The sequence below is a fragment of the Dendronephthya gigantea genome, unplaced genomic scaffold, assembly GCF_004324835.1.
Source record: "Dendronephthya gigantea isolate DGI-Jeju-01 unplaced genomic scaffold, DenGig_1.0 000057F, whole genome shotgun sequence".
Lineage (NCBI taxonomy): Eukaryota > Metazoa > Cnidaria > Anthozoa > Malacalcyonacea > Nephtheidae > Dendronephthya > Dendronephthya gigantea.
Window position 1 is genome coordinate 1,103,241 of NW_021163067.1, and position 72,089 is coordinate 1,175,329.

General features: G+C 36.5%; 3 protein-coding genes and 2 pseudogenes across 3 annotated transcripts; 3 read left to right on the plus strand and 2 right to left on the minus strand.

Annotated features, from left to right (window-relative positions):
- Positions 1-12,096: 12,096 nt before the first annotated feature.
- On the plus strand, positions 12,097-12,930 carry LOC114529560. Its single transcript, XM_028551372.1, has 3 exons — positions 12,097-12,231; positions 12,333-12,503; positions 12,724-12,930. The coding sequence occupies exons 1-3, from the start codon at positions 12,097-12,099 to the stop codon at positions 12,928-12,930; spliced, it is 513 nt and encodes a 170-aa protein (XP_028407173.1).
- Positions 12,931-17,586: 4,656 nt separating this feature from the next.
- Positions 17,587-19,340, minus strand: LOC114529561. The gene is made up of 3 exons (XM_028551373.1): positions 18,628-19,340; positions 17,998-18,576; positions 17,587-17,932 (listed from the first exon to the last, which is right to left on the minus strand). The coding sequence occupies exons 1-3, from the start codon at positions 19,338-19,340 to the stop codon at positions 17,587-17,589; spliced, it is 1,638 nt and encodes a 545-aa protein (XP_028407174.1).
- A 9,223-nt stretch (positions 19,341-28,563) lies between these two features.
- On the plus strand, positions 28,564-30,092 carry LOC114529562. Its single transcript, XM_028551374.1, has 4 exons — positions 28,564-28,598; positions 29,054-29,159; positions 29,264-29,422; positions 29,514-30,092. The coding sequence occupies exons 1-4, from the start codon at positions 28,564-28,566 to the stop codon at positions 30,090-30,092; spliced, it is 879 nt and encodes a 292-aa protein (XP_028407175.1).
- A 686-nt stretch (positions 30,093-30,778) lies between these two features.
- Positions 30,779-32,322, minus strand: LOC114529525 (annotated as a pseudogene).
- Positions 32,323-43,186: 10,864 nt separating this feature from the next.
- Positions 43,187-45,057, plus strand: LOC114529563 (annotated as a pseudogene).
- Positions 45,058-72,089: the final 27,032 nt, after the last annotated feature.

Consider the following 72,089-nt stretch of genomic DNA (forward strand, 5'->3'; position numbering starts at 1 on the left):
ATACCTGGAAAATGAAAATTTGATTATCACGAAACCTTCTCACCCACTGCACGCATGAGCTCAATCCGAACGTTGATACAACGCGCTGTTTAAAATGACATGACCATTCATCAAATGGACGTTAGGACTGCATATTTAAATGCGCCAATTGATTGTGAAATTCATATCGAACAACCAGAAGGTTTTGAGAAGCACGACGAAAATGGAGAAAATTTAGTGTGCAAATTAAATAAGTCTTTGAATGGGCTAAAACAAAATGGGAGGAATTGGAACAACATGTTGCATGAATACCTGGAAAATGAGAAATTCGTTCAATCACACGCTGATGCATGTGTATATGTGCGAGAAATCGATGCTAAAAGGTGCATAATAATAATTGTTTGGGTTGATGACATTATAATAGCAACGACTGACCTAGAGTTGTTGACAAGTGTAAAAGAATCACTGAGTAACAGGTTTAAGATGAAAGACCACGGTAAGCTGGCATGGTTCTTAGGGACTCAGTTTAAATGCGACGAAGCATGTATCGAAATGAATCAAACTCAATATATCGAGAAAGTTTTAGTAAAATTTGGGATGGATGAGTGCAAACCCAAACCGACGCCATGTATTTAGGAATCGAAAGCGGTCAACAAATGAAGAGTCGTCCGAGCTAGACGACCCACATGAGTATAGAGCAATCGTAGGCAGCTTGATCTATGTAATGACAGGAACCAGACCTGATTTATGTTTCATTGTGACAAAATTATCACAAAAAATGGCAAAGCCAAGTAGGGAGGAGCTTGTTATGGCTAAACATGTCTTAAGATACTTAAAGGGTACATCTGAACAAGGTTTAGTGTTTCGAAAGTCAGAGAAACCATTAAAGTTGCATGGGTATTGTGATTCGGATTGGGGCGCATCGGTTCAAGATAGACGCAGTATAACAGGTTACAACTTCCAGTTATGTGAGACCGGCCCCCTTATATCTTGGAAGAGTCGTAAGCAACCAACGGTTGCATTGTCTACATGCGAAGCCGAATACATCGCTTTAACAAATGCCGTCCCAGAAGCAAAATTTCTTAGACAATTATGTATAGGAAGGTACGTATGAGTGAGGATAGTGTAGTTCTACAGGTAGACAACCAGGGGGCTATCAACCTAGCTAAGAACCCCATACACCATCAAAGGTCAAAGCATATTGACATCAAATACCACTTCATCCGCTCAGAGATACAGGTAGGTATTATTAGTCTGGTGTACGTTCCAACAGAAGACAACGTAGCTGACGTGTTTACCAAACTAACAAGCAAAGGTAAGTTAAATAGGTTCAAGACCGTCATGTTAGGAAAATAAAATTGATTTTAGTTTAAGAGAACATAAGAGCAAGTGGGAGTGTTAAAGTATGTGCTCATATATCCAATTAAACAAAAATAGACTAGTGATGATTAACGTAATAAAGACTAACCATATAGACTAACCAAAATAAGACCCCAGTAATCGAAAATAGATTCAGATATAAATATATATATATATATATATATATAAATAAGTGTAGAGAAAACTATGTAACCAAAAAGAGATATTCGGACTGAACAGTCACATACCATACCATTAAAGTATATTCATTCTCTTATGAAAACTGTATTCCATTTATAGTAAAATAACTGTGTAAAGATAGATTAATCCAAATTGCTGTAACCATATAAATACGAGTGATTCTGTAACAAATACATTAGATGAAAAAGCTTCCAAACGTTGTATGTTGTGCTTCTGACTCAAGATAGAGAGATGGCAACAGTACGAAACTTAACAGATACATTTATACATTTATAAATGTACACCATTTATAAATGTACACGAAAGTGTAAATGTCTGTGGCCTTCCAGCCCGGCATTATTCAGGGAATTGAGTCATCTGGGGTTGATTTTCATATTTATGTGCCGTTCTACCTAGACCTGTGGCGGTATTTGACATGGGACAGAGGAACAGCCATTGGTAAGGGAGCTTTTCTGCTAGAGAAAAATGAGTTTGACAGATTTGCTCCCTTCTTTCCTACTCATTGGTATTATGTCATAGACCTTCACAGTGAGGGAACTGCAGTTGATTTCCCAATCCGAGTAAGACCATTTCTCAGCAAGTCAAGTACCAAGAATTTCATAGTGGGGGAGGATGAAATTTTACTAATGCTCCAATTATGTACTGTGAGAAACTTAGTATTTATTTTGTTAAAAGGGCATGCAATGTTAATAATATATAATGAACATTTATTTTTCTGTAAAGATAGTTGGGAAATTTAACTTAACTTTCTTGCACGAAATGATGAAATGTCAAATCTTGTGGGTACCGTACGTAAACTGTGCATAGAATTCCAATATGGAGTGCTATAAATTAGGATGCAGCAAAGATAACATCCTTTAAAAGTTGTCTAAGTTTTTCTGCATTCTTAACTCGAGTTTTAACACCCATTTCTTTTAGTTGTGCTTTAACCTCTGCCTCATTCATGTTGTCAACATTCTCATTATCATCATCCAGTGGAGTAACACTAAGTCGTGGTCGTTTTTGCCCCTCTTCTGTTATGCCATTACTCCAGTATGATGCATCCTGTAGCTTGTAACTTCTGGGTTTTCTGTCATAGTCTTGTCATCAAGTCGTTTTACAGCTTGAAGTCCATCTGTACAGGCATCATACTTGTTTTTTGGTGGTAAAGATGCCGAATGACTTCATTAACTTTCTCAACTCCTTGCCCAGTGAAACATTTTACACCACTTGTAGCTAAAAAGAATGGCATATGATAGCACAAAATGTGCATATGGAGTGACATTTGCTTTTTTATAGCCATCTTCAATACCACCAAGGGTTAAAAAAAGCGTTAGCGATTCCGTTGCTTACAAGAAATAGATAACAATTTTCAATGAGAATTTTATTGTTAACCCATTGAGTGGCAGCACTCTCCCCTTCACAAAAAAAATCATCTCGCATTAGACTGAATAAAATAATAAAGTAGGGTGCATCAGGTGCATTGATGCCACTTAAAGGGTTAATTCAACTGACTTCTAACCTTTGAAAAAAAGTGTCCCACTTTTTCCTCAGAAGAGCTCCAAGAGTTTAGAATACCATACACTTCTTGGAAATCCTGAAAATAACAGCCACTGTAACTTAACTGTAATTAACCAGTTCTAAAATTGTATTTTTCACTTTTCTGTAGACATACCATATTTTATTATGTTGCTCTAATTAATCAACTCAACAGAAGAAGCAAATTATAGGGTAATTGCTTCATAGATAGGTAGCCTTTATTCCTTTGATTTGAATATAATATAAGTTTTCGCTTTTGGGTACGTTGTTAGTATTTTTCCTCATAAGGTCCTCATAATCTATAACCTAATCTAATTAGCCTTAGTATAATTACCTTCCAAATTTTAGTTACAGTTTCAAGGTTAGGTGGGGAAACAAATTCTGCAAATGAACCAGGAAGGTTGTGTAATATTCTACCCGATTTAATGTCAGATTGTTTCAAAAACAATGGATTTTTAACACACACGTTTTATTAAAGTAAACTACAAAAATACAGCCATGTTGGAGGCCATGCCACTTCCACTTAACTTCCTTAAACTTCCTTAATCTTCCTTAATAAACACTACCTCTTATAATACTATCTACATAATACTTACCTTCTACATAATACTATCTCTTCCTTTCTCGAAACTTTAACATGTATATAAAACAATTTTAATGTTATATTTGTTGTTCCCCAGTTATTTTCCCAAAACTTATGTACAAGTTCATTTCGGCTTTTCCACAACATAATCTTTAAATTTATTAGGTAGCCTAGTAACACGTTTTGGTCTGACATGCTCTATGGCCGTTTCCAAAGGTTTTCCCCCTAAACTTTCACTCGCTTGCTCACTGTCACTTGGCAAATCCACAGTCAACGGTAAACTCGACTCCTCCGGTAAGATAAATGGTTTCACAAACGAACTATCTCTTCGGTATACTTCTCCATCCTTTGACTTTAGCATCAGCTCCTTTCCTTCTTTTGTTACTACGGTATACGGTTCTTTCTCATAATTAGGAGCTAACTTTACGGTTGTTTTGGTATTCTTTAGCAAAACTTGATCACCTGGCGCAACTGGATTACGAGAAGCTCTGTTCTTTTCGTCAGCATATGCTTTCTGATTCAATTTGTGGCTCCAATCTCTCTCTTTCGTTGCTTGGTTTTGTATGCTGTCTTGACGTCTCAGCTCCGGGAGTTTCGTCTTCAACTCTCTTCCAAACATCAGATATGCTGGCGTAACACCAGTACTGACTTGTGGTGTACTACGATATGCTAAGAGAAATTTTGGTAACTCTTCTTGCCACTTCTTTCCTTCTGCTTCTGCTACTTTTAGGGATTTTAGAAGTGTTCTATTCTGTTGCTCCACTTCTCCATTTGCTTGAGGCCACAGCGCTGGGGATTTCCTATGTTCTATTCCGTTTTCCAGCAGGTATTTTCGAAACTCTTCGGATACAAATTGAGGACCATTGTCCGACTTTAAAGAGTGTGGAAAACCAAACCTTGCAAAGATTTGAGTTAAAGCAGCGATCACCTTTTGAGTTGTTGTTGTGCACATAACAATGACTTCGTAATACCTGCTATAGTAATCAACCACGACTAACAAACTTTCTCCAGATGGCATTGGACCCATTAGATCTATTGCAATGTCTTGCCAGGGTCCCATGGGCGGTTCAGTTCTCATCATTGGCTCCGGAGGGCTGAATTGTCCCACAACTTGGCATCCTTGACAAGCCTTGCACATTTTCTCAGCATCCGCATCCAATTTTGGCCACCATACTTTCGTTCGCAAACGACTTTTTGTTTTTACAATACCCTGGTGCCCCTCGTGAGCCAACTTTAGGACCGTTTTTCGTAAGTTCTGCGGTATCACAATTCTGTCTCCGCGAAGCACGAGTTTCCCAATTACACACAATTCATTCTTTACACAAAGATAACTTGGCATCTTACATTGTGACCAGTCTCCCGTTTGGACATAATGACGTACACTCGACAACTCAGCGTCTTTCTCCGACTCTCTTTCGATTTCTCTCGGTGTCAATGCTACTGGTGTACTTTCTTGCACCACCAGCCTGATCATCTCCTCTGTTTCCCTACTGACATCCTTTGGTTTGGGTTGGTTCAGCCTGGACAAAGCGTCTGCGATATTGGAACTCCCTGGACGGTAGACTACTTTGTAGTTATGGCACTGCAATCGGAGGACCCAGCGCTCAATCCTTGCTGATGGCTTCGACGATTTTCCGAAAATGCATTGCAGTGGTTTGTGGTCTGTTTCCAATTCAAACTCTCGCCCATAAACATAAAGGTTAAATCTTTCGCAGGCCCAAACAAGAGCCAGCGCCTCTTTCTCCGTCTGGGCATAGCGTCGCTCGACCTCAGTTAAATTCCTCGAAGCGTAAGAAACTACTCTCCACTCTTCTCCATGAAGTTGTAGTAAGACTGCACCCAAACCGTCGGGACCTGCATCAGCTACAATTCTGGTCTTGTACTCATTCTGAAAATAAGCGAGTGCTTTACTTGTTGACATAAGTTGCTTCAGCTTCTCAAACGCTTTTTGTTGTTCACTACCCCAGACGAAAACTGTCCCTTTCTCAACAGTTTACGTAATGGTTCCGCTTCTTGGAGAAATTCGGTATGAATTTGGCTGAATACTGTACAAGCTGAACAAATGATCGAACTTCTGAGATGTTCTTTGGTGGTCTGGCATTCACAACTGCTGCAATCTTTTCCTCACTAGGTGCGACTCCCTTGTTACTTAGTTCGTGTCCAAAAAAGGTTAACTTATGAAGTCTAAATTGGCACTTCACTTCATTCAAGGTCATGCCACTATCCCTCAACCGTTGTAGAACTTCTCGCAGATTACTATCATGCTCTTTCAAATCACCTCCATACACAATCAAGTCATCAGCAATGTTAGCTACTCCCTTACACCCACGTATGACGTCCGATATAATCTTCTGGTACTTCTCAGGAGCGGATGTTATGCCAAACATAAGTCTTTTGTACCGGTACAACCCCCGATGAGTTACAAAGGTTGTGATATCACGCGATTGTTCCTCCAGCTCAAATTTGGTGAAACCCCCATCTCAAATCGAGCTTGCTAAAACGGTTGCACCGTTGAGATCGTACAAGATTTCTTCAATTGTAGGAATAGGGTGTCTTTCCCGTACTATTGCTTCGTTTGCTTTGCGCATATCAATGCACACCCGCACGTCACCATCTGGTTTTGGTACCACCACAAGAGGTGAGACCCACTCTGTCGGGCTGTTCGGTACTTCCTCGATAATATCTTTTGCCAGTAGATCATCCAATTTCTGGTCCACTTTGTCTCGTAAACCAAATGGAAGTCTGCGAACCCCTTGTGCAACTGGCTTCACCTCCTTGTTGATGTGCAATTTTAACTGATAATCCTTCAGTTTTCCCACTCCTTCAAATACATCTGAATACTCTTTACGGATATCTTTATCACTCCCTTCTATTGCAATCGAACAAACTTGCGCTCCATATAAAGGACCCACATGCAACACTTTAAGCTTTTCTGCTGTACACTTCCCAAGTAAAGGTTTCCCCGCACCTTTATCACCGTGAATTCATCTGTGCATTTTACCGCTAGCTTCACATACAATTTCAGATACAAATGTCCCAGCAACTTCAATGGGGTCTTTCTGACCATAGGCGAATAACTTCTTCTCCGATTTTGTTGACTGACACTCAATGTTATTTTCCTTCAGTTTACTCCATGTTCCATAATCAATCCAATTACATGATGCCCCCGAGTCAATTAGTACACCGTCCAATTGAACTCCACCAATCAACACCTGCTTGGCCTTTTTCAACGACGAATGCATAATCCTCCCTGGCTCTTGGTTTTTCCTCTTCATCAACACGATACACTTTCTTCTTTCCGGCTTCATTTCCTTTCTTATGCCATCCTTTTGGATTTTTAGTGTCCCGCTTTCTGCAGCATGCAGCAAAATGCCCAGTAACACCACATTGATCCCTAGCGGGGCAAGTTTTATCCCTAGCGAAATGACTGGTGTGGTTACAGTTGAAACATCTTTGCTCAGTCCCAGTTCCCTTGCGTTGACCACTAACGTTGTTTCCATCTTTGTTTCCCTTCTTGCCTTTCTTAAAACCACGTCCCACTGAGTTTACCTGCCCCTCCCCTGGTTTGTGTTGCGAACCAGGCTGTTCCAAGGATTTCATCTGAATTTCTACTGCTTCAAATGCTCTTGCAATCTCCTGCAAATCCTTCAAACTTGCGTTAGCTCTCTCATCTTTGCTTACTCTGTTACATATTTTTTGTGCCATGTCACAAGAAATATTCCTCCCTTTACTGCCATGCCAGTTTACAGATCGTCCCCATGTGAGCCTATGTGCCATTTCCTCCGATGCGTTAGCTTCAATTTGGGCAACTTGTGAACATGTCTAGTACATAGTTATGGGAATTTGCTGATTTGAAATATAATAGTAATAGCTTTTCGTTGATGTTATTCCTCAAACCATCTCCTTCATTGCATTATCGATAAGTTGCATCAAGAAGACAGCTAACTGTATTATTTTTAAACCATAAAACCTGCCAACATAAGATAAAACTTTGTTGGTTTAAGTACTTACATTAGTTAAAAATACCATTAAATATGAATAGTACAATTGTGATTATATAAACATCAATGCGAGCATGGTGCACAATTGTGCATTAATTTAATTAATTTTGTTATTAAACTTTACTGGTGAATTAGTGGATGACATTATGATGGCAGAGTACCATAAAAAACATCTGAGATTTTTATTGTAGCAAACAAAGTTATATATACCAGATTCTATCTGGCTCAGTATCTTGAAAATGTTTATCATCACCAAATGCAAGCCTTTCAACATCAGTATGATTAGGTTTTTCTTTCTCAGGGTCTGGGATAACAAACTCATTAACAAATGCACTGATGACTCTGTCAAATGATTCCATCTTTTTTTCTCTCTCCATATGCATGATTTTATGTGGTGGTATGTGTTTTGCTGGAGGACCATTCACATCTTTCAGTCCTTAAAACTCCATTGCAGCTTCCAGAATGTATGCTTTCCCAAAACTCAATAAGAACTGCTCTGTAACCTCATATGAATTTGTAACCTTTTGAGGTGTCACATTTAATCGATCATATTTCTCTCTGAAGTATTTCAAGGTACCAATTTCTCTTACAGAACCAGAGTTGTGAAGGAGTTTGTAGACAAACTAAAAAACACAAAATTATATTGAACATACATGTACAGTGCATTATATAGTTTAATATTTCATCTGTGTTTGAAACCCTATAGAATAAAACATTCAGGGCATGGTGAAGTTATTTCTGTAATTATTAAACAGGTCAGCCTATTGGGTGCAAGGTATCCTGTGAAACAGTTGCTTTATTGATAAAAGCAATTTTATCGATTATCAATGTTAATCAATTTTAAAAGAGATTACTGCAAAACTTGAATGTATATGAATAGGTACACCCCAATTATCAAGTTAGCTATGGGCTATGTCAATGATTTTTCACCAACTATATATAATTACTTGACTTTCTACTTTTATATACCTGCAGGTAGGATATTTTGGTGTGAAATAACTCAAGAGACAAATGGACTGCAGTGATCCAGTCGTGCCTTTGCTGTATGTGATCCTGCCTGCAAGTCTTTTGCACCAGCAAATCTCACGCGGGCCATTTGATCTCCTCCAAATGGAACTGATCATGACAACTTTCATGTGGTCATTTTCATCTAATTTATTGAAGTGTGGCCCTGGTTGATCTGGTCTGGATGACTGCCCTTTAATTGATGCCAAATTCTGTTTTGCTTGTTTGGTTGGCTCTTGAATGACTCCAGCTTTAGTATAGATGTCCTCCAGCTCATTCTCGTAATAATCCAGGACTCAACGACCTCACTGTACCTCTTTTCATTTTTTAACTGCATGGGAAGAGGAACAATAATGGACTCTGTAGACATCTCTTTTTGGAATTTATGTGATACATGATCAGGTATTACACTGTTCAAAAATGACAAACTTTCAACTCAAGAGGTGAGCACTCTTCCAACCAAAATTTTGAAATCTTCATTTAACTTAATTTCTTCATCATAATTTAGTAGAAAAACTGAATTTGGCAGTTTTTTGATATCTCTACGATACTCTTTCCACAATCAGGTTAGACGCAAAGTAATAAAGATCTTGGTTTTGATTGGACGACTGCATATCATGAACGTGAATTTTCATGTCCCAATTATCTCCAGTTCCTTGCAACCTCTTACCATCCTTAATAACTTCCATGATGCTGTCCGAAAAGTGTTTGGCGATTATTGTCTTGCTTTGATTTGATATTAATGCTCGCAAAATACTCAATCATTCTATCTCTGGGTTCCGGAAAGGACACTCAACGACATCAGTGTTACTTCGCATTAGAGATGACATCATCAATGCCATGAAAAAGGGAGAAATCACCTTAATAGCTTTTCAGAATTTCTCCAAAGCCTTCGACACAGTTAATTATTCCATGATGTTGAAGAAACTTCATGCGATTGGCTTTTCGCGGGACATGCTTACATTGGTTACAAATTATCTTAGCAACAGACAACAATTCGTGCAAGTGAATGACAAGCAGTCAAATAAATTAGCAACACAATTTGGTGTCCCACAAGCGTCCATTCTAGGTCCCATACTTTTTAACCTCTATGTTAATGACCTGCGAAGGATTGCAAATGTTTGTGCTTCCAATATGCGGACGATACTACATTTTATGATCATTGTGTTCCCAACGATTTGCTAGCCTGTGCTGGAAAGATGAACAACACCATGTTGTAGAGAAGTGGGGAAGTAATTGTAATCTACTTCTAAACAGTGCTAAGACTAAGCTAATGATAATTTCCACACAGTCCTTATCCCGAGTCCACGATTTAGTTTCTTTTGCTCCAGCCGTGACTATCACAGGCAAACAAGTCGAGAAGGTGCCTAATTTTAAGCGCCTAGGATCCCACATTAATGAAACCTAAAATGGAACGAGCATGTAAAATAAACTGTACCATCTTGCTATGGAGTGTTATCGACCCTGAGGAAATTGAAAAACCTTGCACCCTTTTATGTGAAAAAACCAATAGTAGAAAGTCTCGTCTTATCTAAGATTGACTATAACGATTTGTCCATTACCCACTACCAGCTTATCTTAGTCAGAAACTACAGCGTGTCCAGAATGCCATGGCAAGTTTTGTCTATAATAGATATTGCATGATCATATCAATGCATGTTAATTTGCGCTATATAAGTAGTAAATGATTAATTATATTGTAGGGAACTGGACGTTTTGTTACTTGGTTGGCTTCCTTTAATTGAACGAGCACAATACCACCTCCTTCGACTTACACATAAAGCCATTTGGGATCCCAACTGGCCTGAGTATTCCAATTTACGTATACGCAATACAAGCAGAGACTTACGATCAAGCTCTTTCATGACGTTGGAAACTCCTTTGGAAACTGGAACATTTCAAGACAGTTGTGCCAAGCTATTTAATAAACTAGACCCACACTGAAGGAATGAGAATAACATTAGGATTTTTATGCGAAATGTCAAAACAATGCTGTTTGCCACAGCTAAGGAGAGACTAGCGTCTAACTAATACCTTCTCTTACCAATTAATTTAATGTATTATAATTTCTTTTAACTTTTATTTTTTATCATTGAAGATGTAGAGCTACTTTGTAGATATGCTTCATTAAACCGTTATTATTATTATGTGATAAAGAGAAAACACTGAAAATTCTGAATACAGGTAAGAAGGTCTGTATCTATAGGCCGACGCACACTAGAGCTATGTGCTTAGCAAAAAGTCATTCGTGGCCATTGGCCTAAGCCAGTTGCTCTTGTGTGCGGGTGACTTTTCCGGCGACTTTTGGCACGAGTGAGGAAAGTCACCGGAAAAGTTGCCCGCACACGAGAGCAACTGGCTTACGCCAATGGCCACGAATGACTTTTTGCTAAGCACATAGCTCTAGTGTGCGCCGGCCTTATGGTGTCGGTTATAATTATAATTACTGTATATGCATATTTTATATAGTATACCTCTGTTTTCACATCATTCACGTCTACAGTGTTCAGTCTTTGAACCAAACCTAGCTCTTGATTCCTTGTCTGCATCAAAATGGAGTAACAAACACTAATTCTTGGAAAAAACTCACTTAATTCATCCTTAGATACATTCATGACTGTGAGGAGCAACTCAAGTAAAAATGGGCAACGACTAGACATCTCCGATGCAATTTTTGGGCATGTGCGTCAGGTGTTAGCAATATGTTAAAGATGAAAAAATTGGTAGGGTTTGACCAGTCTGGTCGAATAATTATGACTAAAACAACATGCAACTACCAACCACATTGCATGTGATGATGCAAAAAAATGCTGCGACCGTTTGACCAAGCCTTCTCATGCAGAGAATTGAGAAATAGCAACAAAATATACGATGGTTAAACTGTTTTGACAAGTTCCGAATATTATTCCTACAGTACTGCCAAGAAATAACTTATCAAAATCCGTGTACAAGACGCAGGTAATTTGCGTCTGCTCTGCGTCCACAAATGCCCGCGGGTGTGTCCAGCCCGCGTCTGTGGGCACTTGGACGCAATTAGAATAATTTATTTTCGGAAATCGTTTGATTTTACTGTGGGCGTCGAAAGAAACATTTCACCTACAAATGCGTTATTATCGCAATCTCCAACTTTCAGCAGTTCCTTGAGAATTATTTTTGTAAGAATAGCGATGGTAAAGCTTTCCCAATATGCAAGGAATCGAGTAGTTACATTAAGTAAGGCCAATATTTCAATTGTGAATATTGTAAACATCCTGGAAGAAGAGGGCGGAATTAAAACATCCTGGACAAGCGTTCCTTCGCTTGCGCGAAGAACGAAATGTAATTGCTTCGACTTCAACAATACGAAGTGTAAGAAGAAAAAAGCTCAATTGGAAACACGAAAGAACTCGCTACTGCCAGCTAATTTGTGACAGAAATAAAAGAAAACGCTTAGTATTTTGTCTAAAAGCGATGAAAGAGAAAGATAGCTTTGAGAATGTTATCTTTACAGATGAAACCAGCGTAGAAATACTACAGTATACCAGGTACTGTTCGAAGAAAGGCAGTTTACCAAAACGTAAAGGAAAGCCAAAACATCCACTTAAGGTACTTTATTCACATAATTCTACCTGGTAGTAACAAAATGAAAATTGGATCAAAAACGTATATGAATGTATCAAATTTTGATTATGTTTCACTATTTTTAGGTTCATGTATGGGCTGGAATATCATACAGAGGTGCTACCAATGTGTGTATCTTTACTGGGTACATGGAAAGCATTGGATATCAAACCATATCGAAAAGGAACTTACTTCCTTTCATAGCAAGTACCCAGAAGGTCATCGTTTCTGGCAAGACAACGATCCCAAACATACCAGTAATTCTACCAAACAGTGGATGAAAGTTAATGGGATAAATCATTGTTCAACTCCCCCAGAATCACCGGTAAATACCTATATATTAGTATATTTCTTTTACAATGCATCAAGGCTCAATCAGTTAAATTGTATGTAACTTCCATCCTCTTTGAGGTGCAATAATTTGAAGTAATCTAATAGTGCTGGGAAATTAATATAAAAAATTGAATATTAATTTAGGACTTAAATCCAACCGAAAATTTGTGGGCAAACTTGAAACACTATCTTCGAAAGATTACAAAGCCAACAAACAATGAAGAATTGGTAAAAGGAATCCAAGAATATTGGAAAACAGTAACCCCTGAAATGTGCAGGCGATATGTGGACCATGTGAGGAAGGTTGTACCAGATGTTGTAGCATGTGGTGGTGGGCCTACTGGGTACTGATACACATAAACTATGGAGTTGAAGGATATTGAAAATACTGTAGCTTGAATGTAAATATAACAATAAGTCTTGATTCAATTAGTTAATATTATATTAAACCTCGAAAGTATTTGTATTCATTAATATATTATAGTGTGGATGTAGTGTTTGTATTTATAATATAACATTTATAATACGCGCGTGCTGATTGGTCGAGAAGCGTGTTTCTATAGCTGTATAGAAACACGGGAATTCTCCCGCCAAACTTGTCAAGCGAAGTAATGTAATGAGAATTTTTAATTGAATCGAATTATAATATTTGTACAAAATCTTTTTGAGTTATATTATAAAAGAAATAGAAAACGTTTTTCCTGTGTTTCTATACAGTTATAGAAACACTTGTGGGAGTTTGGGAGAACTCGAAATAACGTGGAAAAACTCGCCCTACGGGCTCGTTTTCCCACTGATTATTTCTCATTCTCCCAAACTCCAACGCGTGTTTCTATAACTGTATAGAAACACGGAAAATGTTTTCTATTTCTTAAATATTATAAATTTTCTGTACAGTGTGATATTTTTAAATATAAATTATGAATTGTTGTACCCACAGCTTGATTGTTGCTTCCATATTGTGCATCAGTGAAATACAACATATGTAGGCTGTCAAAAAGGACCATTCTGTATATTTAAAAAATAAGCAATTGAGTTTACATTATAAGAGGGTACTGTAATGCATAAATGAATGCCTGTTTACATTTTGAACATTTACTGGCAATTTGTGAAATAATGCACAAAAGTCAGGCCAAATTATTTGAGGTTGCATCTCATTAGCCAGGTATGAATTTCAACATAAGTCAGTACATGATTTTTTTAGTGAAGTGCATTTTAGTGAAGTGTATAGTGTCAATTTTTTGTTTATCGCTACAGATTTTTACCCATATTTGAAGGTATTTGATTTTCAACAAGCTGTGTAAAATTTTAGGTAGCTTTCAGGGAGTGATCCATAGACTATTGAATGACCATCAATTGATTACTTAATAACACTTCTGACTTCAGCAATCATAAATTTTATTTTATACCAGTATATAAATTTAAAAAATCTAATACTACATAACAATACAATGCAAATACTATTAAATCTAATGCTAAATTTTACAATGAATATTTCATTTTTTCGCAGTGCTGTATCAATTGCCTTGCGGCATGCACCCCATGCTACATATTTGTCAGTTACTCTATATTTTCGAAAGGTTTGTTCTCGAACAATGTCCATTCGGGGATCAGAACCAATTCCTTGTTTACCTTTCACACCAGCACAATTTTTTTTAATTAATTCTTCTCGTCTGAACAGTTCGAAAACCAGGTTTTTTGCATATTTGGCCATGGAGGAACTTTTTCTGAAGATATCTTCATACAGCTGTATTTGTGCAGGGCTAGAGCATTCTGTTGTTGATTTTGGTGTTGTATGTCCTGTTGTGGGACTTGATATGGCAGAATGAGGTGTCATGGCATTAGCTGTTGCTGTCAAACTTGTATTACATTCACTTTCTTCACTGTTGTGATCAGCTGAATCTAAAACAAAGCCACAATCAAAGTTGCTAACATCAATGACTGGGTTGTTGAATGTTCCTGTTTCTGTTATAATTTTGCTGAGCATTCTCTTTATTTCTTCTTGATTTTCTAGCACTTTTTTCTGGCAGTCACATGGCACCATTGGACTTTTTTTCTTCAGATAAGGCTGTCTGTGTTGCAATATCTTTCAGGGTTGTATTTTTTAGGTTGGCGATAGGTTGTACTGTTTGTGTGGCAACATCAATTGGTTCCATTTTCTCACAAAGTTCCAGTAGCTTTTGAACCCGAATCTGCTCTTCGCTGGAAAGGAAGTCCAATGAGCGTAGTTTTCTTTTATTTTCTTCACTTGGGGATTGATTGGCAACAGCATCAGGATCAGCAGCACAACTCTCTGCCTCAATAGTTATTATCTGAAAAATAACAGCAACAGGAAAATTTGAGAATGTTTGCTACGATTTGAGGCGCCTAATTTAAGGCAGTTGTTATACCACTAAAAAACAGTACCTCTTTGCCTTTTTTGGTTTTTTCTTTTGCGCCGTGGTCTTCTTCTTTTCTGCATCAAATTTCTGCCTCTTTGCCGCTGGTGGAACATTTTCTTTGTCAGCCAGAACGTTTGGCTCGGGCTTGGCACTTCGTACGATCTCTCGCATGATGTCCACTTTTAGCTCTCGGCGTCATTAAGAACAGTAGGATCATCTGGATGGAGCAAAATAATTTCTAATCATGAGACATGATTCGAATGGTTACCTAATGTTTTTATTTTAAATAATTATTGAACTCACCGTGAAGTTTTAGTATTTGTGCTCTACTTTAGCACTTTCCCATAAGTTTTGGTTTGAACCAAGAATTCTCTTGACCTTTATTCATCAAAATAAACCAACATACGTTTTGGTTGACGAGTCAGCGATCGGTAGCTCATTTTGCTCCTTTATTTCTATGATGTCTTTCAACGGAATGCTGTTGGCTGTGTGCTTAAACGTGTTCAAATCTCGAATGTGTCAATAGTGATTGTTGTGATTGTTATTTTGTAATATGCAATGCGCAACAGACTTCGCGCGTGGTATTTACATGTAGGTGTGACTGAAAGCGGATTAAGAAAAGTAATTTATCCACAGATTTATCACAATTAGTCAAGTAATTATCAATTGATAAGAAATACCTTTAAATAAACTAAATAGTAGCCCGACTAATGCGGCTATTTATAGTGTAATGACTCATACAGTGTATGACTCATGGTTTCACACACTAGAAGCAAGACTAAATTGACAATACGCACCAATTCTACTTTAGCAGTTCAGGCCATACTAGCAAAATTACTAGCTATATTTCTGTGATCATAGTAGGAATTTTATATTAAGTGATCGATTTTACTAACAGTGGTAACAAAACCATTCAAGTGTAACTTTTATCACACTTCATTCACACTTATTGTAAACTATGGCATCCATGCCTATTTATATAATAATTTGGTTGTAAACAATCAACGCATGCAGCAATACCATCGCTACTGTAGTCAATTGAATAATAGTTGTTATTCACAAACTTGACAGCTGTGTTTACTTGACAGGTAATAGGTTAATTTGGAAGACGTCGAAAAAATTGTTTACAAACAAACTTTCGAAACTACGCTTAACTGGAAATCGCAGTAATACGGTCATTTATGCGAGCGAAAATAACTAACCACATTACAATTTGTAATGTCATTCGGAATGTGGTTCTTTTCGGTTTAATAAAACTTGTTTTTGGGTTCAATCTTTATTGGCGTTTCGATTACTAGTATTCTAGTAATGCAGAACTACGACTCTACGAGTATAAATTCGTCCTAAGCGGACGCAGGACGCGGGCAAAATGGACGCAAGACGCGGGCAAAGTGGACGCAAGACGCAGGCAGGGTGGACGCAGGACGCGGGCAGAGTGGACGCAAGACGCGGGGTTAAGTTATTTCTTGGGAGTACTGTAGTTTTTAGATATCTGCTATAGATTGTCGACCAAGAGGTGTATAGGATGGCAAATCTATCAGGCCAAAGTGTTAAAGGTTTCAGTGTCTATTCTATGTTATAATACGACAAACTTTTTTCCCGTCACGACTCTTTCTCAATTGAGATTCCTCAATAAACACTGTATATTATCAGTAATAAATATAGATATACTTCCACGTTAGGGATGGAATCAACAACATTCATTGCCGCCTGATTTGCTTCACCTATAGGTTCTTCGCATGTATTGACTCTCTTCTCTGTTGGTGATACGGACTTATCTGGAGAAAATGTTAAACATCTTTTTGATGATCCCTTTTCTTGAATGCTTTGAAGCGTAGCAATGACAGATGTTTTAAAATCAGCTGTTTTAGTGAGCTTCCCCTCACATGATTGGCAAACTTTCAAAAATTGTGCGTTGCTATCGGATTCTTCCAATACAAAATTTGTTAGCAGATATGTTAGTTCAAATAACTTCTTTTTCTTACCAACAGTGCTGAAAATCTTCTTAAACCTACCGGGCGATTTATCTTCGCCACAAGCAAACAAAAATCGACATTCTTCCATTTATAATACTGTTTTTGTGGAGTAAGTTCTGAAGTGGACATATCGCAGTTTAAATATATATAATTCTGAGATGCAAGAGAGCTTTGGATATAATTAATAGCTGTAATGTTTTTAAATAGGTATGACTGCACTCACTGTCTAAAATAAAACATCAGCATGTGCCTTTCAACTATGGTTTATGCTGTGAGAAAAGCAAATATATATATTATGTATTATGTTTTCATTGAGCCGATTTCTTAATGCCATAAACTACGCTTTAAGCGTAACAAATTATAGCAATTTATTTTCTAAAGTTAAACAGTACCAAATGTTAGTATAATAAATCGTATCGTTTCGCAGTAAAATATATAATTTTTCCCTTTTATTTAAACAAACTATTTCTTTCTCACATGTTTCGAACCTTACACACAAAAAAACGTAATATTTTATCCCCACTGATCCTTATTGTCCCCAAACTAATGTTCGCAGTAAAATGTCTCACGCATTGTTCACGTGGCATAAATATAAACTATTCTTAACACTCCCCTAGTTTGAGTCTCAGCTCGGAGATCAAACTACACTCTTAATAGTTCTTTCTTCGCTGTAGTTCCCCTGCCACAGCCGCTGCTCGACGTAATTGCGAACTTGCTTCGACAACAACTGTGTCCTTTCGATAATCTTGCACATTTGCTTGCATTTTTAGGGGGATTAGATGCTGTACCACTCTCCGTAATCGTGAGGGTTTACCCTGATTGTTGATGGTAACGACCATAGCCGCTCTGACCTTTCCATCTCGACTGACAATAAGCTCTTCGATTTTTGCCAATTGCCAAAAATTTCGCGCTGTCGAATCTGACTTGAGTAGTACAATATCCCCTTCCTTGATCTCAGGATTAGTCGAATCGATCGGATTCCGATCATCAAAAACACTTTTTCGATATCAGCCATAAGCGCAACGTGATGAGATCTAAATTTAACTAATACGTCGAATAACTTTGGAATGAAATTGTAGTGTAATGCTTTCAATCGGTGAAAGCATAGATCATAATGTCTTCCAGGACGATCTTCTCCCCAAGGCAAACCGACTTCGTACTGTGTTCCATTGTACTTCACATCCGTCATAAAAAGCTTCGATTCACCCTCATCTTGTACTTCGTGAATCCCGATTGTTTCAGTGTCCCAAAACTTCCTTAAGGTGGTTGTCAACTCATCATCCTTACAACTGTCTTGAATCACTTCCGACTTTGATGAAACAATCAAATTCGAGTGGGTGGCACTGATGCCTACAGTGCTGTCTACCGGACCAGATAGCAACCAACCCAATTTGCTAGTAACGGCTGCCGGACCACAACCATCAGATCCTTGAACTACTTCCCCAGTCACAACCGACCAATAATAGTCTGATCCAATCAATATGTCAATTGAGCCTCTTGGATCCTCCCAATCATCGGCTAGTTCCAAGCCTGCTAAATGTGGTAGGTCAACATCAATCTTTGATGGCAAAGGTGAACATATAACGGGATAACTTAAAGCATCAATACTAATCGACTCATCAGCACCAGGTTTCTTCAACCTTAAATTAACAATGTCACAGTCCTGTGACTTGTACTTCGTTTCTCAGAACGTGTTGAGCTTTAGTTTCTCTTTCTCAGTGGCCTTAAGACCCAATCGCGATCGCACATTGTCTGTCACATAACTTCTCTGGCTACCATTATCAAAGAGCACTCGAACAGAGGTAGACTGATTAGTTTTCTCATTAAAAGCAACTGCTCGGGCAGTTTGCAAAAGGACTGTTCGCCTGTTTGTACATTTATGTGTTGTGCTTGTTGTTGTTACATTGACAAGCCCTGCAGCCCCATTGTTCGAATCATTGTCCTGCTTGACCCTTTCCTCGGATTTTGCACCAGGACTGTGCACCCTTTCACATATTGATTGATGGTGTTTATTGTTACAATGTCTACAGTTCCTTGGTGAGTTACAGTTTCTCGACATGTGATTTGTTTTCAGACAAACAAAACACCTACCTGACTTTCTCAAAATATCCTTTCGTTCTTTAGCATTAACAACGCTCTCGCACGACGCTGAGTAGTGCTCCCCGTTACAATAAACACAACGAATCTTACTTTCGTTAGCTACTAACGAATTTGTTGTACCTGGAGGTTTTGGAGCCCTGTGGCTGTGAACGCCCGAATTGTCCTTGTGGATCTTACTCGCATCGCTTGCCTCCCTCGCTTCGACCTCGATTCGAATTGTTTTCAACAGTTCTTCGATTTGCCACACCTCTCCAGTTGCCTTCCTTGCAATTTGCAACTTTATATCACTAGGCAGTTCATCCATAATAATTGGAATAAGAAGGCTTCCATACCTGGTCGGCAGAAACACCCAAAGACCCTAGGCCCCGTACATGTATGCTGATCTTGTCGTAAACATAACGCAGTGATGATGCCCGATCACTGGTGCAACTAGGTATTTTCAACAATTCGTCCATGTGAGACGTGATAATTCGCTGCGTTTTTCCGAACCGCTCATGTAAAATATCAACAGCTGATTTGTAATTGTCCGATGTTAGTGTCAAACCCTGAATTGCTCGAGCTGCTGACCCTTCCAGTAGAGAATGTAAATAATTGAACTTATCTACCTCCGATAATTGCAGGTTTTCATGAACTGCAACCTTGAATGAGTCCCAAAACCCTGTTTATTCTGTAACGTTACCCTTAAATCTTGACAGTACTAATTTCGGTAGTTTCGGTCGAATCTGTGCCAACGTAGAAGGAGAATTGAGCTGCGCCGGTGACGTTCCCATGACAACCATATTTGTAGTCGAGTTCAAACCATTGTTGGATGCCTGTAAATCATTCGAGTTTTCTCCGATTTCTTGAATGTTGTTACCCGTATTCTCGTTTGTATTACTTGTATTCGCCACGGTTGGCGAATTTACCGTCAAAGTTGGCTCAGGACATGCCGGTTTCTTCCTAATTCCGTCCCTTATGTGTCCTTAAACGTCTAGCGTGCTTGATATCACGTCCTCAGCCTCGTCTATTTCCGGTTCAATATCAGTAACGTTGCATAAAGTTAATACTTGTGAGTCCAATTCCTTGATTAATCGTAGTTTATCTTCCAATATTCCACTAATCGTTTTCAATCTACCCTCGTCTACATCGCTTCCATTTAAAATCCAATCAGCTTCCTTCGATAACTTCGTAATAACGCCTCTATTACCGGCTCGAACCGCTTTTATTCTCGCTAATTTCTCGCTATTTTCGGTCATACTTCTCGTTGTAAATCGTGTTTATTGTCGAATTTATCGCTTTAAAATCGAATGTATTGCCTCAATAATCCTTCTGTTGGCCTCACGTTGGGCGCCATATAATAAATCGTATTGTTTTGCAGTAAAATATATAATTTTTCCCTTTATTTAAACAAACTATTTCTTTCTCACATGTTTCGAACCTTACGCACAAAAAAACGTAATATTTTATCCCCACTGACCCTTACTTGTCCCCAAACTAATGTTCCCAGTAAAATGTCTCACGCATTGTTCACGTGGCATAACAAAACCATAATAAGTAAATATAAACTATTCTTAACAGTTAGAATCAATTTTGGTGAAAAACAGAGACATAATCAGAGTTCTCCTTACTGGCTATAGGAAATCAGTCATTTTCCATATTTTTCCATACGTGGCAGACTATCTAAACACAAGCATATATGTAAGGGAAGGAGATGCTACAACGCATGGTAACATTGTTCTGGTAATTACCCCTCTGAATGCTTTAATTGATAACCAGCAAGAGCCATAGCAAAAAGGAAAGTGATGAAGAATGCAATGCTGAGGCCGCTACAACTGAAATTTGTGCAGATAATGTACATGTGGCAGAACTTTCAGTTGACAGTACAACTAAAGAAAACATTAAAGAAGGGATGTTCAAGATTCTATTCACTCATCCTGAAGCATTCATTTCTTGTAAAGAAGGGAGGTGACGCAATTTTCCGTTTCGTAAACCACCAGTGACAATCAGTGTCACCACTATTAGCGTGTGTCACATCTGGTGAGTAACTACGTTAGTGTAATCTGCTATGCTGACAATCTCTGAATGTCTATGTTTTAAAATGGCGGTGGTGAATGATTTTGAAGAACTTTTTAACACGGTTATCAATGATATTGACCATCAAACTTTGTCTAAGTCGCTATCAAAAGATCAGGAAGAAAATCTGAAAGTTAAAGCAATGAAAAGAATGAAAAGGTTACCAGAATGCTGTAAATACTTGGTAGAAAGTTCCCATGCATCTGAAGGTGATAAATTCAAACTATATCCTTCCACTCGGATGTATCAGATAATGATTTTGAAGGATGGATTTCAGAATTTCAGGAAATCAACAGTGTTACTTTAAAAGTTAAAGCTAAAAAGAAACCAAGCAAACAATACAAGTTGCAGAACTGCTATCATTGCCATCACAACATGCAGATTATCAGCCCACAAAAAGTTGCTCTTATGTACAATAAAAGTAACTGCACCATTTCTATGTATTTCGACCAGAATGCAAATAAAGGATTCGTCTCGCTACGTTCTTTCGCAAATCGATCGTACATTTGCTTTACTTCTATGACGTTCACTCCCATGCACTTCTCCAAAAAACCATCCAAAGATGAATCTTCCTTTACAATAACTTCAAGCGAGTAGAGCTTTTCTTTCTCTTCTGTCGTAAGCGACTTCTCAAATACTTCCAAACGCAATCTTTCCATTGCTTCATATAGTATTTTGTGGCATCGGATTGCTCGATTATAATGCTTTCCGGAAAGAACCCCCTTCACTGATCCTTGCGAGATGATTTCTGCTTCATGATATCCTGAGATAAAAACCCAAACTTTAATTAATATGAAAAGTAAACACGTTCTACTCTATATTCTAAAGTGCCTATATGACACGAAAATATCCCTTTACCAGTTCAACTCTCATTTGAAACAAACAAAACTTTATAGAAGGATTAGTAATACTAAATGTTTCCAATGTGAGTTGAATGCTAATTTCATATACTATACTCACTTGTAAACCAGCGTCTTTGAAAATTTTTCCAATACCACTACCGTCACCATGTCTGATTACCAACCGTTTAACGAATTCATCATTGCTGCATCTAATCATTTGAACTTTGGAATATATTGCTTCGTCAAAAACTAGCACAATCTCAGGTATATGAAGGCGGTCGCAAATTGACAAACTGTGTTTGAGAAGAGTGTAAACTGTTAAAATGTTGGTGACCGGTGCATCAATAACTGGCAGATATCCAATGGTAGATGACTTTCTTAACTACAGAAACAATAGAGATTACTAGATGTTTTATATAGTTAACGTAAGCTTTATATGAGCTACATATGTTTTCCTTGTGCTTACCTCTTTGTAGATGTTCGTGTTAAATCCAGTCCAGCCTGGTAAATACTCCCCGCTATCTGCTGTCAATTTTCTGCACAACATATACACGAAATCAGCGTTTCTTCCTAACGTTTGATCATGGTGATGGATGTCCTCCTCAATTGATACCTGGGCGCTCTCACCTTGTAGAGAAAAAGTTCCTTTTTCTTTACTCGTGAATGGCAATATCTTTGTGTCAGGTGCCTTCATGGTGCGTTGCTTCTTACTGACTGGTGCTTTCTCGGATAATTTGGCAAGTTTTGGGTGTCCGCTTTGTATAATGATATCATTTGCGACATGAGTCGTGCCTTTTCCAGAAAGTGTCTCTTCGTTAAAGTCGTTGTTGTCCCAGACAATGGTCGTAAACAAGCCTTGCAAAATATTTCTTGGAATCTTGATCTCATTCTTATTTCCTTCGCTGCTGATAATAGCCAACGCAGTGTCATGTTTTGAAACTGTGTCAGTCGACGCTGTGTGTCCAAGGCCATGAAGAATTTTGAGTAATCTTGTCGATCCTGTGATTTGTCGAACAGCCATTCCAAGCGCCAGTGATTTGTGTGTCTGTTTTCTTCCCTTTGATTCTGCATAAATTAGATCTTGTGCAATCGACCCAACTTTGGCATCTTCTTTGGAACTAAGATCGACCTTTTTGTCAGTAACTGGATCACATGTGAAACCTATATAAGATTACGGGAATAGATTGTTTTGCATGTGCAAATGCTAAGTCGTGGGAATCAGGGGGCCACTCTGCGTTGATGCCTTCACTTTCTCTCAAAAGCTTTCGAATTTCTAGTGCTACAAAATAAATGTCAATAGCTTTGACATCTTTAGTGCTACCAATGTGCTGCTCATAACCATAATCAAATTCTTCATTCTCCAATTCAGATTCTGATTCAAATCCACTTCCCGTGTCTGTAGTGCTATCTGCAATATCACCAACAGTTAAAGTGTCTGAATAGACCAATGTGCCTTTGTTCATGGTCTTTGATGAGTGAAAAATGAGTTGAGGGAAACGATCCTGAATGCGTCTTTTCAGTTTTTCTGCACGGTACGGAATGTCAATATTTTCCAAATTATGCACAAAAGCAATAAACTCTTTCAACAAATTGCTGAGTAGTAAAATCTCACCGTTCTGAATGATTTTTTTCTCAATTACTTCCTGGCAAAACTCATCAAAAGCTCTGTCATACAGTGTTGGTCCGACAACTTTTTTAGTTTTGGAAAGACATTTAGTGTACGCTTGATAACATCGTCTATGATACTTTGCTTCAATTGCAACGCAATCCCGCCTGCCAATATGGAGAAGAATACTTTCATCATTCCGAAGCACTGCTGCTTGTTTCAAAACACCAGCATCGATAGTTTGGGCCACCGACAACTCTTGCTTGACACGCTTTTTGGTCACCTGAAAAAAATTGCTATGATTATGGCAATAGAATAAACGAAATAACTTTAGGTGACAGAATGTAAGTGATAGAAATTAATTAAAATCTGCGGCTTACCGTATCAGTGATATATAAGGGTCCCGAACGCTTACAGTTAAGCAAATGTCTGGTAATATATTGGATGACACGCTTTTTAGATTAAAGTGGATCGAACTTTCTCGGCCAAGCGAGTGACGTTTCGTACGGGCAACTTTGACTGGCTTTTTTTGACTCACTTTATCTGTTTCGTGTTCGACTTCTACTGGGCGCTTTATGCTGGAATTAGCTATAGTTGTTTTCGCTCTTTTAAGTTTACTTATGTCAGTAAAATTCCGATAGCACTGGATGTGGTAGCCGCAAACTTCGCCTAAGGTCTCTTCGTCTGAGTTGTCATCAATTAGATTAAAAGACTCTTTTGCAGCTACTGTAAAATCTTTATATGGCTGAGGAAGGCGTAGCCACTGTGTTCGTAGATCCTTTACTTTGGCTAAAGTCCCTGCCGTAAATCTTTTCAAATCTCCCTTTTTGCCATCAAAATGAATTGCGCATATGCGATCATTATTAGCTGCCATTTTGTTATGAAAAAAATCTCTTTTGATAAAACGCCCGAGCAAAACACAAAAAATGCGCGAAACTTTGAGAAACTCATTTACATATCTCAAAAGGCAGCGCAAGCTAAAATGAGGAAACTGGGGTAGAGTAAATCAGTATTCTGAGGGATGGAAAATAATTTTAATATGATTTAGATTATTCAAAATGGCGAAAATGTTGACAGAAGAGTTTGAAATGAGAGAATCAGGGAATTGCAGAGCCAATCAGGAGGATCCTGAATAATTGTGGTATAAAAGTTGCCTTAAAACCCTTTCAGACATTGGGACATATTTTCGCGAAACCCAAGGATTGCGTAACGACTAAACAGAAAACTCATGCTGTATACTCTATACCATGTGGTGATTGCGAGAAAGAATATCTAGGTCAAACAAAATGCCAGTTCGGCACACGTTTAAAAGAACATCAAAAGGCCGTATCGAACTTAGACAGTTCAAAATCAGCCTTGGCGGAACACGTGTGTCAAACTAACCATAACATTGGGTGGAACGATTCAAAAGTCATTACCACTAATGATCGTTATGGACAAAGGCGTTGTTTGGAAGCCTGGCATATTAATGCAAGTCTTTGTGCCCTTAATAGGGATGACGGAAGCTATTTGCCAAAAGAATATTTACATCTGATTATTAATCAACGTCATTTTGAGAGTATATAAGGAACCGAGTTTCAACATCAGATCACCCCTGATGAAAACACTAGACCGGAGTGTCGAAACGTTGGGTCGTGAAAGTTAATCTTTGTGTGGTGATTACTTTCATTTACTAAAACCAGAGTAGCGATAATTACGATGGATCTTCAAACACATTTTTTAAAAAAACTGCAGGCGGTAGGTGTGGGACTCATGGACTCAGCACATAAAGAAATGGTAATTTGTCATAGTTTTTTTCAGTTCCCAGCGGGGTGAAATGAAATTTAACAATTTTCAGGCCCAACATAAGGTCTAGTAGATTCAGTTCTCATTTTGACGACGAGGTAACAGAATTATCCATATAACTCGACAACTGAAAGCTATTCGACATACTCGCTATTTGTAGTGTGAACTTCCTAATAAAGATCTGTATTGGACCTTGCAGGAACCTCAAATCTTTACAATGAAATGCCATTTTGTAAAATAAAAATACGAATTCGTATAAATGGCGAGATCGAGCAGTAGAATCCAACAGATTTTTAAAAACATCCACTGTCAAATATCCAGAAATTTTTCAATATTCCTTATTTACTTGAAAAGGATATATTTTTTCCTTTAAGTCAAATAAAGCAAACCAATAAGAAATCAATATTTTTCTTTCACCAGCCAATCGGAAAGCTTAAATTTTGGCGAATGAGTCAGACCCCGCAAAGATAAGGAAAGCCAATGAGGAACCAGTATTAGCCCTTCACCAGCCAATCGGAAACATTTAAATTGCACAGATGAGTCAGACCCCCGCAAAGATGAGTCAAACTCCTAAGCCAATCAAATGCCTAAAATCAGAAGTCGATGAGGCAAAATTCAAGCGGGCATCCGCTATTATGACTCATTTGCCGAGGGCTCAAAAGTCAGTGACCAGCAACTGCATGAAGCTTAATAACTTTTAACTGGACTGTTAATTTATCGCATGACTATTTTCTCTGACTGAAGTTTAAATATTTCGACCTGGACTTGTGTAATTTTTGACTTAGTCGCATGACTTATCTGACAACCCCTAAATATGCCCCTGCTTTGTCACTAAATTTTTCTTTTCACCTGCCTCTGTGAAAGAAAAACAGTTTTAGGACCACGAAAAAAATTAGGAAAAGTTAAATGTTGCTTTCCACTTGTCAGTGTATAAATTAGCTTATTCTAGTGTGTTTACTCAAATTTTGGTCTAAAATATGTCTGTGGTAAATGAGCATTTGTAGAACTCATTTTGTTGGTCTAACTTATGCTCTTTTGCTTTTTTCAGCTGATGGTATCTGCTCATATGAATGTTGGTATTAAATTCTGCACAAAATTCACCCTTTTTCCTCTGTTCTTTCCAAGTGCTTAAGTTATTGAAATATAAGATTGAGCAGATGTGATAAATCCTGATTTCTTTAGAAAATAATGAATAACAAGATTTAAGTGGTAATTTTAAGCAATAAACCGCTAATAAAACTGAAGAATGTTATTCTTTGTCGTTGACCACTAATATTAAAGGCTTCCATCTCCACGCATTGTGTGAGTGACCGCGTATAGGGGTTGATGACTGGAGACAAAATTGTTTGATTTGACCGTTGAGTCTTGGACTAAAATTTTCAAGTTTCAATCGAAGCATTTCAAAAGCTCTATTTTCTTTGAATTTTTAACGTTTTAATTTGTTGTTTTCACCTTATTTTAAAATGTCCATCAGCAGAATGTGTGGAAGTGCCCCGCAAGTGATTCAAGTCTGTAAAAAAGCAGGTCGGTTGTGTATGATCGCCCACGAGGGATGATTGTCCTATAATATGATCTTTTCAATGCAATCGCCCACAAGGTATCCGATCTGACCGATCACAAACAGGAGAGTTTTATCAGTATAATTTGAATATTTTTGGTGTTAATTTTTGACAGCTTTGAACATTGACTGTTCTGCACAGATGGTGTAACAATTTTTTTGTTTTATTCCTTTTTTATTCTTCATTCAAACATTAATTTTTGTTGAGAAAACACCAAGAATGAAATTATGTACAGTATGTAAAAGCTAGATAGAATTATTATTATATTAACATTGATTTCATTATGAATATTGACAAAACAATTTTTGAAATCCAGATTACTTAAATGGTTCTAACCTTGCACCAGCTAGACCAGCATTCCAGTACTGATGTGCCATTTTAGCCAGATAATGCACAAAATCCTGCACTTAGCCAGGGGAACATGCAATGATCCCTCCATGTCTGCCATGAGCACGACTGTCCATCATCCCAAGCTTTTCATTCTTCATGTAAATTGCAACTGATTTGTCTGGTAGAATTATCAACACTCCAACAACTGTCTTACTTGTTACTTGAAGTGTTTCAAAACATTTCGTTATTTTGTCCTCGGAAAAGGATCCAATGTCTTCTACAACCATTGTTATTCCAGAGATCATCATGACATCTCTCACTTCAAGGTTGGGATATAGTTTCTTGCTGTTGTTGTTCTGCTGTGGCTGTGTGGTTGCTTGGGTTAGTTGGAGCTGTGGGGTTGCTTGGATTTGTTGAGTTACTTGGGGCTGTGGCATTGCTTGGGGTTTTCGGTTTTCTTGGGATTGTCTGGTTGGGGGTTGTCGGTCTCTGGAGGTTGTTGGGTTGCCTGGGGATGTTGGATCACTTGTAACTGTCAGTTCTTTTGGAGCTGTCTGGTTGCCAGGGGTTGTTGGGTTTTATTGGCCCTTGTATCAATTCTTCTTCGTTCGATGAAAGGGATGGAACTTGATTGAACCAATCTTTCTCTTGACTTGTTTTCTCTTGAGATGTCACATCAGTTGGCTGTTCTGGTTGTGTGTAGTGTGATTGCCTCCTGTGCTGTTATTCCAAGTTCATAAAGCTTATCGTTCAATGTCTCTTTGCAATGTGGGCAGTTACTGGTACCTGAAAGACACTTGTTGCACTGCATGATGGTAAATCACATCTATTTTCCACATCTGGCAGCCTATCGCCATGAAAGCCAAGTGGCAAAACACATTCACTCATCAAAACATCTCCAAACAGTTGAGGCATCTTTACAACTGTTTGTTTTTGGATTTGACATCAAGGAATTATCTTAATTTGTCACAATGGCTTGAAATATTTTTGCCAGAATGGTTCCCACCTTTATTTTTAAGAACTTGAGTTGTTTTGTTGAGAATGAGTACATTTTTGGTGGAGTAAAATTGGTTGCGGAAATTATGTTGATCCTGTTTGGATTAAAAAACTGCTTTGACGTCATTTGATAGACTCTCAGCTGTGTCTGTATCTTGTGTTTGTGCTCTGATAATGCTGTGAGTGTTCTCTACTGGGTATTCATCTTACACATTTGCCAATTTTTCATGATGTCATATGCATTGGAAAGTATTTGCCCCGATGATCGATCGTGGATAACCATACAAGAGGTGTTTTGTTGTAGTGTCTTCGCTTTAAACAAGTGAAACATTACCCAAATTCGAATAATTGCACTAAATGTCCTGGAAGTTATTTGCCTTGAATGTCACAGAGTAAATAGTAAGCACCAGTGGCATATAATTGTCCAATAGGTTTATAACCGTTCCATACTGCGGGATACATGCAAGGCTGAAAAAACAGTCATCAAGACTGTCTCACATCATTATTTGCCTCTTCCTTCTCATTTTGAATTGGTTGAGCTTTTTTCACATACAGGAACATATTCTCGTATACTAATTGTCGGCAATAGAATTGAGCAGGCCAGTCTCCAGGCTGAAGAATAACAAACTTCTTTAAAGGAGCTGTGTCACCTGTGCGCATCTTTTCTGCGCATAACAAAAATGATCCGGAAATTGTTGGAAATCATTCGGAACAAATGTCGCCATACGGATGAGTGAAGCAAAACAATATCAGGAGAATCAATATGGTAAGTCAAATTTCCATATATTTGCATATAAGAAAGCAAGTTTTTTAATTTTGAATGTGTTATTATAACTTTACGGTATAGGCAAGCCGTTGTGATTGCAAAAGCTCGTGTAGCACCAAGAGAAAGGGAAATAGAGGATGTCCATGCAAAGGGAATAACTCATTGTGTTCGAGCGAGTGTAAATGCGGTACCCGTGCAAAACCTTGCAAGAATAGGGTAAGTCCCAAGAAAATATTCTTCTTTTGACTAGAAAGCCTTTCAAACTGACAATATTTATTTTTTTTGTTTTAGGAAATAGCAGAAAATCCCGACAGAGAGCGAGACGACAGAAGCAGACCAGCAGCACGAACACGTGCAAAATCAAGCGGCGGAGCGCAAGGTTTTCGTTTGAGCCACAATCCCATGGAATCCGAGGAAAGTCAGAGAGAAAAAGAGCACAAGGATGTTAAGGTAGAATTTATATAGCCACATAGCAGTGGCAATTTATCATCCTTTAACATTTTACCCTTTGTGAATTTTATATTTTGTCATTTTGATGCAGGACTTCATTGATACATTGGACGAGAGTTTAGTAAGAAAGCTTGCAATTCGAGGCTTGCGCAGGGGAATTGGTAGCATGGACTACATACACTCCTTGTTACTAATGGAGGATGACCTGGATGAGGCTGGTGATGAGAGTGAGTTTTGGGAGGGAACCTCCACACAAGATCCAGAGGCACAGGATCAACCAAATGAGCCACCCACCCAAGATCCAGAGCATTTTGGAACAAATAAGCCTGACTGGTGTAATTGTGGAAGATGTCAACCCATGCCACAGGAGGTTGAGAACAAATGCTGTAAATTAAAAAAATGCATTACACTTTCTTCCCGCTTCACAAAATTATGCCTCGACCCTGATGTGCTGGAGCTGTGTATAAGAAATACGGGAGATATACGTAATGACAGGGAAGATAACAGCACAAGAGCATTTCGAAAGGCGGCATATAGACAATTTATTTTGGCACGCCATGGTCACCTGGGCAGGGGTAACAGACGAGTATGCCCCTCATGTGTTGTATTAAAAATTAGAGAACGTTTTCCATCAATCACAGGAATTTACATGGGATTTAGGGAACACTAAGTCAGATAATTTTAAATGGGGACAATGAAGTTTGAAATATAAAGGGTTTCTCAATAAAAATGGGGAACTCAAAAGTATTTTTTTGAAACTGAATATTTCTAGCACACCAGGGGCTGGTTGTACAAAGGCTAGATAGTGCTATCCACCAGATAGTGTTTTTTTAATTGCCCTAAAATTGCCATTTGCTGAGTTGCTATAACCTTAATATTCTTACATGGATATTATTTTCATAACTGATAAAAAAACACTATCTGGTGAATAGCACTATCTAACCTCCATACAACTGCTCCTTGGTACGTAATTTATTGTTATTTTAAGTATATATATATATATATATATATATATATATAATATAATATAATATAAATAATAATATATATATATATTTATAATATATATATATAGATATATAATATATATATATATATATCAAAATGGTCATATCATAAATTTATGTACAGTCAATACATTTAGTTGCGAGTTCAGGCTGTTCACTTGTTTGCACACATGTCTATGTAAATCTGCTCCTTCGTTCAACAATTTCTTTAGTAGGAGGAGGTGGGACATGAGCAATTGTTGGAGCTATTAAAGCTGGATCACTTGTATTCAGGGCAACAAGTTGTGTCACGCCACCACTATCACCAATTCTCCTTCTAAATATTTTCGAAATGAGCACTGGCACATATTCATAGCTCTTTGTCACTTTCACAACTTTGTTATCCCACTGCCTTGTCCTTGGGTTATATTTCCTAGTAACCACATTTTCACCAGCTTTTGTTGTTGCTTGTGCAAGATTTATATGGAAATTCCAGTCAATTGCAGTGAGCTGCCTTCTTGCCTTGTATGCTCTATAGCTAAATCAAATAGCAATGTGTAATAATCTTTGAATTATTTGTACCCACACAAGAAGAGTTCAAGGCTATCGTGTAACTAGTTAACAAACAACTTTGCATTTCAAGATAAGTATTAAAGTGTATACCATCCTGTTTACAAAAGGCTTACCTGAAGGGCGTTCGTTTTGGGGTGTAGACTAAACCAAGGCTATTAGCACACTCAATACCACCAGTATGCCTATTAGATGAAATAAAAAATAAATGAAAATAACCACAAACTAGATTGCTTATTTCAACCAGTTTTTCTTCCTTACCTGAATCGGGTATAATACTTGAAAGAAGCAAGTAATTCTGGGTTCAAAATTACTTTTTGCAGTTCAGCAAAATCTTTGTCTCGTCGATCAAACCAAGGGAGAGTTTCATCATGCTGACCCTCCTCATGGTCACATTGGCCACCTAGCCATTGATGATCATTGCAGATGTGATGCAACAATCCGATCCATTTGTCCTAAAGATAGTATTTGGGATATGTTAGAATATTCTGTTGAGCTGTATCAATGTGCAAAAAATCCTACACAGCATTAAAATAAAAATACCTTCATAACTTTTAAAGCCTCTTCGTCAGTGGTTGCTTCATCCTCCCTACATCTACTTGAACAGTGCCAAAAATGTCTGATTACGTGGGGTGACCAGTCTTTAATTTTGGCCATTGCTTTTGAATTTCCTAACTGAGATACAAATTGAAAGTAGTTTTGCTAATTATAATAGCACAGTTACATTTGTGTCAGTCTAACAGCAAGCTAAGTGTGCACATCAAAAGTGATATACAAACCTTGGCAAGGCATTTTTTAATGCTTTTGGACTTGTACCACACATCCAAGCTATGTATCATATCCTGATATTCAGCTTCTGTGAAAGATAAAACATAAATCGATTTTTATTTAACTATTATAGCACTTTGTGACTTTCTTTTACCTAAAGGTTTTAAAACCTGGAGAAGAGCTAATAGCTTTCTTCTAAAAATGCTTGTTGTGATAACTTATGTTAAGACAAAAGATTACTATTTAATGAAGTTGCAAATCATCATCATTATGCATCTTTCAGCCATTAAAAAAATGAAAAGGAAATATTTTAACATACCAAGTAATGCTTTAACAGATGTGGAAGCATCTGTCACCAGTTCGACGATTTTCAATTCATCCCTTAGACGATCAAGGCTTCTCTTGACTGCCATTTTTTCCATGTTGGTGGATTTTAAGCCAACATTCTCTTATCCAAGACTTCAACATCAAGAATATAATTTGACTCTACTTCCATCATGAAATAGCACATATTCTTGGCATTGAAGCCTGGTGAGTCACATTGCCCGTCACCGCCAACAACTACATCTTTTCCAGAAAACTCGCCTATTATTTCTCCTCTCATCCAAGACCACCATTCATTTATCTCTGGAATCAGATACAATCGTTGGAACCGGTAGCATGTTGAGCTAGAAAGAAACTCCAGATTAAGGAATCTTGCCATCCTTTCAACTTTGGCATAATTACTTCCAGACAACAGGATAGAGGCAGCTGTTTGCAGATTATTAGCAAAAATGTCATTAACCACATGTGATGATGTGAATCTAAATTTATGTCCCAAAGGACACTCTGCATTGACAATCACTGTAACACCAACAAAGTGATACTTGATGTGCGGTTGAGCAATGCACCCAGGTATCTGGCATCTGGATTCAAACACTGACAGAAGCAGATCCAGGGAGCAGACAATTTTTTTTCCATTACCATGTGGTACTCTTCAGGCATTGCATACAACTCCTCCCTCCTACTCAGTTTTCGATGGGGCCCATAGCCAATAGTTGAGGGTTTTATCTCTTGTGGCAGGTGAGATATTTCTGGCAAGACTTTTTCTTCAGACTCATCATCATCTTCCAACTCAGGGTCTAAATTGATGAAATCATTGTCATCAAAATCAGACATGTTGTCTTCACTGATAAAGAAGGGACAATAAAAGCATAAGAAACATGATATAAAAAATGACTAAACAAACTAACTGAACAACATTATATTTCTTACTCTGAATCACTTTCTTTCTCTATAGTTCTTTCATCATTCATGTCTTCAATGGCCAGCTGTGTAATTTCATGTGATCTGTACAAGAAAAATCAAAAATGTTTTATGAAATCGTAGACTTTTTACATAAAAATTGTTGGGAAGAATTTACCAGAAGACCATACCTAATATCCTCCAAACTGCTATCATCAGAAAACTCTTCTTCATCATCAGTAAACATAGATGTATTCCCCTTATCCTCATCTCTTGGTGTGACATTATGACTAATGTATAAATAATATTTTCTTCTTAATAATCTTATCAGCTTGTTACATGAAAGGTAATATTCATTGATACTGAGAAGTCAAATTATTAATAGCAGTATACTCAATAGGTTTATACCTTTCAAGTGATATACTTGGTCCACCAAAGCTTGAGTCACTGGCCATTGGTGGTAAAATCGGCGACTCCACAGGGACAACAATGTCTCTCACAGCTTTTAACGGAGTCGATGTTGTCGGACCTCAAAATGCAATTTCAATGTTTTATTTTTGCTCACTGGCCATATCTATGGTTACGCAAAGCATGCACTTTTTTGAAAGGAAATCAATATTCTCCGTAGAGAAAAAAAAGCCTTTTCTTACCTTCGTTAGTGACATATGACATAACCCCAATGTCATCTCCTCGTGCGCCACTGTCACATGGCTGCGTTCTACCTGTCGGTCCTTTCCTTACTGCCAAAACTTGCTGATTTATATTTTCCCTAAAAAATGAAATTGCCTTTCTAATAGCCATGCTTTACTTTTAATCGAATTGTTTCAAATAATCAACTTTACCTTCTGCGAAATTCCAAGGACAGAAGATGAGCAGCAAAGTCGCTATTGCTACATTTTTCGTACCCTGCGTCGCTTTTCGCATCTCTCCATGCTTCAAATATCTTTAATGATAAATATATGCGTTTGTTCGCACTATTCCAGCCTTTTTGTGAACTTATCGCACCACTATATTTTCGTTTCCTTCCTGAATTGTCGCGTTTGCCGCCATGCGCTCCCACACATGGCGCCGCCATCTTGGATATGAAACTTGATATCTACAGGCTGTAGTTTTCAAGTTTCTATATGCGCAGAAAAGATGCGCACGAGGTGACACAGCTCCTTTAAGTATGATTTTAAACTAGTTGATAGTGCTACATCATGGGAGATCCCAAATGGTTATTTCCCTTTTAGCTCAAGTTCAATCTTTAAAGTCAACCAAGTGCACATTATCCATTTTCCTCATTTGCCTAGCTGAGTTACTTTTGCAATATTCATGTATTCTTAATCTTTGCAGATGTAATTCCATGTCGGGGCTCACAAAGTTGTCTGTCATCCAATGTGGCATAATTCATGCATAAGAGTGTGCTAAATTTGACATCTCACAGGGTGAAGTAATCATCTTTGTAATGGCAGGGATATTTATTCCTTTTGGGTTGTGGAGGTTAGTTATGTCTGTTGGTCTTTTAACTGCAGGTAGCTGTTTGAATGCTTTTACAATGATTGTAAACATGATGTTGGCTTGTGAAAATTTAGTTTGAGTTGGTCTTCTCACCGTATGGACAGTTGTGTAGTCATCAATAACTAAAACCAACAACCATTCTTTATAAATAGCCTCTTCAAAAAACCTTTGCGGTTCTGCCCTGTGTGTGTTACTCAATGATGTTTGAATGTTGTTCACTAGTCTTCTACAGCATGTATTTCCAAGCTAGAGTTCAGTCATGAGTGCCTCTTGATTTGCATGACTTGTTCGTAAATAAATTGCTTTCCCAACTTGCATCTTATTGCATTGTTGACTAAGACAATAACACATATTATAAATTAAGCCTACAGTTCTTAATTTATTTGTTTGTATTCTATTTTGTGAATGACGTGGGCTAGTGACTGATGATATAATTGTGTTGAATAGAGAATTGGCTCCAGCAGGCTTGCTGGCAAAAAACCTTGAAATCTTAAGGTTTATAAATTGGTGGCTTCTTTTTGATTATAAACTCCTGGTGCATAAGGTTCTTCACTTTTATTATTTCTTCTTTCAGATTGCAACCTAAATTGTCAAAACAATATGACCATGGTATTATCGAATTATGCTTTGTTAATAACGTTTATATCATTTTTAGATTTTTTAGTCCCATAGCCAAGGGAAGTGGACTCCTAATTTGAGAAAATATATTGAGTATTAACACACGTTTTGATGTTTCAATATTTGCCATCAACTCATCAAAAATGCCTGGAGGCAGCATCACTTCCTCATTTGGTCCTCTCTTTATGCAACAAAGGCAGTGTCCTCAGTTCGCCAGAAGTTGTTATTTTCATCTTTTTCCAGGTTTCTGGTGCCCTGTATCATGGTGGTCCTTTTTTGGGCCTTTGCTTTGCAGTGTTTTGGCCGACCAAGTGATTTGGTTTCTGACTTTACATACTTTGGTAATAAGATACAGAAAAGATGTGTGAAACTACCTGATGTTTTATAATACAACAACAGTGGGTAACCTTAACCTATCTGTTGAAAATATTTGGCACCTGGGAGAATTTTTTTATGATACTATAGCATACACTGGAAGTAAATAAATGTCTAGCAGTTTTTGATTTTATGTGTTTGTATATATAATGAATATAACAAGGGTCAATTTATCTAATATTTATATAATATTTAGCTTGATAATAGCACGAGTGATACTGACGTGTTTAAAGGTTTTCCCGGTTCGTTTGTGTTCTCTCACAGCCAATGAACAAATGCCGCAAAGTGTGGCAGTTCCTCTGAAAGTTTTTCCGAAACATGTTAGTATTTCTTGCGAAAACTGAGAATCTGTAAAGGCCTGGCTACAGGAATTACTGCTTTTGCGGCCGCAGATTATACAAGCGTTTTTCAACCTTCTTTTTGCTGGTAATACACTGCTGAGAATGCACAGCAGGCAGGAAAAACACAATCACGTAAATATTTCTTGAGTTTCCGATGAGTTATTTTCGTTTGGCCTTTGTTTATATATTTGTCGGCATTTAAAAATGTTTTTCTATGGATTTTAAATTTCGGCAGGAAAACGCACATTCCATGAAGCAATCGCAAAAGCTTCGTGTGCGAGTCTTCTAGCTTGCACATGCTCAGACAAAGATTGGGTTTCCAATATGTTCTGTTAGAGATAGAAGTTCATAAATAATATGCATGCGGGGGAATGGAACAAGTATATTTTCTGACGTCACGCAAGGTACTTGTGCAGTTGCGATATGCAAATCCAATATCATCTACATACAAAGCGTCTATAAAATATATTATTAAAAAAGATAGTTTTTAGTTGCATTGCTGCTAATTGTACGGTCTTAAAGATGGCATAAGGCAATTATGTTTTTCAACGATGACCGGCCTGAAGCCAAAAAGCGAAGAAAAATTTGGGTCGATTTCGTCAGAGCAAAACGGATATTCAAACCTTCAAAATCATCGATGCTTTGCTCTGACCATTTCAAACCTGAGGACTTCGAGAGGAGATTTTTTATGTTACCTGGCCAAACAAAACCAAACCATCAAAAGCTGAGGACTGATACAATCGAAATTTGCGTTTATTAAAGCTCTGCCTCAAGTGCCAGGAGCAGACGGATGGTGAGCAATTGTCTTTTTTTTATACTCTTAGTATTTCTGGCAAAGAACATTTTAACAAGTATAATATTTGAAATCTTTTGATTGTATTGCTTTTTATGCTAAAGGTGATTAGAAAAATTCATGACGATTTGTGCCAAGATAATTTAATCGAACCAACGCCGAAGCGAAAAAGGTTATCCACAGGCACAGAACAGAAAAAGAAAAAACAAGATCCCTAAGAGATTAAGAATGGTGATGCAAGTCCTATAGAAGAGGAGCTTGTAAGTGTAGGAACATTTTAATATAAAATAGTAATTCTACTTTATAACATACTTTTACAAATCATATTATACTTATAGTTTAAAATATGTGATTATTGAACACACTCAGCAAATATATGTGTAAAAAGTGCCCTTGATAGCTTGTGTATTCAGAAATAATTATATGCAACTGTTGTTTCAGGTAACAATGGAGGTGCAAAGTATTCCTGAGAAAGAGAGTGATGGGTTTCAGGAACTGATGAAAAGCAACCGTAGGTTGAAAAATCAAGGGAAAAGCCTGCAAGGAAATGTAAAAGAGAAGAAAAATAAATTGAAAAGGTTGAAACGGAGAGGTAATTAAAATCTAAGTGGTAATTATATTGGAACAAACCACTCTACTTACAACAAACTATAGAGGCGACCATCATCACAAAAATTTGAAATACTATGATGTTTCAATGTAACATGTAAGTTATTTATTATTTTTGCAGTAAACAAGCTTGAGCAATCATTTGAACAAATGGATGAAAGCAATGAAATGCAGGATGAGACTTACCATGAAAGTGAAAGTGAGAATGAACTGAGTGATGATGAAGAAACTGAGGAAAGTTATGATGGTTATGATGATGAGTATGAACCCCATGATAATGATGATGAATGTGACACATTTAAACGTGATGAATTGAAAGAAGTATCAGAGTGAGTGAATATTACATTTATGTAACCAAGTGGTATAGTCCTGGTATTCCAATACTGTATATACTGTATTTTCAAGAAATTGTTGTTACATAGTATATTTATTGCATTATATTTATAGTCTAGACAGGTCACTGACAATGGATGGCAACGTAAGGACTGAACCCAAACACATTGTGTTTCTATCCAAGCTGTTAATACTATTCGGGTATTGTCATTCATGTCATCGCCAACTTTACCGATCATGTGTCGGACATGCTGTACAGCAGTTATTGCCATGAATATTGCCCGCAACTGCCCGAAAATTTCCCGCGAGCTCGTTTCGATATGGCGACAAGAAAAGAAGTGATGTCGATTACAAGCAATTGAACGATATTTCTTCAGTTGTGTTATACAACACAGCGCCAAAAAGAAAGCGGAAGACTCTTCCGACATCATATCTTGTTGAAAGAATAATTTCAAAACGAAGAACGAAAAATGTAAGTTAAAATTTGCGCAAAGTTAACATTCAACATCTTGTGGTATCATTTTCAATTTAAAGAATTTGTGTTAAGTGTTCTTAATAAATTTTCAAAGGACAATGAGTATCTGATCAAATGGAGTGGTTGGCCTTTGAGTAGCTGTACGTGGGAACCTTCAAGTCATCTTAGTGAAGAGTTATTGAGGTACGAAAATAAAAAAACGATATTTATTATAGCTTGGCCACAGTTTTTTGTTCTAAAGCTTTAAAACATAATGCAAGAGAATAGAGATGCTTAATGATGGCTATTTTCTATACCCTATAACATGTTGTGTCAAACAGAACTGTAGAAGTCTACATTGTAGCCATTCCTAGATGGTAAGCTAACTTCATAGGCATATTTAGGCCCTAGCCCTAGGTAAACTTCCCTAGGCTTCAACTGTTATCCCAGTGTCACATTTCATTAGAGGAAAGGGGTAGTGTGGTAGAGCAGCTGATGATACAGGATCTTATATTGAAAAATGCTAATAACCTTTTAATTAATCTAACTGCAATTTACTAGATTATATTTTTCAAGAGTATTAAGGATGTTATCAGCTTACCTGTGATCCTTAGCATGAGATGTAACTCATCAAGGACAACATTCTCCAAAGGAACATTGAGCAAAGGCTGGTGAACACAAGAGTAACTTTGCTTCCATGCACATTTTTTTATCTCTTCCAGAGTCCTGGCCATGGGTTCTTCAGAGTAATGTTTCTCTGACTTAGACATGTCAAACCTAATATATAGCAAACAACATGCACCTTAGCCGCTTGTCCAGTAGTTCCTATATTAGGCTCTGTATAACCCTTAACAATATGAAAAGTCAGCTTTTGCTTTTTAAGTCAAATTTTGCAGTTGATGAAATACAGATGGGATTCCACACAAATAGCTTAGCAGTATGACATCTTAATCATCTTACACATTTACACTGAAAGCTTATTTACGTATTGTGATACAGTCTTTTACCTGTTGTTCTTGTGAATGATGCACCAGATGCATGCATGGTCTGGTGTGGCACCTTTCATCCCCAGAAGCAAAAGAAGGAACTAAAAATATTTACAACATTCCATCAGCAACTTGTGGGAAAAATGACTTGAAATAAAATCCTATTTACTTTATAGTCACCACCAAGGAAGATCTCAACTGGAACACTGATGTCATCTATCATGATTTTTCCTTCCTTGATTATATCATTCACTGCAGAAAATATCTGAAAAGGAATTTCTCAGCAAATCATAACTTTCCTGTCCTTTAACAATACCAATTGTATGGCTACCTGAAATAGAAAAATATACATATCATTAATTTAAGGTAGCCAATCATTAACTGGCAGTATTCCCGCACTGATTTCCTCATTGTAAGTTGATTTTCCAAATGCATACTTGGATTACTTGCTATGACTAATTAACAGATTATTTTCAGACAAATATACCTTTTGATGACATCACATCATCAGCATCCAAAAGTGAGAAAGACATGATCACAAAACTTGTTATTCTGGTCATTTGTGCCCCATCACCACTGATCTTGACTCTAAGTTTGTGATCACTGTTTTCATTGAACTTCTCTAAATCAACCTGAAAAGGAGCATACAAATACAATCATTTGGGGCTATACAAAGGCTCATATTGATTAAGGCTTTATTGTCTGTCATTAGAGAAGCTGTACCATAACAATTTTTACATATTGGGTTAAAGAATAAGAAAACTTGCCTTTTTCCTTATTGTGTTCCATAATTCAGACTTCAGATCCAGCTGTGCACCTTCTTCCACACCTGGGGTTTGGTTATGTGACAAAGACTATTTAGGTCAGTTTTGCATTGCTTTACCAAGTAAGAGGGAGGGAGCTTTTCCCCACCATCTGTCATTGTCAATTCATGATAAGCTGCCTCACTTATACAAAAACTGTCCATGACAAAAAGGACCTGGTGAACCTTTTCTCTTTCCTCTTCAGACAGATCCTTATAAGGTGTACCTCTCCCATCTTCCGTCTGGTAATCCATCTCATGAGATCTACCACTACCATCTTTGAATGTTACTTTGCTCAACTTGAGACCAAAGGTCTGAGCAAACCATAGAGCTTGTTCCACATTTGTCTTTAGCTCCCTTATCTTTCGTCGTTGTTGCCTATCTTTAAGTTCAAGAATGGGTTTTCCACTGTTCTTGAATCCCTCTTGCTCTGAAATTTTATCAAAATATTGCCACAAGTTGGTATTTTCATCCTGAAGTTTTTCTAATTCAGCCTTTGCATCTGTTAAGTCATCATCTGCTTCCTTTCTAAGAGCAACTGCTTGAACTAAACGTTCATACAGTTCCTCGGACCGTTCGTGAAGCCTCCTATTTTCTTCTTCTAACGCTTCTTTTGCAGCATTTAGTTCATGCAGCTTGCGTTCTAATTCCCCTGCAGTCAAAAGTTCTCCATGACGAATGGCAATTCTTTTACTTTGACTTGCAAATTTTACATAATTTCCGCCAATTTTCCCCCTAAAATTGCTTTTAACCCTTGAGCAAACTTTCCTCAGTATTTCCTCAATTCTTTTGCAATCTTTCTTGACCAGCACGGCGTGGCTTTCGGAGAGAAAACAGTTAAGAATTTCGATGTAGCTGAACGATAACAAGATAGCCTTCTCTTTAAAGTCTTGCCAGCTTTTCAAAACTTTGTTAGTTATATGAAGTGTGAAAGCAACTTCTTCCGAACTAATGCATTGCCTCCTTACATATTTCAGACAATGATTTGTATCAACAATAACGTCACTTTTGTACTTCTCAAAATTATAATTTTGTTTAAAAATATCAGACATATTATAATTTTAAATGAGCGCGCGTAAGAGCGCCTTCGATTCCCGGTCCACAAAACCGGAAGTAAACATTGCAATGGCTTTAACCGCTGATAGCGTCGATCGTGATTTCAATATCTCACAACCGATCACAGCATTAGAAATTTCAGATCATGGCGAGTATTTTGATACCAAACACGTCGTCTAAAGGGAAATTGGAATGCTTGAAAGTAGACTTCAAAACCCGAAGAACTTTAATGAGCTAAATATGATCGAGTGTTTACATGTAATGGTGATCTCATGCAAGCAAATGCAAAAATTACTCGATTTCACAAGCTAAATGGAAAAGGTTGTTCTCCTAATTTGCAGACAATATTTTGAGAGCAGTTTGCAAAGATGTTCACGTTTTGTGTCCTATTTGAGCAAATCACAAAGAATGGGCAGATTTTCCAATATCTGGAAAATAAATCTTGATATTTGACATATTTTAATGTTTTAATACGTGAATCGAAGGACCTGCGCTAGTAGAAATAATTCATTAAATGGAAAAGTAAATTGACGTTTTTCCAACATTTTTTTTTCATTTAGCTGTATATTTTTAGTAGAGGAACAGTATTCCATTTGAGCAAATGAGGAAGACAAAGTCAATTTCTTTTAAAACGCGGTTTTTATTGCTATTGCAATGTATTTACTATGATTTACATAGTAAAATTGTTTACATTATTGGGAGCATCCGCTTTCGCACTGCAAGCGCAATGTCCGTTAAAGTTGGCGATGTAAAGCTGACAATCCTCTTGTTACAACAAAGGCTGTTGGTACGAAAGCTGTTGTCACTACCACATGCAGCAACCCGACTTGCCCTCAGAAGACAACAACGAGGCATAGCCTCTTGTTTCTGGAACAAAAATATCTGCTGGAAATTTACTGCTATGCATGTCAGTTCTGTTGGGAGGTGATTCAATTTCTAAAGTTCGCCAGATTTCCCTTTACATATGGGCCTTGGTTGTGTTTCTTTAAATACCTACTTTTGCTATCAAAAGGTTTGTACACACCAAACGACTCCGTATATACAGAATTCATATATACAATATGCTGACAATGTAGGTTAATAGACTAATTTTGTAGTTATTGATCATATGATGGTATGTGACTAGTAGAACAAAACAGTTTTCATTACCAAGAATAATTATACTTACATGTACATTTTATTTTTCAGAAAATGTTTTTCCCTACTATACAGGGTGTAATCAAAAAAAATGTCCCAAATGTAAAATTTCCGTTTTGCAGGATATTTTGCAGAATTTGGCAAATTTTTGTGTTCCTAGAGATAGTTAAGACTTATCTGGTATACCTAGGCCAAGTTTGGTTTTTCATTAACAAAATTATGTTACTGGGGGGGTGGTTCCTTTCCACTGATGTTGAGAGGGCTTGCGTGCAAAAATGTGAAGCTGAAATTGAGATATTATTTAGCTGTCTAAAAGTAGGAAAGCTTTTTAATAAACTGTCAAAGTTTCAGGAAAAATAATGCAAACTGGGAGCAACGCGCGACCCCTAAAAGTGACAAATATTTCATTGCGCGCAGTGGATTAAATTGCATCGTTGATTTATTAAAGCGAGAAACTGAACAAGAAGACGAAGCGATTTAATAATAAGATTCTTATTCTTGATGTTAATCCTCAACATTTCCACCATTTCTTTCTAAGCAAACGTCTGAGCATGGTAAACACTGAACGGCGAACCACATTTGTCTGTGCTGCCTCAAATTATCCATTTCGTTCGAAATTCTTTCTTCCAAATCGCCTACGCTACCACCGGCAAATCTAGGCGAATGGAAAGACAAATGGTTCACTGTTCAGTGCTTAGTATGCTCAGACAAGAAGCAGTTTGCTTAGAATGAAATGGTGGAGATGCTGAGGATTAACATCCCGAAGAAATTGCTTTGTTTTTGTGTTCAGTTCCTTGCTTTAATTTATTCATTTGCCCAGCCTTACATGAGATCAGTCACGCTAAAATCAACCATGCATTTAATCCACTGCGCGCAATGAAATATTTGTCACCTTTAGGGGTCGCGCGTTGCTCCAGTATGCATTATTTTTCCTGAAACTTTGACAGTTTATTAAAAAGCTTTCCTACTTTTAGACAGCTAAATAATATCTCAATTTGAGCTTCACATTTTCGCGCGCAAGCCCTCTCAATATCAGTGGAAAGGAACCACCCCCCCAGTAACATAATTTTGTTAATGAAAAACCAAACTTGGCCTAGGTATACCAGATAAGTCTTATCTATCTCTAGGAACACAAAAATTTGCCAAATTCTGCAAAATATCCTGAAAAACGGAAATTTTACATTTGGGACATTTTTTTCATACACCCTGTATATCTGTACTGGAAAAAATACCAGGCTAAAATATTGGAAAAGGCTAAACTATTGGATAAGGCTAAGGCAGTAAAAGAAGGCTTGGTGTTGGCAGGAGATGGCCGTCACGACAGCATGGGGCACTCTGCCAAATATTGTGCCTATACAATGTTTTGCAGTTCAATGGGAAAAATAATTCATTTTGACCTTATTCAGGTACAGTAAAGTAGGATAATTGGGTTGCTTTATATGAATTTGGTACAATATAATCACTGTAATCTGTGTTACCATTGTATGTAGTTATAATATAAGTAGTACTTTTCTAATATAGAGAAATCAGGCAGGAAGCAGTCCAGCCATGGAGTTCATTGGCTTAAGTCCTGTATGGATTACCTGTTGAAACAAGGATTGAACATAAAAACATTCATCTCGGACAGACATGCCTCAATTGCAAATTACATGTGAGCTACACTGAAAAGCATCACACACTATTTTGACATATGGCACTTAAAGAAAAGTAAGTTGAATACCAAAAAGTAGTCAATAAATGATGTAACATATATTATATTTTCGGCAGTTAAAGAACTGATTGCGCTGTTGTTATATCAAGATGCTGCAACCTGATTAAATTGGATTGTAATACATAAAGCCCAACAAATTATGTAAAACATTTAAATTCAATTCGGTTTCCTGTTTAATTTAGAAATTTGAAAGGCTCTTTCGAAAATTGCAAAAAAGAAAAACTGTGAAGCCTTAGAAGAATGGATTAAACCCTGTGAGAACCGTCTGCAGTGGAGTGCGACAACAACATTTGATGGTGATGGTATGGGTGATAGCGGCCAAATTTAAGTCCTTTTCACACCACATTACCAACCAACATACAGGTCACGATGATCCACTTTTCAATAAATATGCTCATGGCAATGACATTCCAGCAAGAAAGTGGCTTAAAACTGGTTTGTATTAAATACCATATTTATATTACTATCCTAAAATTGGATTGTACTCTGGCACTTATTTGCTTTATTTCTTATCCTTCAGATTCAACACTCCATGAGAAAGTCTCTGCTGCATTAACTAATGCAAGACTGGTGAAAGGAATTAAGCAGGCCTCTCCATTAGACCAGACAAGTTGCCTAGAAGGGTTTCATAGTGTTTTGAATCAGTGTTCCTCAAAGATGATAGCATACTGGTATCGAGGACAGTACTGCAGGTTAGTAGTAACTTGTTGCATGAAAAATTTTTGCACACCTCTATTGAAACTGCTCCAATTGTTTTTTAGACATATACTGGCTGTGGTTTATTTTAATTTTAACCTGCACAGAGATTAAAAACAAGAAAAAGTGACAAGAGTGAAAGGTTGAAATTCACTTACCCTAAATTTAAAAATGGTGAAGCAACAGTTAGGAATGATAAAGTTGCACCAGATTTCTGTAAGTTTACCTTACCATATTATAAAGTTTACTTAATATACTGCTGTTCTACATACAGTACAGAAGATAAAATTTTATCTTACAGCATATATCCAGGAGATTTATGGAACATTTTGCTTTTTATCTTACAGCATATATCCAGGAGATTTATGAAGCATTTTGCATTGCTTCACAAAAAGAAATTAAAGATGCGATGCTGAAGCTCAAAGACATTTGTCCAAAGCCAATGGACACAATGCTTGAAAAGCAAACAAATGCAGAGGCTCTAAAAAAATGGTGAGAAAGAAGTAAAATGGTAATCAAAGACATCCCACCCACTACTCCAAGTACATATGTTTATTGCTTCAAAATATGACTTCTCAGTTCCTTACTATTTAGATATATTACTGTTTCTAAAAGCTGGTAAATTCTTACAGTATCACAGGTTTTGGCACAGAAGAAACAGAAGGAAGCAGCTAAGAAGAAAGAAGTTGTAAAGCGCTGCAGAATGTGCAAACAGCCAATGAAAGGGCACAAAAATGTAAAGGACTGCCCTAAAAACCAATAACCATGTGAACACTTCAAATAACATGTAATGTCGAAGCAATGTAAATATAATATTGAAATAAAAAGCACAGTTAAACCCTAAAGCCCAGATCAAAACAAGATGCAAGTCATGGCACGTTTTGACTTTTGAGACATGGAAAAGAGGAAATAAGTGTTCACAACACATGAATTGAGTATATAAATTCAAATATTTGTGTGTTAGCCACTTTCCACATAACACATAATCTATTTTACCCTATGTTAGTTTCCTTCACTAACTTTCATCTCGGTTGATCCAGGCTTGATACAAATAAAAATATTCTATGTGATTATCTTTTTACAAAAGGGGAGCTGTCCATGTCTGTACAAACTTTCAATACAATTATTTTATTCTGAGTCAGATTCGTCTGCATATCCCAGTATAGTTTTCCTTTTCATTAACTGGAAACACTTTTCTTATGGCCATGTATGCACAAGATGGTAGGGGTATCTGCTTTTTGCCAATTAGTCCATGCACCAACCTTGTAAACTCTCTATAGGATACACTGCGAAGAAATCTGAAAACAGGAAAACAGCATAAAATTATGCATACAAAAACGTTAAAATGTCAATGTGAGAACCTTGTTGTGTGGCAAAAATTCACCTTTTCCACATACTATGTTATGCATACAGTATATTTTAATACACAGTATTTCAAGTAGCTACTCTGGTGGTAATTTGCATCACTGTTGCCATTATGCAGTGGATGACAGCATTGAACCTACCTATTCTCTGTTCCTTCTTGACAATATCTTGCTCTAGATTTTGTCTTGTACCTGTCAGCAGCTAACTTTAAACTCCACTTTTGTAAGCAGACCTGACTAAACCCTGGGTGCTGCGTGATGCATTTCACATCTAGAATCCCTTCGGCTTTGAGTTCTTCCAAAACTTCCTTACTTTTTTAATGCTTCCTCGCAACCTTCAAGCTCAGAACAACAAAAGCATTCATAGCTATTGCTAAGAAGGTTTATTCCGCAGTTACCACACTTGCACCTAAAAATAACCCAAAACAAGGTATGTGAACATGTGTATGATACATATACTAAAGTTTATAATAGCAAAATATTTGCTATTAATACACTAATACTAAGAATTGCTTACTACTCACTTAATTTTTGTCATGCTATTTAGTCTTCTCAAGAGCTTCTCTTCTATCTTTAACCGCTCTTGCTCTTATCGGTTGTAGTTTTCCAGCCAGGCTTTGTCTGCTAAAGGTTCTTTGGCATAAGCGCCAGCAATACAAATCCTCAGAATCGTCATGATGAATATTGCCATCGTTATTTATTCCCACATCTTTGATAATAACATACCCCAGAGTAAAATTTATATCCGAGTCATCAAACTGATAACTATCAGAAGTGGATTCACTGCTGGACATGTATGGTGGCCGATCGCTATCATTCATATTTTTGTTAATAATAGAAACAAAATAATATCTATACGTATTTTAAATGTAAACAGATTACAAATTGCATTTCAATTGATAAACGATTTGAAAATAATAATCAAAATCAAATCAAAATGAGAATCAAAATCAAAACAAGAATCAAAATTAAATCAAAATCAAAACGAGAATCAAATGATTTTACAATTGCAAATAGAAGTGAATATGAAGTGAAATTTTATTGGCCTAGCGCTATCAAAATTCATTTGAAATTTCACATGACTTTAAAAGATAAATCCCAATAAAATGCCAAAAAAATGAAATTGAAATTTTATCGGCCTAGCGCTATCACAGTATACCATAAAGCATTGCGCGCTATTCAAATCAAATTATGTGGTCGCGCATGTGTTTAAAATTTGCATGTGCTCCGTCCTGCTGTTGAACATGGCGGATTGAGCGGCTTGGAAGAATTTTAAAAAGCAAATGACAGCGAAACGAGGAAATAAAAAGAATACGTCTGGTGTTAAAATACTAGAGGAAGAGTCAATGACGGTCCAACGTTTGAGTGCGGATGTGTCGGGCGGATTCTGTGTGTGTTCCAGATACTATCTTTAAAAGTATTTAAAAGTAGTCTAATCTTCTTGTGCATCGCACAATAGCCAAGGAGTTTACCGGGGCCATGGTGTTCGCTCGATACAGCATCATGCAAATTTTCAATAGATATAATTTTATTTGTGTCTATGTATCTGATATTGAAATGTCGAAGGCGTCTATCAAGGGTTGCTATACTCCAGGCATATTGCGGGAAATCACGTTTCAAAAAGTCTAACATCTCCTTGCGTTGAATACCTTGACGTACGAAGTCTTTCATATCTTCTTCTAATTTTGTATCGTTTTGCAAAGAATCATTTCTAAAATATGAACCAGTTGCCATATTGTATACCTACGCCTGTATTCTAAAAGCTCACTCACACTCAAACTCATTGAGTGGGAGATTTTAATCTTCTCATAACGTTTCAATGTATTCTCATGTATATCTCATAATTATTTCCAGCCGAACAGGGGCTTGATTTTCAGTGATTTACCTTATACCTTTCCATCTATTCAGAAAAAACTTTCTCATTGATCAGCATTAACGAAATTTATATGTCACACTCGATGAGTATGAGTGTGAGTGAGCTTTTTGAATACAGGCGCTAATGTATAAAATGCTAATATGCCAGACTTTCCGCACAGGAAATAGCGCGCAATGCTTTATGGTATACTGTGATAGCGCTAGGCCGATAAAATTTCAATTTCATTTTTTTGGCATTTTATTGGGATTTATCTTTTAAAGTCATGTGAAATTTCAAATGAATTTTGATAGCGCTAGGCCGATAAAATTTCACTTCATATTCACTTCTATTTGCAATTGTAAAATCATTTGATTCTCGTTTTGATTTTGATTTAATTTTGATTCTTGTTTTGATTTTGATTCTCATTTTGATTTGATTTTGATTATTATTTTCAAATCGTTTATCAATTGAAATGCAATTTGTAATCTGTTTACATTTAAAATACGTATAGATATTATTTTGTTTCTATTATTAACAAAAATATGAATGATAGCGATCGGCCACCATAGACATGATTACCAAACAATATGCAAACTAAAAAGTCGCAACACGTTTGACTGTAAACAACGAAAGCTCAAATGAAGAATGAAGATCAAAGCAAAATACCGACTACCTTGTGTGACGTCAAAACAAACGCTAGACCCAGACTCCCAATTTCCACGTCCTTGAGCCATAAAAAGCTTAATTCATGACGCCATAAAAGCTAGACATTTTATCTAAATTCAATTTTCAAAAAAACTGTGTTAGAGGCACTTTAATTATTGAAGTTTAATAATAAATGATTTTTCTAACAAGGAAAACAACAGTCTAGAATTTATATGCCTGTAAACTCTCTCAAATATATACTGATCAAAACAAGTTTAATTAGTAGCCGTATATTACAAGACGGATTTCCATCTGAGACGGAGAACTCGACGCAGACGGGTAACTCGTCTTGATATAAATTCGGTAAACCATAGGTTCTTCGTCTTAATTTCTCCGTCAAACTTTTCCATTCAAACGACGGAGAAGTTGGACGAATTTCTTGTCAGAGACGGAAAACTCATCCTAAATTTATATCAGAGGAATAAATCAGACAAATTTTAGCTCAAAACATAAAAAAAAGACTGGTAACTAAGATTCGCTGTGTATATTGGGATACAAAATGTCATCCAAGAGGCAGAAGAGGGTACAAATATGAAAGAAAAATGTAAGAAAGTTAAATGGTTGCCAGAAACAAGAAAAAAACAAAGTCTGGTCAGATGAGAAGATGAATGTATTTGCTTGTGTGTTGGTTAACACCGATACACAGGAACATTCCTGGTTAAATCAGCTTGAAAATTACGCGTTAAAAAAGCATGCAAATGAGCAACTGTTCATAAATATTCAAGAGGAATTTGAAAATAGTTTCGAAGAAGATTCTGTTGAGGATAAATTTACAATTGAACAGTTGCGTACAAAACACAAATGGTTCAAAAAAGAGTGGCATCGAATTGACAATAAAACTAAAAGTGGTAGTGGGCTTGGAGGGAAGGACACAAATACACCAAGTTGGTATGATGTTTTAAATCCACATTTCTGTCAAGCAGTGGATGACATGACATCTGTTTTGACAAGAGCAAGTGATTTGAATAATTGTAGTGATGAAGACCGACAAGAAAGTTATAATGACAGTTTAGATAGCAGTTTTGAATCAAATACCCGTCACCATATCAGTACATCTGGTGAAATGTCGGACGATTCCACTAATAAGAATTAGCATTGCTTCAAGCAGTGCCAGAGCATCATCCAATGTTGATACTATGGAAGAATCTGAAGGCTCAAGCAACACCATTGCAAGAGGCAAGTAGCTGACTAAAAGAAGTCCAAATAAGACAAACATTAAATTTCATTCACGAAGAAATTCTAAACCCAAATCTCAGAGTGAGGCAATGATTCAAGTGGCTAAGAGTATCGAGAACAGCAGTGTTCAACAAGAAAAAAATAAAGAGGTCCGGCTTCAAGCACTCCTGGAAGCTGATTGAAAACGTTATGAGAGCTCATCCATCTGTTCGAACATCTCGGTTTGTGCATCGTTTGCCTCGACAAAGTGGGACTGTTATGTAAGTTTATCTTTTACGATTGTTATTTAGTTAGTTTGTAGTTTCTCTTTTAGCTTGTTAGTCTTTGTAATTGCATGATAAGATTGAGCTGTTTTAGAACATGTTTTGGTGCATGTGATACGTATTCATACATAATCTGTATAGCTTATTATTCCTTTAGTTTAAGATACAGTTTAGTAGTTTTAGCTGGTATAGTAATTAGGAATGCATGATATATATTCGTTATTTCAGTTTACGACAACTATAATCGACAACTTTAATGATTCTTGAGGTGTAAAGTTGTTACTTGATCAAGACTAATAAATTGTTGCCTGTAAAATATATCCCTGAATTTGTTTCTTCGAACTCTAAAACACGTTGTGACGTAGGCAAATCTTTGTTGTTTCGAAAAGCTTGCGCTACGGCCGTTACATACTTCATATTTTTTCATAGCATTATAAACTCCCAAATTAACAAGGTTAAAACAATAGCTTTGTTTAAACTTCATATTTCTTGGTTATTAAAATAATTTTGTTCAGTCTTTGTTTTCTGTGTGTCTTTGTGAAAACAGTAATGTGAAACATTACAAGCTAATAGGTTAACAAGAGACCCTGACAGATAGTTTTGTTAACTCATTAACTGGCAGTACTCTTTCACTGATGAGTAAAATCATCTCACATAAAAAATACTAAAGTAAGGCACACCTGGGTGCATTGCAAGCTAATGGGTTAAACTTCTGTTTCTATTCCTTAATAATTCTTTACAGAATTACATAGCCATGGGAAGAAGGCTTGAAAGTGACAGGGAAATGGCCTTAAATAGATTTAACAAATCGTTCATTAGTTTTAACCATATTAAGAGAATGCCTCTGAATGTTACTTGATGTTGATTAACAACCTTTTGCAAATGCATCAATTTCAAAGTACATAGAGACTACGTTAATACTTCTGTAGCTATCTTAAGATCGCAAGGACCATAACCACTTGGTGACTCGAATTTTCTTCAATAATTTTTTGTCCATTGTTGTCTTGGTCGGCTTTCGGATTAAATTAAGCTTTTTCACCTTTAGTTGCCATCTTGGTAGACATGGATCGTGATACTTGATGCACAAGTTGTGCAATGCGATGCAAGCCATGGATAACAGATGCAGCATTACGCTTGCGACACTCCATTTTTTTATGTTATACGCCACCGTCCTTTAACATTTCATAAGCGTGCTCAGATACAACTTGTGCGGACCTTAGTTTGGTATTGAAGTACTTCTGTTTTTGATCTTTTGTAGTATCCGGGTACGCCTTGCAAATGGGATTGCAAGGTGTACTCGGATACTACAAAAGCTTGCCACCATTGCAAATGGGATTTCCCCATACCCTGGTAGTTTAAGAACTTTATTTGGAAGCAAATTTCCATCTTCGATTTAATTGAATGAAAATTGGAGTGGACTTGAGAAGGTCGTGACGTACATGACGTCATAAAATTTTCAATAACCCTAACCCTAAGGTAAAGCCAGAGATACTATTACATAAGTATATGATCACTCCTATACTGGGTATGAGGGTACACTTTTTACACTTTGTGTACATTTATAAATGTATAAATATATCATCATTCATCGCCATTTTTATTTTATAATTTTTATGAACCAGCTCTAGAAAGACTTCATGTAAGACTTCTGTTATTATACTTCTGTTATTATACTAATTATTGTAAAATTTATGACGTCATGTACGTTAGTTCGATATGATCTAACGCCGACCACTTGAGAAGGGTAGAATCATGCATTGATCCAGGTGCACCCACTCCGGCCCAAAGGAACCTTTTGTTTGCCCCAACCAGTCCCATGCTTGTGATTGAATACCTTTTTTTGAAGCAATAGAGGTTCTTCAAATTACTAGCGATGTATATGTGAAAGCCATCCCAGGCCCCAACACATGGAAATCCATAATCTTTAAGGAAGGCTTTTAATTCAGATTCCCATTCCTGTTCTGTTGAAGGTAAACGTACGTTTTCATCATAGAAAACAAAGATTATTAGGCAAATTACCTCATTGAAAATCTAGCAAGCGGTACAAGGTGCAATTCCAAAAAGATGGCCGACTGTAATGAAAGCACACCCATGCGCCAATCTATAAAGAGTTAGTCCTAGCTGACGTTCTGGTGAAACAAGTACCTTAAATTTAGTTGTTTTCTTTACAAGTAGTTCTCTCATGGCCGTCAGACGAGTTTTCTGTCTCAGACAAAAATCCGTCTTCTAATATAAATTCGGCTAATGTCTGCCTTACAGCTAGCTCATTTAGATTCCCTTCTGGTTCCCAAGTATTATATAATGAACTATAGCTCTTCCATTTACCAAGATATTTAGCTTGAAGTTGAAAATTTGTGTAGTGATTATAATAGTAAATACTCTGTATACTATACAAATATATCATTACAATATTATATTCCAATTTCTAAACTGATAATTAAATGTTAAAGCAACTAACTTTATGTTTACGGATTCTTCTTGACACTACCCTCTTAACTTTGAAATATCTTCCTCGTTTTGTCTTGCCCTCAGTATAAAAATCAGCTGTGCTCAACTCATTCAACTCCTTGTAGAAACAAACCGCCATGTTTATTTATGCCAATCCAAAAATTTACGCAATTTTGAGCCTGCACATTAAACCGCATACTGTATTGGATTTCTAGTCATGACGTCCGTTTCCCTTGAAGACCAATGCAAAAAGACCAAGCACATGCACCCTCGTAACAGTTGCCGTTGGGGTGTAGCGCATGAGTATAATTTGATGATGTCATATGCTGGTGATCAATCGGTGTGATAAAATCCTATTAAAAAACACCCACTTTGACTGCATTATGTCTTCAGTGTTTTTTTCTGTGTTGAGTTAGAATTGCTATTGTGTATCAATATCAAATTTGTAAATAATTTCACTGTATGTATTTAGTTTATTAAGAGTAAAAAACTGTTTATTATTATAACAAGATATTGGTATACATTTTAAGTATTATATAGTGAATGGAACTCTTGGTACAAAAGTGTAATGTTATTGTGATCAATGAAAATCATTCATTACTTGAAAGTTGTCAATGACATTGTGAGTATTACACTGTAATAATATTGCAGAGACAATGTCCTTTCAGTATCTTCTGTCTTTATAAGATATAAGTCTGCATTTGCCATGTCCTTGCATGTAAACATTTCAGTGGTATCTGAACAATAACAATGTTTGGATCTTTGTCCTCATGTATAGATGTTTCATATAGCTTTGATAGAGCAGTTACTGCAGATTCTGTGCTATCAGTGCCCATGTATACTCTCCAGTAAATTTTTCGAAACAATTGGTTGTACAAAACATTGTAAAGAACATTACACTGAGGGATCCACATGACATGACACTTCATAAATCAAACTGCATCCAATTGTAAGTACCATTTTGTTGAACTATATAATTCTGTGTAACCCAGCTCATAACACCAGTGGATGCTGTTTTAGCAAATCCAGATAAATGACGAGCATTAATATGAGCAACTTGATGCTCAAGTTTTGTTACCTGCTCATGGTTGTAATTACCAACTTGTTCATTACTTTCCAGTCTGCAATTGTTGACTCACCTTTGCGTAGTTGTAACAACAAGTGTCTAAATTGTGTCTGCTCAGATGTAATACCTTGTACTCGTTGATTTACAGTAAGTTTAACAACTTTGTCAAACATATGATATGCTTGATAGCCCTGTTCACAAACAGCATTTGTTGGTTTAGCATGGTAAAGAGGCTTCTCCCCTACTGGTGGTAACTGTCCTGAATCACCAGTTAATATCAGTGATTTTTCTCCAAATACTTATCATTACAACCAGTCACTTTTGCAACGCTTGTCAGTCCAACCAAAAGTAACTTGGCCTAGCATGGAGCGTTCATCAATGATGATGTAGTGATTGTAATTGAGACTGTCTTGTAATCTACACAGACTTTGTCCTGTTAGGTCTTTATTACCTCTTATTCCAACAGGTAATTTTAGGAGGGAATGCACTGTTACACCTCTAATGTTACATGCTGCTTTACCTGTTTTAGCAATGACTGCACATTTATTCTGTAAAAGGTCCTAAGAGCAGTGATAAGGTAATTCTAACCAGTACCTGCAACACCATTTATAATTAGACACAATGGGTCCTTTTTTGATAATGCATCATGAAAATGAGACTTCACTATATCATAAGCAAGTTTTTGCATTTCAAAACTGTCTACACAAACAATGTCATATTGTTCATTAACAGTATATTCCTCTTTGTTTGTTTTAATCCATGTTGGTATTTCAAGGATTTGTTGTTCTGAATTATTGGCTCTGTCAAAATGCCAGCCATGTTTTGATTCTGATGTTTGGTCATAGTTTTCAAATGGAGTGTGAAGGTCTGATAATATCATCCACTCCTCTCTAGTTCTCTGCTGTTCGATTGTCCATATGGTGTTCACAAGAAATCTTGCCATGAATTGATTAAGATCTCATCTGATTCTTCTTGACCACCCCAAGCATCACTTTGGGTTGTTCCCCATGGTTTACACCTTAAAAGTTGATAGTTACAATAAAGACCAAAATTTGGACCTTTAGGATTAGGAGAATATGTTAGGAATATTCTTGGAATAACATTCTCTGGCAATTCTGTCTGCTTATTGTTAACAACCTTATATGTTGTTGCAAATTCCACAAAGTTCATATTCATTATATCTTGTGAACTTTCATATTGTTGGCGATTAGCATACACATAAAAAAGGGAGTAATCAGTGCATGATTCACCTTCGTCTGCTGTATTATGCACTCTATGTGATCCATTTAGACCCACTGGCACCACTTTAAATGATGAGCTATTTGGTTTCAAAGACAACAAATGATGTATTGTCTTAGGTGATGTATTGATGTATCGTATAGGCCTTCTGCCACTGTTAATTAGTTACCCAGAAACGCTGAGAAACGCTGATCGGTAATTTTTGTGACGGTTCCGGCGGAGAAGGCCTAGTACATTTTGTAAACTCAGTTTTAGTCTCACGCACGCTTTTCTTTTAAGATGACTAAATATGCTGGAAACGAGTCGATTAGCATGCCCACACATCCAGTGCAAAAATGCGAAACAGATTTATAAAAATCTTAAATGGCACTTTGTTTCTGAACATGGTGAAAAGGAAGACCTTGATTTGGATGCCGCTAGAAGTTGGACTTTACATTTGCAAGAAGAAATTATGATTGAAAAGATCCATCTTGCCAGGAAACAAAGTAAGTCAAGACATTTTATTAAATATATCACAGCTTAGTAGGGTCATAGACAAGGAATTAAAGTAATTTCTTTGATTGTCTATGGTAAAATTAACTATATTGGTCTGATTTCTAAATTTTTTAATCACCAACATTTTATTTCATTAAAAATCATTGGTTGTTTCAAAATTGGCCTTAATTTTTTAACTAGTACTGTATTTAACTACTGTATTGTGTATACATATTTTACTTTGTGTTTCAATTGTATATAAAGTTAAATATTCTGGGATTTGAAGTGTCTGCCCAGCTTTATAGTGTAGGGAATCATTTCATATTAATTTCATTTTATATATATATATATATATATATATATATATATATATATATTAATATATATATATATATATATATGGTATTAATTTCATTTCTTCATGGTGCATATGATCTGGTGAAACAGGCCTGGTTTGCTGATGATTCGACCGCAGCTGGCAAACTATGTGCTTTATTGGCTTTCTTTGAAATGTTAAAGTGCATATGACATGAATACCATTTTTTCACCAAAAATTCACAAAAATCAGGCGATTCGAATGATATGTATCATTCGATGGTCGGATAAATACTTCTAAAAGATATGCCGATATGCTCAAAGTACCTGGTGGAAAGCGTTGGCATTTAAAGGATGGTGCTATCACTTTAAAGGCTGGACAGCCATTAAAGATAAAGCATAAACCACCTACAACGAGGACTGGTACAAGTACAAGAAAGAAATTTAAACTTCATTCTGCAACTGTTAATTCCAGTACTACATCTAAAACTCATGGTTTTAGGTATCAACTTAAGTCTTTAGCGAGTTCATCGTTGGCTATTGTAAATTTGGTATATATATATATAAGGCAATGGCTGCAATAATCCAAGAGACTACACACCAGTTGAAAGACGCGCAACAAGAACTGCCCAATACAAAGCTGAAATTACAGGAGAAGATATTTGGGATTGCTGTTACTAGTAAGAGCAATGAGCTCTGTCAGCATCGTAAAATTGTTGCTAGGTGTGGCATTCTTAATCCTATGTTTTGAGACAAGGATGATGAGATAATGGCTGATAAAGATTTTACTATTGAGGATCTTTTGGATCATATGGGTGTTAAATTAAACATTCCCATATTTCTGGAGGACAAGGTCCAATTTTCTGCGGAACAAGTCATCATAGACATTTTTTTGAGTCATTACTTACAAACCTCTTTGCATGTTTTTCCACCCCCCTTTTCCAGTGAAAGACATCATAAACTCTGGAAGCTGTCACTCTACATTTACGTTGCTCAAACCATAAAGCATTCTGAGATTGGGACTGTGTTGCCTGTTCTAGAACAACTGCCTGTTCATTTGTAATTTTGATTTTATTCAGCGCTGCAATTTGAGTAGAATCCAAAGTTGATGTATCATTGTGGTAATACTGAGAAATGTTTTGGTGTGGAAACTTAGGGTAAGAGATATCAGTAGCTGAATTGAAACAAGGTTTTTTGTCAATATTTTTATATAATTTAAAGTTATTGCAAAGTTTACTACACTGATAAGCGAGAGGAGGAAAGATGGGCACCCTTCCAAATTTTGTCTCACACCACGTGTCTGGGGAAACTTAGTTTTGCAATCCATTAACAATTGGAATATTTTTATTTTCTTCTGAGATCTCTTTTAAAATCTCTTTAAACTCAACAATAGCGTTGATATCAAAGTGTTGTTGTTCAGATCTTGCTTCATAAAGATTACACTTCACCCCACCTTGTGCCTTTTTTTTCTAATTTAGGTGTTTTAATTATTGTTTCCATTACAGTCTCCTTCATAACATCCATCATTCGGACTTTTGCAACTGTCCAATCACAGGGTCTCAATGTCCAAGGAAGCTCAGATGGAATTACATCCAATTTGTCACAAATTCAGCTGTCAGTTTCAGTAGGGCATAAACATGGTTGCAAAATCCACCTTGTCCAGCTTTGCATGTACAGCAGGCATACTTAACATGGGCATTTGACAGTGAGAAGGAGCAGCTTAATTGATGGTACTAGTTCTAAGTGTATGAAGCACTGCAAACAGCTTTGATGTAGAAAAAGTTACTGTCATGAGAACATAAAATACTATCCAAAAATTTTTCAAGTAGGAGGTTGTCAGCCCTTTTTTTAGTTTTGCCGGTTTTTCCCGAGCATTTGGAGTAATCTTTTGTTTCATGGATGGTCAATACAGGAAGCCCCAAAAGAGATTTTGACCATTTCAACATATTTGTACTTTTCCAGTAATGACAAATGTAAGTGAAAAAAAGATACTTTAGGTTGGCGAGAACATGGCTTTCAGTGCGGTCACGGACAGAGTCGCTCTTCAACTATTTGTATTCTTATGGCTTAAGAAACCTAGTTTTGAATCCTCAAGCTCAGTTTGTTACTTGTTTCATGGCGAGGAAGCTGTGGTTGCTGATATTCCTAGGAAAATCGAAAAGTTTCCTGATGTGGGTCATGTACCGCCCCCCCGCCGAAAAAGCTTTTCTTTGCATGCAAATTTTGAAAATCTGTTTGCAACTCACTAGCCTCGGCTTCAAGTTGTTCAAAAGAAGTTATTATCATGGGAGACTTGAATGGCAATTACCTGAAAAGAAATGATCACCCTGAGATTAAGAGGATTTTATCGCTTTATGGGTTTTACACAAACAATAAAGGAATCCATGCGAACCACTTTGAATACTGCAACACTAATTGACATCATTAGTACCAACAACCCGTCAGTTATTGCTGCTACTAAAGTTATTCTAATTTCCTTTGATCACTAATCATGATCTGATAGGCTGTGTGAAGAAACTCCATCACTCAAAATATGCAGCGCAAGTGATAAACTGTTGTAACATCAAAAGTTACAACAAGGAAATGATGTGTAACCAATTACTTATGCATGACTGGACACCTGTTTATGAATCTTCTGATGTTAATTATTCTTGGTCTTACATGAAAAACATTATCTTATCCTGTTATGATGAATTGGCACCTATCATACAGAAGCGCATCCGAGGAAAACCTTGCCTGTGGTTAACAGACAAAACCAAAAAGGCAATGAATGCTTGTGATATGTTATTATGTAGATCCAGGAAAACAAAGAAGGCATCTGACATACTTGCATATAAGAAAAAACGAGATGAAGTAAATTCCCTAGTAAATAAATCAAAGTTGGCGTGGTTTTTATCAATCTTACAAAAGCCTTTGACACTCTTAGTCATGCAACCCTGTTGAACAAACTAGAGAGCTACGCAATATTAAGTTTTGAACTAGAATGGTTTCGAGATTATATTTTCAACAGGTCACAACAAGTTTAGCATAACGATTGTCTTGTGATATGTTATTATGTAGATCCAGGAAAACAAAGAAGGCATCTGACATACTTGCATATAAGAAAAAACGAGATGAAGTAAATTCCCTAGTAAAAAAATCAAAGTTGGCGTGGTTTTTATCAATCTTACAAAAGCCTTTGACACTCTTAGTCATGCAACCCTGTTGAACAAACTAGAGAGCTACGCAATATTAAGTTTTGAACTAGAATGGTTTCGAGATTATATTTTCAACAGGTCACAACAAGTTTAGCATAACGATTGTCTGTCAGAAGTTGGAAAAGTCACATTTGGTGTCCCGCAAGGGTATATCCTTGGTTCACTCCTGTTTATCAACTTCTTTAAAGATTTTCCATCCTGTTTGAAACACTCAAAAGCTATTATTTACGCAGTTGATACAGTGATTTATGTTGCTGAGATGGACACCTTCATTATTGAAACCCAACTGTCAGCTGATATGGAACTCATTTCTAAATGGTGAACCAAAAACGAATTAATTCTGAATTTAAATCCCGGTAAGACCGAATCAATGCTATTTGGTGCCTCGCGCTAAAGGAGAGAAAGCTGTGGCAAAACCTTTAAAGTGCTACTGCAACGAAATTTTCGACCCCATTTTTATCGGCTCAATTTAAAGTGCTCGCTTTCCTGATTTCATTTCTGAAAACAGAATCAAAATTGGCTTTCTCAAAAGATTTTTATAGCTCTCCAAGGTCGCGATTTTTGCCACTTCCTGTGCGAACTTTTGCTCCGCCATATTGTGGTTTGTGACGTAGAAAAGAGTACCGATTCTTAGCATGGCGTAAAAATACTAGTGTTAAGTAGCCTCGTCGACGAAGAAGCTCTGTTTCTTACAGTCCCTACTAAGCCAGTATTCATCAAAATTATTAAATATCTATATACATATGTTCCTAACGAAAAGATGGATCGCCAAAGTCGAAAAAAATGTTGAATTTTGTTCCGACTTTCTGCTTCATGGTTCGCGGTTCTTTGCGCGGCTAAGTCAATTTCAATGATTCGTATATGACTCTTGTTTAGCAAGATCCCTTAAATAAAAGAGTATTTAAAGAAGATTCTGTGCACACATTTGATGTCTGAAGAATCGTAGCACAAGATGAAAGCTAACAGATATATAGGCAAAGGCTTATTTTATCATCAATGCGAAGATAAATAAATACTTCGCGCGCACATGCATTTAATAATGATGAATTATAGTGATGTTGGCCTAATGGCCTTGGTGTCTTAATGTGCTCGCCAGTGTCGTTTCTTGAGACATTGAAGTTCAATTTAAATCAGCAAGGATGGTGTTTCTTGAATATTTATGTAGATAAACGGACCTGTGTTAGTGTGTGTTTTATATATTTCGATACGCGCTATTGCAAAACAGTGGCATTTACAATAGTGCAGTATCATATTACTGTTTATGATTTGCGGGAATATATCGCATTGCATACACCAATATTATCAGTAACAAGGACATCATATCATTGCCTTCGGCTCTTCGTCTTCGTTTATTGAAAGACTAAGCAGTTTTTTTAAGTTTTTCAAGATCGTCTTATGCAGGACTTTGTGGCATAAAGGACTTTGCGCACAACATATACATGCTTATATATGGCATATATTACTACATTATATCCCTGTCAGACGGGCTAAGACTAATTTGAATTTTCTAACAAATCGGCGTATATTTTCAGACCCTTTACCAGGCATTCCTTGAATATACGTTAGTTAACAGACTTAACTTCCATTTCAAAATAAAATGATTTGGTTCTCCGCGTCAAGCTCGAAAATTCGAAGCGGACAACACACAAGCTATATATATTACGATAAGCTTCGAAACATCGGTACTCGTTATGACGTCACATCAGCAAACATGGCAGCTATAAAAGTTCGCATTTGATACCGAGGTTTGAGGGCAAAATTAGTCAACTTCTACTTAACACACAAAAGTCATATATACATCAAATTGTTTCTAAAAGACTGAATATTTGTTTAGGCTAATAAAAATGGGGTCGAAAATTTCGTTGCAGTAGGACTTTAAAAGAAAAACCAACCTATGGTATGAATTTCATCTTCCGGTTAAAAGGCCATATATTACAGCACACTTTTAAGCAGGGAAAAAATTCATAGATATTTATTATATACCATATTGATAAGTTCACAAACTTTAAATCTAATTCTATATAGTATGTACATTTGATATTAAGTCAAGTTATAAAACTCCGAAGGCAGTACCCTACATTGAAGAAGGCCAAAGAACATGCAAGCAATGTACTACCTCCAGAGCCACAATCACTTGTTCAACAGTACTTGGCAGGAAAGGAGAGACCCTAAAAAGAACAAGTCGTAGCTAGCAAGAAGTCACAATTCAGTAAGCCAGCTTTACCTATAAGTGTAAAAAGAAAAGCTGGTGTCAACCCTTATGCATGTAAAGGTAAATGCGCAACACGAAAATGTGACTGCAGGGCAGTGGGAACAATATGTGATAAGGAATGCAAGTGCCAAGAGGCCAAATGTATCAATCATGAATGAGGTATTCCTTTCATGCACAAATATATATATGCTCTCAATTGTACATACTTCAAGAATTAGAACCATAAAGTAAAATATTACCGTTTTGATTTTTTTGCGTATTTAAAGCGAGTGTATAGGCCGTCAGGCGACTCGAAGCGTTCTTGTATCTTTGCATATACACAAGCTGGAAAGGGTCTTCGCTTTTTCTTCCCCAAGATCTGGAAACTCCACCGAGAACACCTCTGATACGCTACTAGTCGATAGAGTTTGTGTACTCTTTCTAGATCCTCATCATCAAGAGGCCAGTTTTCCTCAAGGTAACGGCACACATCGACTTTTAGCACTCCTTCTGAAAGCATGTTTTCATTTAATTCTCGATGTGTTGTAACACACTGCTTGTCTTGTGTTTCTGTTTGATAAACGAATAATGTACAGAAATACATTTTTATTTTTGAACGTTTATATTACTTTTAGTTTATATTAGAGGGTTGGTTAATTCAAGTGCTAAAACAGAAAGATGGTGTTTAGAGAAAGATCATATGTGAGAAGTATGGACATTACAAAAAAGGGTACACACCTGATATTATCACATACTGTATTCTGGCTGTCCACAATCAATCACTGTGTTATTGTTACATCTCGTTCCGTACACACTTACACACCTCCGCATTCACACCCCCAATATTGTTTATTCTAATGCTATACTGCCGATTCTAACTGTGCAAATATGCAATAATACTAAAACCAGATTGGCTATTTGGAATTAGATTGTGGCGTGCATAAAATATGCAAGTGCATGTTGGTAACTCGAAGCATGTTCATTTCAGCTATAAATTTTCCCTGCTCTGTTTGAATTTTACACATGCAGTCAAGTAGAAAAAGTTAATTCAAGTGATCGCAGTTCAAAGGAAGAATGCAATATATTTGTCGTAAAAATGGTAGATCAAACTCTGGAATTCAATTTAAATTTCATTAAATTGATTATTTGAAATTGTTCGAAGTCCTATACTTTATGTTGTATCAACATTGTTTTCTGTGTCTGCAATCTCCAATCAAAAATCAAATTTATTTTGCGTGCTTTTATCCATATAGCTGTATATACAGGTTTTTGCAGCTAGGAAGGCAATAAATACAACACTAAAAAGGTTTTTAGAGTAGCACTTTATTAATAATTTTTGCCTTAATTTATTAAATATTTAATTGTATATCTTCTATATAATTTCTTTAAAGCTTCTGTATCATTTTTTTTAAAGCAGGAAGATGGTCGATAACAGGAAGGAAAATGATATTGATATTGGTACATGAATGATTGTTGTATTTGAACTTCGAGTTTAACTCAAAATCTTTTTCCTGAACTATGAGATTTCGTAGATAAATTGTCCTTTCACAATATGGTGTATTTTGTGCTGGCATTTAAATAAATTATCGAGACCGACATTAATTATCTAGCTCCCACTGTATGTTGCGTTTTCGTAGTAGGACAAGCAGATGAAGAAGAAATTGACAAGCAAATGCAGGGCATGGAAGGTACTTTTTTACATACTTTCATGACAATTTTCATAATATGATTTAATGATAATCTCCGGACCCCAAAGGCGAACTATCAGGAGAGTCTAAAAGTAAAAGCGGTAAAACACCACATTGCAATGAAGTAACATTTATCTTTCTATTTTCTAGTTGAGAAGAGGAAAAACAATGATTGAAAGTATTTGGGTTTTCTATACTTTGATATCTTTTCTTTTTTTACTTTGTTACTTACAAAGGCAGAGTGGAGAAACCTACCGAGATTGAAAATAAACAAGAAGTAATGAACATGTAATAAAAGTAAAAATTGTCTTTCTATTTTCTAGCTAAGAGCAGGCAAAAAGCAACGTTCCAAGGTATTATTTTCTATATATTTTGACATTTTACATTTTAATAGAACAATACTTTTTATATATGGGTGTCTTATGCCCGTTTTGAAATTTTCATTTGGCCTAATGTTAATGGGTTAAAGTCTTTCTTTAAGTTCATTTGCATTCGATTGGTCACATGAAAAGTTTGACGACTGAAACGGTTCTTAAGATGCATAAAACTGGCTAAGGTTGCGGTCACACTTGTTCTAAAATTGTGCTTGCTAGAAATTAATCCACTTGAATCAGTCAACGCGTCAGCCTCTAAGCACGCAAAATAGCAAGCTAAATGCTAATCCGCAAGCAGAAGCTAGTGACCGCAACCTAAAAAAACAATAGTGATACTATCCTATTTACGAGCCTATTTAACAACCTTTTCCTTTAGGCAAGTGTCATAATTGTGGACATAGAGGTCACAAGGCTTGGCAATGCAAGAAAGGTATGTTTTTATTTTTTTTATATTTTAGTATATACAACGATTATATTGAACAAGTGTCTTTTCTCCTTTATAAAAGGCAGAAGTACAGAATTCAGAGGTTTTGAAATTTGAAACTTTGCTTACCATGACTATGTTGTTTTTATTGTGGATATTTCCACAGTTCTAACCTAGCTAATGAATTTTCATTTCCAGGAAAATGTCATAATTGTGGCCTAACTGGCCATAAAGCAAGGGAATGTAAACAACATACATTTTCCTCTTTAGTTTATCTTGAATAAATATCCATTCACCTGAATGAAGCAATAACAAAATATTTGTACTTAGACTCTACAAAACAAAAAATATATTTATTGTTTATTTATTGCAGCCTATAAATGAGTTCAAACCAGTAAGTCTAAAATTCCATGATTTACTTATTATTAACAAGTTATATGGTGTCCTATTAGTTGGTAAATGCATCTTTGACAGCAATAAATGGTTCTTAAACAGCATGATGTATAAGTATTTTCAAGTACATTGATATTAAGGTCAGTTCTTACCTGGCACAACTGGACCAAGCTTTCTTCATCTATGTTAATATTAGTTACAAGTTAATATTATCTATGTTTGTTATGGGCTGTTGATCACAACCCCTAATGAATAAATCTCCTTCCTTTGTAGAGAGGAAATGTTTTAAATGTGGTAGACTGGGCCATATTGCACATCAGTGCAAAAAGCAAAAGGGAAGCCAGTCCTTAAGTACATTTTAAAGAATTGTACAAATTGTACAATGAACATAACTGGAGCCACTTTGCCCAACAAAGATTAATCTAGGTACCATCCGGCTATTCATAATTGTTCTTTATTGAGTTAAATGTTCTTTGTGAAATTCTTTAATTGTTCTGGGGCCAGTTGTTAAGCTAACTAAGTGCTAACCTGGGTTAAACTTTAATCCCTTGTTTTGTTTCAAGCGCTTCTGAACTACTGTTCGTCTCAGAAGATTTACAAAATATGGCTTCAGTTAGACCAGAAATATTTATGAAAAAAAAACTTTGTAAACAAAAAATTGAAATTGATGTAAAGATTTGCTTTAATTAACCCTTGGTTAAGCTAACCAGCTTTTGGACAAGCAGCCCCTGAATAATTACATATAAAATTAACATTTCACATGCCCATGTTAACCTTTGTTGGGCAAATTCGCATTTATTAGTTGTTTACTATTAAATAATATATTTCAATTCAACATTCATAACAATGTAATTTTAAATTAATTTAATCAGTGTTCAATAAAATATTGAAATTGTTCACTTTGTTACTCCTTACCTTTTAAACATGACGATGTCATTAAACATCACAGTTAAAGAGCATTTCTTATTATTGTTGCTCAGAGTACAAAAGCAGTTTGGTAATTATAGAAACCACATGTTTATAACCAGGGAAAACAAAATAAGACTTTTAGATTTTTTGCCTTTGTATTTCAAATTTATGAAACAAATGACATTTATAAGAAAAAGTTATAGCTAATACGACTTAGCAAGCAAATTAAAACCAAATGGTAGTCGAAAAGCCAACAACGTTTTAGACGAAAATCACAAAATATTAAATAAAAAAAAGTGCGTAGGTAATCTAAACAAGTATCTATTTGAATTCAATATGGTTATACAGCGTATCCCAAGAAAGATTTTCATAAAAATGTTATGTTACCTGCATTGGTCCAGCAATTCTGGTGCGGTCTGATTTAAAAATATATTCTCCTCAGTGGTTGGGTTTAAATATTTTGTTCAGATTTTACAGCGGACAAAACAGTTTTTTAGAAAAAAAAAGATCTACGAGAGGACAAAATCCAGGGGAGAGAATGCTGCTGTAGCTGGCTCGTAATTGAGCCTGGTCAGTGGTAAATACCATGGTCAAAAGGAACCAAGTGGCGTCAAGGCAAAATCTGCCATGTTGGTGCCTTCAAAAAGATGGCTGCAAAGTTACCAAAAAATGACGAACAAGTCCTCCATGAATTTTAATATAGCTCAGTGGTTCATAGTCTGTAAAAGTAGGTACCACAGATGTACAAGCTTGAAGGTTTATTTTTTATTCCAACCCTTAGATTATATTACCTTTATTGCTACCCTGTTGCTAGGGACAATGTGAATTAACCAATCAAAAACTATTTTAATTGAAAGCCGTATATGCAGTGCTTATAACATTATACGCAGTTGTGTGTAAACCGCTAAGGAGGTTTAAGGTGGGCTAAGGATATCTAAGGTGGGCTAAGGAGGTCTCAGGAGGTATTAGGTGGGCCAAGGAGGTCTAAGGTGGGCTAAGGGGGTCTACAGTGGTCTAAGGAGGTATAAGGAGGTCTAAGGAGGTGTAAGAGGTCTAAGATGGGCGAAGGAGGACTGAGGACTAAGGTATGTGATACACTATAGTATGTGATACACTATAATAGGGGTCACATAAAGTAAGCACCGGCATTCTACCTAGCCAACACAATGCAAAAATTGCGTAGCAATTTAGTGGTAATAAGCTGGGACACCTATTGAGGATGAGGTGATCTTTTTGCTGAAGTAATAAAGACAATGAGTTTTGATTTTTCAATATTATGAAAAATACCACACCTAAATCGAAGCAGATTGCATTTGCTGTACTCTTTCTCTAGCTAGGTAGGTGAACCCTAATAGAAAGTATTTCAACACACTCACAAGCTTATGCAGCTGACAAAACTACATGGATGGGGAATTTCTCACTGGTAGACGAACATTTTCGGTGAAGCCCTACTGTGGCTAAAAATTTTCCAATATTGGTTGTATTATTGTGATATTCAAGGAAGATAGTGTCCTTGTCACACATTGAACTCAAGCAAGATAGTAAAGGTACATAATTCATTGATAGAAAAGGCTGCAAAGGATGTATTTTCCACAACCAGCTTATGGCAACAGGCATAAGGCTTCAGAAAAGCTGACGCTTTTCGTGTTCTTGATGCTTAAAATCTCAAAACTTAACGTCTTCCATTTCATTATAACTACCTATAGCCAATGTTGGAAAACACCAGTTATTTTTCCTTCAAATCGCAGCGCTGTATTTTCACTGTGATATAAGTTGCACTGTCGAAGATGCTGCCTCCAAACTGTAAACTGTAGTCCTTGACAAATTACTCACAGGTAGGTTTGAAATATATTTATTGAATCACATAAACTTCTCAAGTCAGTAGCGCATGGCTATCGCTTCACAATACCCCCCCCCAATTCTCTCTCACTAACTAATATGTGGACCATAACAAGCCTATTACATCATCTCTGTCAACTAAACTTCCTGATTACAATTAACTTATAAACTACAATGTATTAACGAAATATTAGATCCTCTAATCTAATAAATATTAGATCCTCTAATATGTTGTACATGCAATACTCAATAATTGAGTCCTACTAGGTTTCACTGAATCTAATGTCCAACTTCGTTCTCCGCAATGTTCTGTACTCGCAGTCTTGCCGCAGTTGCTGGGTCTCATCTTGCTCGAGGTCCCAAGGTGGGTGCTGTGGGATTGGGTTTCTGAAAGTTGTTTTCGTCGCAAGTCAATTCCAAGGGGTACAGGTGTTGTATAGGCCTTTCGAGCACCCTGTTTGCCATCTTAACTTTTGCTCCACGAACGACTATGTCCTTTCCTTTGATGTTTTCTGTTACAACTCCAAGCTTCCACATATTCCTGTTCTTGCTCTTATCTTTTATGATCACTGCTGATCCCTTCCATGGGATACACACGTAAAAACGCACAAGTTGTAACAAGCTTGCAGACAACTTGTCCCAAATCTGTCCCAACAACTTGTCAACAGGATGTCTTCGCACTGGCGATAACAGCTTGTTGCGACTGACTTGTAGGGGCTTGTTGATGAACTTGTAGCAAGACTGTTGTGACAATCCTGTAGCAAGTTGTTAGCAACACGTTTGTAGCAAGCGGGTTAACAATTTGTTACAAGGTTGTGAACAACTTGTGGCAAGCTTGTTGAAAATATCCTGTAGCAACTTGTCAAATTCTATCCGTAACAGGATTGTCTCATCAAGCTTGCTACAAACTGGGCGACGCGAGTAAAAATACACTCCTGTATTTTCCAGGGGGGGGGGTTTCAAAGAACAAACAAACAACATGTTGATAGAAAGTTGTGCAACGTGTTCATCATTAATGGAGTGGTTACAGCAGATTCAATGCATTGGTATTGTTCATTGAGGTAAGTAATTACTGTTCATTGAGGTAAGTAATTGCCTAAATTTCACAAGTTTAAATGTATATAAAATTAGAAAAAGCTTAGTGTGAGGGGTTGATACCATCGATCGGTGGATGAAATATATTTATTGACAGCCCCTTGATAGCCTTCATGATGTGAGACTGTGTCTAGTCATCTGGAATGTATTTCCACGATTCCCCTAGGTAGAACCTATTTAACATGTGTACTTTGTTAGATTGGTCATGTTCAAATATATGCTTATCTTTGTTGGTAACTTCTCTTTCCTCTACAACAGGCATCTTGGCATCCACAAATCCACATTGGTAGTCACAGTTATGTACCACACTTACTTTCTCCAACAAGGCTGTAGATGGTATCAATCTTTTTGTTTCTGTTTCCTCAAGCAACAGTGATCTGAATTTCCCGTATACTATATTGCCATTATCATCAATCTTCTTTTTGAACTCTGCAAGTAGCACCCAATTTTCTGTAACACCATCCAATGAAAATAGTACTGATGTGCAAAATTTTCCAAAGCCTATAAAAATAATGTATATACTAATCAATGAGTAGGCTGACTTATCTGATGAGTGCTACATACATCAGTGGTAAAAAACTATTAGTAATAGTATACAAATTTTTGAGTCGTTATTCACAATTATGCTGTCGGTGTGGTGAAAATGCAGAGCTGTTGACAAAATCTAAATTTTTACAATGTTTATACCTCATTGTTACGGTTGTAGTATGCAAAAACGTTTCCTTTATCTATAAGACTCTTGTCTTGTGCGACACATACTTTGAATTCTTTGCACTTTGGTTGCAAGTTCACATTCTGCATGTTGATATCTTCTTGAACTGTGACCTGTGTGGTTGGCAGAATGTCTACAGTGTTGACAATGCCGATCTTTCCATTTTTGTAATTTCCCTAGGTGAAAATTTAAAGAGTTATTGCTTTTTAGTTAATTTTTGAAGCTGAGTAAATGACAAATGGCAAAGCTCCCTGGCAAAGCTTGTTATGTCACAATGTCTTATGGTATGTACCACATATTAGAACTTACCAGACGTAGGCTTCCAGGCTGGTAAATTTCCTTGTGCATTAAGCCTGTTGCTTTTGGTTCCACCTGGTACATAAATTTCTCATCTTGTTCGCAAGCCAAAATTTCGTCCATTAACCTGACACCCTCGTCAATAGGAATTTCGTCAGTCTGATGAATATCATAAGGGTGTTGGCCTCTTTGCTTCAGATGCTCCTCGTCATTTTGCGAGTCGCGTTCATTTACTATTGTCGACTGCATCAACGGTGCATTTTTTATTGCCAGCAACCTTTGCAAGTGACTGCGCGATGAAAAGTGAAGCAAAGAGCTTTTATGTGACTCAAAGTCCTTTTTGCAGTCCTCGCACATAATAATGGCACTCCTTCTTTTTTTCATCATTTAGTTTTGGGCGATTTTTCTCCCGAATTTTAGCCAATGTTTGCAGCCAAATGAAACTAAACTTTAGTCCGTTGTTTTTGTCAGTAGTTACTGCTATATTTTTCTTCAAATTTTGAAATTGCTTATTGCAATTGGTGCGTATATTTTGTATTTGAACTTTTCCTACCAAATATGGAAACAAAAGGTAAAATACTGGAATTTGATTGGCTGCTTGCTTTTCACTTTTCATCTTCATTTTTTTCCGCCCAAATATCTTTGTGTCTCTTCCCATTGCAAATGCGAAAAAGTTAAAAATGTACCGCAGACAAACGTTTTCAAGGCCTGTTGCCGATGCACCCATTGACATCGACGCAGAGACTCAAGATAATGATCCGTGAGTATTTTAAACATGCGTCCCTGAGCTCTTGGCATGTTTTCAATATGAATTCAATCTGTCTTTAGGTTGTTTGTTCCAGCATCACTGGCATTGTCAGTGAACAGCAGAAACAGACAAACTGGTACGTTTTTATCCACTGCACAAATATTTTTGAGCAAAAACACCTGGTGCGTTAAAGGGAAATGGCAATATATTTGTTTATTTTCTTATTTGAAAGAGCTTTGAAAACTATATTTAATTCTCTTTTACCGTTTTTTTATATCTTGCTTACTTCTACAAATATTTTGATCGAAAAGAATGAAATATCCGCCATCTTGGATTTTTGTAGATATACAGTTACGTCACAACATGGGTCATGCAATATTTCTATCTCGACAACCACCAATCATTTTGCACTCAAAACTATACTCTGTATGCTCTTCGAAATATCAAGATCACTCAACACCTTTAAAACATCTACCAATCAATATATGGCCAGCAACGAATACTTTTATATGGCTAACCCCTGTTGTGACGTCACCAAAACTACCGTTAATGAGATAAAAAATTATCCAAGATGGCGGATATTTCATTCCTTTCGATCAAAATATTTGTAGAAGTAAGCAACATATAAAAAAACAGTAAAAGAGAATTAAATACAGTTTTCAAAGTTCTTTCAAATGAGAAAATAAAAAATATATTGCTATTTCCCTTTAAATACAAAACCGTAAAATTTATTGAAATCATGTTTTCTCTGTCTTATAGGGTTGTCTCGCGAACAACAATCTTGACCGAGTGTGATTCGACCATGTGCGTCAAACACTTTTCAAAGAGGTCTTTATTATTATTAATTAAATTTTTTTAATAAAGTTGAATAAATTACGCTTATGTATCGAAACATCTGGTTTCTTCCTGCGAACACACCACCCTACCTCCTCTTTTTTAATTTAATTTCATTTCCAGTTCAAAATTAATATTGTTGTTGTTTTTGTTCGTCGCCATTTTAAATTTTAATATTTGGCAGACACTAATAACTGCAGAGGCAGACCTATCCTGTTCTTCATTCCTCAATTTAAACTACATTCATGATTTGTTCTTTATATTCTTGTTTTTGTTTTCTGAATTTGTAGAAGGTATTAAACAGCAACTAATCATTTTCAAAATCCTATTTATTTGTCTTTTATAGAAAACACAGAGAGGAAGCCACCATTATAAAGCCATTATTATAAAGCCCATGAAACTATTGTTTCTGCACCTGGACTCTAAAATCTGAATAAAATGATTACGATGTGTATATTATTTTAATATTAAAATACTAATATTGAACTGAACAGGAAAACCTGCTCCAACTTCTGGCTAAGCTTTATACGTCGGATGGTAGATTTCCATTTGAATCGCCCAACAAAGAGTTTTTTTTTTTTTTTTTCTGTAACCTTGGGCCATCCCTCACCCCCTAGACGATCCTTTGAGGTTTTGACCTTGCTGCAGTAGACCCCCTTGGCAATTTTACTTTTTCTGCCATGCACCCCCATCATTTTTTAACTTAATTCTGACTCCTTTTGGAAATTTTTCTTCACCCCACAGATAGGTATGTATTACATCTTATTGACAAGGGGCAGATATTAAATGAAATGGTCTAATTTGCTATGGTCAAATGCAGGAAAATGCAATGCCAATTAAAGCTAAAGTAGCATGGGCATGGGGTGCATTATATGTATTTGCAACAGTTAAATATGTGTTGTGACCATATTGGCTGTGTTATTTTCTTCACATATCTAGAGGGCTTTGAAACAAGAACTTACCAATTGACCAACTGGGCTGTTGTTGGCAGAGCTGCTAATCCGGTTCAAAAAGTTTGAGAATGCCAAACTATCATACTGGAGGAGAAGGAGAGGAGAAGGGTATGGCTATCATGCATTTTCCCTTTATCATGAGAAAGAATTGAACTGTATTATTATATCACACTATAGCTTCTTGGAATAGCTGGATATGAACAGTTGTGTCAAGCACCAACAGAGGTTGTCACAGAAAAAATTATGCAGCTAATTGGGCAGAAGCATAGCCATGGATGCAATCGCATGAATTTGCATAAAGAAGTCATTATTGTAGTAAGTGATAATACAAGTTAATAGAGTATTTTACAAAAAAAAGAAGTGGACAAAATTAAACCACCTGTGGTTGTATAAAAAGGTAGTTGACTCCTAACTATATACAGTTAGTGGTTGTATTGGCCAATTAAAATTACATTACTCGTGTTTCCTGCTTTATTGGGTTGAAATAAAAAAATGATTTATAGTTATCAAGCATGGTCAATGCCAATCATTGTGAGAAAAGGGTCCAAACCGTCCAATATATATAGAAATTATCTTTACAGCGCAACTACATCAGAGAGATCTCCCTTGAAAAAGCAAAGAAGCTCAAAGATTTCTGGATATCTTTCTATTCCTGGAAGACATTACAGTGGCCAAATGGAATAACGCCAGAGGATTGGCAAATGTTAAGAGGTGATGATGTGGCTGCCTATGGTGAAGAGTGATGTTAACCTAATGTTTGAACTTTTACATGAATAATTTGGATTGTTTTGTTAATTAATTTTAATTTAATAAGTAATTTATTTAAAAAGTACATGTATTGTGTTAATTATTGCAATATAATTGAGATCATCAAAGAATATATATGTTAAGTACAATTGTACATTAAATTTAACTGATCAAATATCTGTGACTGTCACAGCTGGTTTGCCTGTATTCTTGCCAATGTGAATAACAATAATTTGGTGGTACATTCCTGAGAGAAAAGGTAATATGTTAAATAATAACGTAAGGCCTTCAAAAAATATTAAACAGTATAAACAACATTTTTAATAATATAAAATTTGTTTAGCTCCATTTAACAATGCTGTTACAACTTGTTTCCACGGACTTGCTAACACAGCCATACT

Bases quoted from the DNA above. Each gene is read 5' to 3' on its own strand.
- LOC114529560 (XM_028551372.1), top strand. From the start codon at position 12,097: ATGAAAGAGAAAGATAGCTTTGAGAATGTTATCTTTACAGATGAAACC. The intron at 12,232-12,332 runs GTACTTTATTCA...CACTATTTTTAG, and splicing joins AGCCAAAACATCCACTTAAG to GTTCATGTATGGGCTGGAAT. The intron at 12,504-12,723 runs GTAATTCTACCA...ATATTAATTTAG, and splicing joins CAACGATCCCAAACATACCA to GACTTAAATCCAACCGAAAA.
- LOC114529561 (XM_028551373.1), bottom strand. From the start codon at position 19,340: ATGGATGAACTGCCTAGTGATATAAAGTTGCAAATTGCAAGGAAGGCA. The intron at 18,577-18,627 runs GTTCTGAGAAAC...TGTTAATTTAAG, and splicing joins GAGAAACTAAAGCTCAACAC to GTTGAAGAAACCTGGTGCTG. The intron at 17,933-17,997 runs GTTATTCGACGT...ATATCGAAAAAG, and splicing joins CACTACAATTTCATTCCAAA to TGTTTTTGATGATCGGAATC.
- LOC114529562 (XM_028551374.1), top strand. From the start codon at position 28,564: ATGTCCTGGAAGTTATTTGCCTTGAATGTCACAGA. The intron at 28,599-29,053 runs GTAAATAGTAAG...TTTACGGTATAG, and splicing joins TTTGCCTTGAATGTCACAGA to GCAAGCCGTTGTGATTGCAA. The intron at 29,423-29,513 runs GTAGAATTTATA...ATTTTGATGCAG, and splicing joins AAGAGCACAAGGATGTTAAG to GACTTCATTGATACATTGGA.